This window comes from Uloborus diversus, chromosome 6, assembly GCF_026930045.1.
Source record: "Uloborus diversus isolate 005 chromosome 6, Udiv.v.3.1, whole genome shotgun sequence".
NCBI lineage: Eukaryota > Metazoa > Arthropoda > Arachnida > Araneae > Uloboridae > Uloborus > Uloborus diversus.
Genome location: NC_072736.1, coordinates 150561811 through 150620849, shown reverse-complemented (window position 1 = coordinate 150620849; position 59039 = coordinate 150561811). Strand labels below are relative to the sequence as shown.

Sequence of the window (59039 nt, the reverse complement as noted above, 5' to 3'; positions counted from 1 at the left end):
TTTCAGACACGTCTGCACATTTTTTAAAGTGCTAATTATTGTTTCTATCAAAGAATTAATGGACAAACCGTGATATTACGTTCACTTTAATTCGAAACCAGTGAGTTAAAAGTATTTTGCAACTCTGCCTTCTGGTTCCAGTGAAACTTCTTTAGCAAACAAAAATGCTTTTATTCAAAATATGCCGTGTTTGTTTTGTCCTTTTAAATAACAAAAAGTTTTTTTCGAGAAGTCAATTAAAAATAATATATGAAATAATTGACTTAATTAATCCTTTGGGAGGGGGAGACAGCTCCTCCCAAATCCGCTACTGGGTGTTTAGGACAATTTGTTTGTTGTTGGGAGGGGGGGGGGGACCTAGAATTCTTGATGTTTTGTATGTTAAAAAGTTTAACGTTCATAGTGTTCAAGATTTCCCATAATAATGTTCATTTTTGTTTGAAATACAAAGAGAAAATACGCTGGAGCAAATTTATGAGGGTTATTATAAATTTTCAATGAGTAAAATTTATCAATGAAAACTTCTTGATCTTAATCCCCATCAAATACTAGTATTGATATCGTATTAATGAGTGAAAAAATAGAAGATTGACATTTTCTTAGCTAAACCTCACCTAACTTTACAGCAAGGAGGCAGTTGAATTTTCAACTTAGCTACGTATCAGGTTTGACCACGCTTGAAGGTGATGGGAGGTTTTACCTACATTCTAAAACAACTACAAATTTAGAGATTTAGCCAAAGAAATCTCAGAACGTTTTCGGTTGAAAGTTAATCTCAAGTTTCATTTTAGATTTTTAATTTCATAATAATTCCGGGGGAATTTTCCGAAATCCCCCCCCCCCTCATTTAACATCATTGAAGTTTGTATAAAATTGTGCTTTTTGTGACTTCACTAAACGAAAGCCACTGAACCCTTTATTTTCCCTAACGAACTGAGATATCTAAAATCATGTCTTTAAGACTTAAATTTTGCAAAACGTCTGATGGAAGGCGTATTTACATCGCCAAAGATAGTCTAAAATTGCCATTCTGAAAAGTTTCTAGGAGGGGGATTTGAATCCCATTTCTTTCCTTCACGTCATCAAAGATGGCGTACATTAGCGTTTCTGAGCTTCAATAAGGAAAAAATTGCAGGTACGGGATCCCTCAAGGGAGGGGTGATTGTCCCCATTCCCTTCTCGTGTATCTGTCCTTGCTTTATAACAAGTTGTCTTGAAGAACATTTCAAGAAAACCGTTTACATCACTTTCCTTGAGAATGCCATTTGTGATTTTGTGAAGTCATGATTCCCCACCCAAACAACAACACAAAGTAATAATATTAAAAAACAATTCGAATTGTGAAAAATAAAATAATGATTTTTGCAGTCACGAATTGTTGAAAGGATCAACCCTTTTTTCACTACAACTCTACTCGTTTTTTTTTTTTTTTCTACAAGTGACTCCTATTGTAATTATAATTGTGAAAAACATAGTAATCACAATTCAAATTGATGGCAGGGTAGCAATGCAGGATGATGCTTGCTGGATCCTGGGGGTTGTGCACTAGATGGGGCCTAGATGTTGTAGGCTAAACACACATTTGAGACATTCGGGTAGTTCAGGATAGCAAAAACCTTAACTGTCAGAAAAAGCAGGTCTTTGTCCAAATTTAAGGGAGGTGACGCACATAGACAAAAGTATCCAAAATTTCCATCCTTAGTATAGAAAATTTCACTGTTCTTCCATAAATGATTCATAAATAATTCTGAAAAAGAATAGAACATCAACTATGGTCAAGTGAAGATAATGGGCAATTTATGATTGCTCAAAGAAAAAGTCCAAATGAGTAGCAAACATTTTCACCATTACTTTGAGAGGCTCTATGATCGAAGCTGAATTTTATCTTTAAAACAAATCAGGAACGCAATACATAGTGAAAAGAAATTGTCTAGAACAGTACCTGAAATTTGCAATATCTATCAATTTCTATTTGCATAGCTACAGATTTTTTTTTATACATGTGAGTGTGGCATCCACTGTAAGAATTTTTTGCCAACCTGATGTCGGCTTAACACCAGAAAGATGATCAGGTAAGGACGATACAAGGGAGGGGCGATGGGGCTGATCACCCCCTCCCTTAAGGGTCCCTACATCGCCATTTTTCCGAATTTAGGTCTGAAAAAACAAAAAGGTAGCCTTTTTTTAATGACGTTAAGGAAAGGAATGGGGTTCGAATCTCTCTTCCCCCTAGACTTTTCAAAATTGAAGTTTCAGAGAGGCAATTTCAGATATTCTTTGGAGATGTTAGGAGGAGGAGTCTGGAGGCCTTCCCCAAGGCATTTTGCAAAATTTAAGTCTTAAAGATGCAATTGCAGGCATTAGAGGAAGGAATGTTTTCAGTAATTTTCCTCCAGTAATGTTTCAAAGCGCAATTTTAGGTGACCTTCGATGATGTTAGGGGTAATGGGTTTCAAAACACCCAGAATTATTACAACATTGAAGCACTAACATGTAATTTTAGAATACCTCTTTCAACGGAAAAGAAAAGGAATAGGTTCCTAGGATAAAATTCTATATTATACTTGTTTCAGAATTTAGAAAAAAATGATGTGGCAGCTTCCACCCCCCCCCCCCCTCCTCTGCAAACATTTGTAAATTAGATACATAGTAAGATACATTTAAAAGCAACAATTAATACAATGAAGCGCTCCTTCCTGAAAAAATTTCTGGATAGGGTCTGCATTCCATATGTTGTTGTTCAACCTGTGAGACAACCTGGGTCCAAAGGCATGAGTCCAGCACCATGCCATCACACTAGCCAGCGGACTTTTTTCTTTTCAGCCATGGTGCTTGTTCAATGGTTTTAGTTTGCTATGAGGACTCTTCTGGTCTGAAAGAAAAACTTAGAGCATATATGCTGTAAAATGTATGGGAAAAAGTTGCAAAATCATTTTTTTATGGAAATTAATTTTAAGGTCGCGAAAAATTACTGACCAGCAATCATTGGGTATTTAAAGAAAATATTGCTCGTAGTAAAGTAATAAAAATCAAAAGTGATAAAAATTTCTGATATTCAAAAGTCCTTAATTTCTCTGTTCTGTGTATATTGTACTGAACGAAATCTACCAAAGAAAACCAAAACACATTTTTAAAACATTTTATTTGCTAAACATTAAAACTTCAACATTTGGCATGGGAAACTTGTTTTGAAAATAAATAGTTTAAAAAATTTAACACTTTCTAAAACAATGGTCGAAACTATGAAAAAAGTACAGAAGGAAAACTAAAGGCTCAGACAACAAAATTAAGTAGTATTTTAATCAAGATTTCTTTTTCAATAATTTTTTCCACTAGAGAAGGAATAAAAACTGCAAATTTTGGGCAAGTCACAAAAAATGATTGTGCAAGAAAACTTCATCAGAAAGTTTAATACTGCAAAATGTGACATCTTTTAAATAAGAAACAAAAGTATGAATATGATTCTTTTACTAACAAAAGTTAAATAATAGGTCTTAAAAAACGAAAAAAAGAGGGGAATGAAATAATTAAGTTATAACTTTCAAAAGAAAAGCTAAAATTGAAGATGTAACTACTAACTCAGATTGAAAAATCTAAAGTAAATAAACTGCAGGAAATGTTCGGTAATTCAACTGAAAAACATACTTCAAAATATTAAGAAAGAATAACAATTAAAATGTTTGTTAAAAATATTGACAATGAAAAACAAGCAACATTTACAGCATTAATTGCACATCACATAATTTTTTTAAATAGAATTTAACATATGTACAATATTAACAATCTTTTTTATATACAATAAATAAATATTGCTTTCGTGGCAAAAGTAGCTAGAAGTCTATTAACCATTAAGAAACCAATTCTTTCTGGTGTCATAAGAAATTCAAGGGATATTTCAACAAACCTAAAGTCTTATTTTTTTTAAGTATAGGCTAACTCATTAACTTTACTTTTTATAGAAGGATTGAGGAAAATATCACTATGTTTAAAAAATTCAAGTCGTTACAACAAGTTTTAAAGCTTCATTGTACAAATTCTTCATTTCAGTCCTTGGTCTATTTTCAAAAAGGGCAGCTCTGTTTTGCATTTCACCTTTCTTAACCCAATGACAATACACTCTAAATGCACAGCCATCAATGACCTAAATAAGAAAATAAATAAATAAATGAACAACAGTTAGCTATTTATCCAACTTTTCACACAAAATTTGCAGTACATATATAGCCAACAGTATCGTTTGCTACAGACTGACAATCATTTCCTTCACAAATTAAGATACAATAAATATTTTCAGCAAAACTGAAAACTTATTTTTGTTTCTAATACAGTGAAACCTATGTAAGTTGACCACTTGCGGTGCACTACTTTAGTGGTCAACTTATAACAGGGTTCGTACTCAATTTCAGAAATAAAATGAAGGAGTTTTGAAGGAGTAAAATGAGATTTTGAAGGAGTACTAAGGTCACAAAGTGTCACACTTCACCTTACTCCTCCTATTGTCACATGTCATATTTTTTATGAACATATTGTTATAATAACTCTGTGATGTCACTTTCTGTCCCCTTCTCTTTTTCCCCTTGTCACAATTTCATGAACCTGTCTCCCCCTCAAGGCATGACATCACTTGTGGATGTGGATGACTCTTTTTACACTATCATAACTGCGATTAACTAAACATTTTTTTTTTCAACACAATCACTTAATATAGTACATCTACTTATGTATTTTTAAATCTTTAAATAATAATTAGGCAAGTTGACTTTTGCTGCTGAGAGTGTGGTTGAGGGAAAAGCAATCATCATAAAACTTGAAAAAATAGCCAAGCACCAGTAAGCATGTTTTACTTCACTTATAACATGTCTTAGTCATGTAATAATATTTTCACCTTCAATTTTTACGACTTTTATGATCAATTTGTAAATTACATCTTTATGAAAAAATAAATATACGAAATTACTACATTAAAATTGTCCTTATACCTTTGCCCTTGTGACGATGTTAAGTTGTCGATCGAAGTATTTTTAGTTACTGTCATAGAGGAAAAGTATGTAGTCTAATTAAAAAAAAAAGGAATTTTGAAGGAGTTAAAACCAAAATGAAGGAGTTTGAAGGGCCCTTCAAAAAAATTTCCTGAATGAAGGAGTATTGAAAGAGTTTTGAAGGAACCTACGAACCCTGTACAAGGGTGGTCAACTTTACAGGTTTTACTGTATTTTGCTTTTAGGGCCTTGTAAAAAAAATTAACATAGACTTCATGCTACAGTTAAAATTCATTCTTGGAATAAAATTTAAATGAAAATTCATTTCATTTAATGAGATTGTGCTTATGAGTAATTTTCCTCAAAAACTTCAATTAAAACTACAGAAGCATTTGCACGACATATTTTAATCCAGTGTACATATTCATCTTGATAAACATTGTATGTTACCTGAAAACTCCTTTCACAAAGCATTATTGAAACCAGGAACTGAAAAAGGTTGTACAGAATTAGATGTGAGCCATGAGATGAATGACACCCAATTGGTGGGTAAAGTTTAAAGAAAATCTATCTTTCAGATGTCTGGAAATTTTCCGACAGCAAGAATTTAGTGCTTTTAAATATTGTGATTGCATTTGACGTTCAAATGCCATACTAGCCTCAAATTATCAGTAAATCAACATCACAATTTTGTTTCGGTACCACACATCATTCTCTTGATATTTAATGGTGCTGCATTCATAGGAAATATCTAATGGATAATAGCAACTCCTTTGGTTCAGCAAACTAAAATTTCATTACATGTGGAATAGTACATCCAAAAGCATGCAATACCTTTAATAACTGTAACTCATCAAAATTACTTAATAAATAATAAAACATTAAACATTATTTTCCCTTATTTCCTCTGTAAAGTGTAAACAGAGAACTAATTGTACACCACTATAATTTTTTCAGAGAAAGAATTTATAACACAGCAGGTATTTTTTGAGAGTTCTTTGAAAAACACTTAAGATTTTTTTTTTATACATACAAACATCTGTGTTTCATTTTTATTTAAACTTTTTCATGTAACGCATTTCAAAATTTGCAAATGACCAGGGCATATAATCTTAAGAAGAAATAAGGATAGCTTACTTTTCTAAGAGTTTTGACCCGATAAGGATCCATTTGAGCTATATCAATGGATAGTGGTTCAGGAGTATATTTAAGTCTTTTTAATCTAATCACAGCTCGAACACATAAAATTCCAAACTAAAAATCAAACGTAAATTAGAAAAATGTTTACAAATGAGGCAGTGAGAAGCAAAGGGACATAAGTGGACATTTTCAAGTTGTGAGTAATAAAGATAACGTATTAGGTAGGCTAACACTGAAATTTTTTTTAAAATAATGCTGTACAACAGCACCTACCTTGGCTACTAGTACTATATCTTTCCCAAGACAGAGGAGGGGTTCACATACCGTTTGTACTGGTTATCTCCAAATTATTAATTTTACCACTTACATCCCTTTGCTTCTCACTGCCTCAAATGAGCACAATATCATAAAATAACACAAATATTTAGAACTTCCACACTAAGCAAAGCATTCTACATTTCTTTTTTCAAAGAAAAAGTAAATAAATGTATTTTTGAAAATTCATATTTAAGGAAAAAAAAAAAACAGTATGAGACCCCAAATCCGAAACTCTCAAGAAAACAACCTTTCCAAATTTTAGATCCAGACTCGAAAATATCGAAAACTATCTTCATTTTTCTGAGTTTTGCTTAATCTTTGAGGCAAAAGTTTTTATTTCTTTATCAATCTCAATTAAAGCATACTTTGGCATGCTAAAAAAAAATGGCAAGAGAAAATTTGCATTGTCGTATGATCCTCGAATACTACTTTACAATATTCTGATTGATACAATTTAAAAAAATCATACTTGTACTAAAAATAGCTTTGTATTAATGCTCAACACGTTTTGCATTGTGTGCTAATGCAAAAATAAAAAGATAAATCATAAACCAAAAGCAGGTGCTATGGAGTTTGCTACGCAATTACAGTAAAACCCTCAATATTACACATGACATCAATGAAACGTAAAAAAGGAGATACAAATATCAAGTTTTCAACAAGTAACAGGCGATTGTTAACAATTTTAAACATAAAAAAAGAGAGATAATATGGGAAATAAAGAATTATAAATTTGAAAAAGAGAAAACTATTCAGCAAAAATCTTCTTGGATTCTGAAATTGGGATCCCATGCTGTACGTTAAATTCACAAATAGCAGTCAGAAAATGCAGTGTTAGGTGAGCATAATGGGTGAGGGGCTATCTATAAATGATGTCGCACTTTTTCTTCACCTGTTCTGACCTCAGAGTGAAGATGGGTAGAGAGAGTATGTGGCAACATTTTCTCACGCCAGCACAAAAGTGATTTTCACCTCATGACAAGCACCCACCGCAGAGAAGCGTAGCATGTGTTTCTACGAGGGAAAGTTGTTTTAAAAGAAAATGGTCTCTTATTGCAGGGTTGGCAAAAACCCGGGGTTTTTTAAAAAAGCCCATGGACCCAGGGTTTTTTTAAATAAAACTCAACTAAAGCTGGGCTTTTAAAAATAAATGTGGGTTTTTTCTTTTTTTTAGGGAAAATGTGGGGTACTTGTAGCATATTGTAGCTAAGCATATGGACAAAGCGCAAAAATTGTCTTGGGGTAAAAAAAGCTGGAAAACTAGTTAAAATTCAGCATTTTCTGAAGAAAAGTATAAAAGACGACAAAACCCAAGAATGGTGAAGTTTCAGATTTTTTAGTTTCTATGATTACCAACAGTTACGGCAAAGTTACTTCTCGAGTGATAAAATCTATTGTTCGTTTTTAATTAGTACTTTTTTTTTGCATTTTACTTTATTGTATTTCATTTCGTTATGCAAAACTACTGTAGACCCTCAAGTAGTTTAAATCCCTTTTTACTGAATTCCAGCTCAATCAAGACATTTCTTTGAACTTTATGTTGCCTGTTTTTCTATTTCTGTGTGCAGAGTAAGAAATATTAAACTTTTTCGTAAGATAATGAAAATACTGTACATCCTAATCTGTTTTGTGTCTGACCGTTTGAGAAACCTGTTGAGTTCTAAAAAATATACCTTATTTATTCGGGATTTGTGACGTGTTGGTGTACAGAAAATAATTCACCTGAAAGCCTTTTAGCTAGAGTAGTTTCCTCTGTACAATCTACAAGTATTGAGAAAATCAGACGTGACAGGACTAAGTCAAGATAATTTGAGTTATTTATTGACCAGTCAAAGAAAAAAGTTAAATATATTTATTTAAAATCTTTGAAGTATTTTTTTTAATGCCGCCAAGAGTTAAGAAATACTATTAAAGTTCAAAATTCATTTTTTATGTCCATTGTCTGTGGTAAAGAGCAAATAAAAAATAAGTTGTAATTGTGAAAATATTTAAATTAATCAATTTTTTTAAAAACTTCTCAGAAAATTTTAAAAAACCCAAAAGTGGGCTAAATAATAGGTTTTTTTAGATGGGTTTTTTCAAAAAAACCCATTGGGTCCAACCCAATTGGGTCCAATCCGGCCAACCCTGTCTTATTGTTCTGTATTTGGATGTAAGAAAAAAATTGGTCCAAGGAAGGATTAATAACATTCCATTAGTAAGTTTTTACTTTAATAATATCTCAGTTATTAATAAATTTATTGGTTTTATAGCTAAAAATAGAGTTAGAAAGTCATTTATCGCTTTTTAGGCGAAAAACATTTTATTTTACCAAAATTAACAACTTCAACTGAGCGTTGGCGCTGTCATCTTTCATCTCATAATATACTTAATATAGATGTTCGTATCTTTACAGATACCTGTGACCTCATTAAGTTTTTTTCCATAAAGCTAATTGAGGTAGTGAGAAGCAAAGGTATGTAAGTGGCGAAATTAAAAATTTGGAGATAACCAGTACAAATAGAAAGGGAACCTCTCATCTGCTTTGGGGAAAGAGATAGAATTAGTATCCCTGGTAGGTAATGCTGTGTAGTGTGATTTATAAAAAAATTCAATGAAAGCCTACCTAGGACGTTATCTTTAAGCGCATTTTACTCTAAACTTGAAAATGTTCACATACATCTCTTTGCTTTTCACTGCCTCAATTCAAGTTGGGTTTTCTTTCTCACATGAATTAAGCTTCATACTAATATTACACTGTCAGATGAATGCTATTCATAGGCAAATACAATTCAGTTTACTATTTTAAGGGTCAGTAAAACTGTAAGCAAAATTGTATTCATTGGCGACTTTTCTTTTTTTGTATTAATTATCATTAATGATTTGAGGTGTCCACGAGAAGGGCGGGGGGGGGGGGGGGGATTGCATAAACTAAGCTAATGCAATATTAGCAGAAGATTATTTTAACAGGGTCTTTTTTTTTGGGGGGGGGTCTAATTCGGGGGGGGGGGGGACTACATGGCATTTGAGGCGGTGCTGTTGGAGGGATAGGCACCTCCAAGATTATGCATTTATGATTCTGGTTTGTGTACTCAAGTAATTAAAAACGAATGATTTGTATAGTTTATTTCTAATAAACAGGAAGTCCTTGTTTCTGTTTTTTTTTTTACTAAAAAAAATTTAGCCAGTAAATATTGCAATTGTGTGTTTTATTTTAAATGAAATACTTTCTCAATATTCTATGGTATTATTTGCATAAGACATTATGAATGCTTTCTGATAAATTCATATGCATTCATTGCAATTTTTTGAAACTTTTAGAAACTAATTTGGAAGAAGTGGAAAATTTATTTTCACATTTGCCGTTCCACGATTATGCCTGTAGCAGACTTTGTTTATACGTTGAAGGCCATTCATTAATTACGTAAGGATGATTTTGGCAATTTTTGACCTCCCTCCCCCCTTGACCCCCATGTAAGGGTACGTTAGATTTTTCAAACCCCTCCCTCTATTCTTACGTAAGATTCCATTTCAATTTTCAAAACAAAAAATGTTGTTAGAAAAGGATTAGTTACACTAAAACTTCCTGTTTGACGTTCATCAAAGATTTTTATAATATATTATATGATGTGATATTAGTTACAAATAAAACATACCATACATAGTGCAATTCTATTATTATATTTTACATTATTCATTCTTAATCAAACAAGAAAAAAATAGCTAATCCTAATACGTTTTTGCCTTCCAGACGCAAATGAAATATGATCCCTGAAAACCACTTGATTGCTCAATTTCTAGTATAAAATATCGACTTGGGAAATATAATGTATGAATGGGTTTGCTCCCCCCCTGAAGTAAGGGTATGTAGAGATTTTTCTAATCCCCCCTCCCTCTTGGGACCCTTATGTAATTAATAAATGGCCCCTTGCAACTAATCTTTAAAATATTTTAAGATGCGGAAAGATTAAAATTTGCAACCTATCGCATGCAAACACTTGCCAATAAATTTAGGGTGCCAAGGTGCAAGAAGTTTTATTCTCCCCAAGTGACCTGTGCTCGCGGCAGCTTCCTCTTGATTTTAACAGTCTCAACCAATCTTCACTCTGAGGTTCTGACCCTCTCTTCCTTTATCACAAGTCCTGTTATTTTTAATAAACAATCTTATAAAAAATGTGCAATATCAGACTTCTTGTTACCTCCTCTCTCCCCCGTACCACAATTCCACAAAACCTCTCCCCCTCTCGAAGCTTGACACCATTTGTAGACAACTCCTGAAGCAATGCACTGGAATTCATTTTTTGCGAGTTTGTCACAAGCAGCATGATCTTACATAATCATGTTTCAGAATCACACCTTTCCTGTTGACAATCGCTGAAAGATATTTTCTCGACTTTGCACCATCTAAATTCTTTTTGTTCGGATCGTTCTGCACTTGAAGCGCAGAACAAAAAAAGTAAAATTTGACTAATATCCAAAATGCCACTTCAAGATATCTTGCTCCAAAATCGGTTGGTTTTTATAAATATAGGGTAGAAAAATTGCACACTTAATGACAAAAGAACATAGATAATTTGGGCAACTACACCATTGATTAAAAATACGTTAAAAATTTATTTGTTTGAAAAAAAAAAAAACTTTCAGGATCCCCTAATAGTACAATATAATATACTTCACTAAAATTCAAAACATGGATATAATCTCTGTAAAAATGCATGCCAAATGTCAAGCAAAATATTTACAAAAATACATACCTGAAATGTTCTACGAGCATTAAATACTCTTCCTTTCGCTTGCTGGAAGAACAAAGAAATATGAGAATCATAAACACAAGAATGTGAGCACAAAATGTATTGTAAACATACATGAATTGAAAAATAGGTTGCTTGCATCTTTCATTTAAAAAAAAAAGAGTTATAAAAAATAAATCAAACTGTTGAAAGATTTAACAAATAATGAAATGTCAGCCAATGAAACTGATAACATGAGACAGTTTTTAATATCAAAGTTAACTTGACTGGATCTAAAAAATAGTTTGTAGTCTATTAGTTTTTCAAAATTAGTTTACAAAAGAAATCACTATAACTAAAGGCTCTTTTCATGACAGTGCTTTTGCTGTTTTTCATTACTAACAGAGATAGCTCTAGTACCACTGGCCATAATAAACGAGCTATTGTGTTAAAGCATCTAAATAAAAAAATACTTATTCCTTTAGGGGGCAAATAGCATCTTTTGTTTTCACTTAAATCAAATATAAAACTAAAAATTCTTCAGAACCTTTTCTTACCTGCAACATATTTTGTTTTAACAAAAGTGACCTTACTGAAAATTTTATATTGCATTTTTTTTCTATTTTAAGTTGCACACACTTGAATGGTTATTTATTCATTTATTTATTTATTTATTGTAAGAGAAAAAAGTTTCCAAATAACACAAAATCTGAAAGTGCATTATCGAAAATATAAATGTGTACTTACAACAATTTTGAAGAAATCATGTGATAATGCTTGGGATGCACTAATTCTTCTACAAGGCTCAACAACTAAAAGCTTTCTAATCTATGGAAGAAGACAAAAAAATAAAAAACCTTAAAGAAACAGAATGCCTTTCAAGACGAGTCAATAAATTTAGTGCTCATAAAAGGAATTTGTGAATATGCAAATTAATTTCACCACTTCATTACATAAAACATTACATAGATTTTAATATGGGAGGGCTAAATTCTTTTTGAAAATAATTTAGCTTTCTGTAAAATGGTAGCACCAAAACAGCGGTTACTATTTTTTGAATCCAGGCCAATTACCAAAGAAATAGACATCTAAAATTTCTGAACCGGGAAATCTGAATTATGGAAAATAATCACTAAAAATAGCCCTATTCACTAATGAATGACCTGAATTTAATTATGAGCAAAAAGTAACTGAAGAGGAAGAAGAGAATGTCATGCCTTAGATACTTTGAGAATCTTTAAGATTTCTTCCTCTCAAACACTGAGCTCTCGTGCAATGAAGGATGATTTTATGACACCTTCATGTCATCAAATGATGGACCTTCAAGAAGTCCTCTGCAGATTTGATGACATTTAGTCTCTTTCTACAATATGAAAGCAGCCATTTGAAACAAATAAAATTAGAAGAGAAAAATTTCAGGTGGTTGATGAAAATAGAAAAGTAGTTGGTGCTTGACATCTACAGAGATACATAAATGAGGATGATTAATTAAAAAGTAAATGAAGTTCAAGAAAAAAAGAGTCTCATAGTGCAAGTCTCAATTTCCAAGAAAAAATTGAAAAAAGAGGAAAAGTAGTTCATGATGATTTATTACTAAAGTTTCGAATCTCTGATCTAATGTTTCATTCAAACTAGTGCTGTAGCATTAAAACTCTCAAAGTTAATAGTTAAATATTATGATTCAATCTGCCATGGACAGGTAAACAACAGTATCTGCAGAAATGAGCTTTATGTGTTTCAAGAAATGTGTTTTGGATTCACTACTAGGGAAATGCTGGCATTAAGACTTTTTTTTTTTTTGTGCTTTTCAGCAGAAACTAAATGAGCAAGCTTGTACAATAAAGCTAACATACAATAGATTAAAAAAAAAGTAGTTACTGCCCTTTACCTGCCCACAACAGTATTTAGTGCTACTTCTGAAAATAGTATACAAAGAGGCATAAAGCAAATGTAGCCGCCAAGCAAAAAATCTTTAAAAAATACTCAAGTAATAGCAGTACCAGTCCTACTTCTTGGCCAAACTTTTAAAGCAAGGAGCCAGTTTATGTTCGTGTGGTGACAGCTTCTTTGTTTCAGCAGATGCTGATGTAATTTTATCAGTCTTCTTCACATAAAACCATATTTTACATTAACTAATGAGCTAAACTTAATTACTGCAAACCTATATGAACATTCGAGTAAATTTATGATAATGTTTACTTTTTAAATTTAACTTGAAATTATTTATTTTTGCGAGTAAGATCTAAAATAGATGATGGGGCACTTGTGAACACAACATCTAGGGACACATGTGAACAGTTCACATATCTTCTTTGTAATATTAATACTAGTGTAGGTTATGATAAGTGTTTAAAAATGTGTAAATATTTGGAATTATTGCTTTTCAACAAACAGTTAGTAAAGCTATTGATAATTGTTATTAAATATTCATTTATTTTTATTAATTTTTTATTCCTTTAAATTCATTTGTAGCTCAATAATTGGTCAAGAGTTTAGTGTTATATAACACTCACATTACATAAAAAGAAAATATTTTCATCTAAGTAAAAATTGAAGTTTAAAATTTTAAAGAATTTAATATCATATTCTGTGTGAAGCTTAAACGCAATATATAACAATAATCTTTACAAAATAAAATAATCTTTGTATTATGTAGTCTAAAAAGTTTTTTCTTGTCTATCAGTTATCAGGATATGCAACGTAACTTTAAAATTTAAATGAGAGTTATATAGCTTGGAAGAAATATTTCCGTAATGACTTTCTGTACAATAATTTGACACAATATAGGTTACAAACCTTTCAATGTAACGGGTATATACATTTTCCGTTGAAATATAATGCTTGTCCCACATTTTTCAATCGTTTTCACATGTGCCCTAGGCTTGTTCACATGTACCCCCGCTATAAGGGCACATGTGAACAATTAAAGACATTTTTAAAAAAAAATCCATAAAGTAAAGAAATAATCTTTTAAAAAAATCCAAAATGCCACTTCCAGATATCTTGCTCCAAAAACAGTTGGTGTTTATAAATATAGAGTAGAAAAATTGCGCACTTAACCCGTAACAGGGGAGGTGAAAAAGTAGGATGTAACAAGGGGAAGTGAGGTCTCAGAGACCGTTCTACTTAAAAATTTTTTAAAAATTGTGTAATTAAGATGCATTTCCGTAACTTCAGTTCAATGTTTGTTGAACTTTCGTTAGCACATTGAAAAAATATTTTTGAATTTTTAATTGAAACATACCTTTTCCGAGGAAATTTTGCTAGAGTCTTAAGATTTTTCCAGAAAAAACATACAGTGCATTAAATAACTTACTATTCACAATAAAAATGAATCTGTGGATTATTACTGATTTTATTTTAGTTATTAAATGCATACAGAACATTTTAATACCAGAAAATTGATTCTATCACAATACTGGAAAATTTTGAACAACAATATTTGCAACTTCCCTTAGATGTTCTTTTAACTTTTGTTAGTGGGGGGAAAAAATATTTTTGAATTTTTAATTGAAATATACCTTTTCCGAGGAAATTTTGCTAGAGTCTTAAGATTTTTCCAGAAAAATCATACGCTGCAGTAAATAACTTACTATTTGCAATAAAAATGAATCTGTTAATTATTACTGATTTTATTTTATCTATTAAATGCATACAAAACATTTTAATACCAGAAAATTGATTCTATCACAATACTGGAAAATTTTGACAGCGACTAAACTATTAATATATCACGTCGATTATTTTTAGAAATAATTCAGCTCTCATTGTCTGTAGAACATTCATTGCGTACCTTTTAAGAACATTTCAAACAAATACCAACCTCATTTTAAATATTTTACATCTCAATTTTTTTCATATAACAAAATACTGTAGTTACCATGGAAACAAAAAATAAATCCTCAAGTATAGTATACTAACATTAAATGAAATGCTTTTAGGGAAAATATTAAGAAATTAATTAATATGTTTTCTGTTGCTGTATGAATCAAATGAAAAGAAAGTAATAATAACAATATACCAAATCTTTTGGCAGTTCTGTAATGTCATCCCACTCTGGGCTGCAAAACTCATATTTCCCGTCCATTATATTTCTTAACATAATCATCTGCTTTCTGTGCCAAAACGGAGGAAATCCAACCAAACTAGAAACCAAGAGCAGTACATGAAAACACATGAAACGATTAATTTTTACAGTAAATTTATAAACAACAATCAAAATGTCAACTGGGATATTCATTCCAAAATCAGCTTTCAGTTTCCCTGACTTTTCCAGGTTTTCTGTGACTTTTCCATACCGACAACAGAAAATTTCTAGGTATCAAAACTGTTGAAGTGTTTTGCATAAATTAGAATTTTCATCTATAAATTTAAAACTAAAAGAAAACTGCCTATGCTTATACGGGGAAAATGCATGACATTACAATATGCTGTTCTTTATAAGTGATGGGAAATCAAGACTTTAAGGGGAACTAATAGAATGAAATGGCTGCCCAGCAAAATCTACTGGGGAAATTTCAACAAAAGCAAATTAACTAAATTCCTTATTAAAAGTTGAAAGTATTCAAATATTTTACTTAGTATCATACTTAAAAAGGAGCAAAACATAACATAAATTCATTATTAATGATATTAAATGAGATCAAGTTACTTTGATTCTCTTCCAGAAGAAATTTGTTTGGAGTGATGACATAGTGATGATATTTTTGTTTAGTGATATACTCATTTTCCATTAAAACAATTATTAAATTAAATTAAAACATTTTTTTAAATAAAATTTTATTTCCGGTTGCGGAGAGTCATTGATGAATTAGGGATTCAGTGAAAACCAGGGACAAACTATATTACTGTACAAGATTTAAAATATCATTTCAGAAGAACTTCTCAATAAAGGACAATATAAGGGAACTGGACAACTAGTCCTTAGATAGAGGTGTTCCTCCTTCAGAGATAGATGAATTGATGCATGCTGTGTACTGAACTCAGTATACAGTTGAGCCCATAGACTAATAATAAGAGTAGACCGAGCTTTCCCAGACTTGCTGATGGAAAAATTGGTTCATAGATACATCATGTGACTGGTGAGAGGCTTGGCGAAAACTTTGGCAGCATGGTTGCTAGATGGCAACATTATCTATAGTTTGGCACTCGACATGTACTTTAAGATGTAATGTGTTTTCATTATAATTTTTTTCTAGGTGCAGAGATTGAACTGTTTTTCTTTTAGTTATGCATTATTTTGACATTAGTAATTAGTTTTTGATCACAGTTTTCAATAACTTTTATTTCATTTGGAACTGCTACGTCAGCGTTGGCGTAAACATAATAAATGTACTAGTCGGTATCTTAAATTGAAATTGTAGGTAAAAATCTTACCGTTTGCCGATTCTTTTTGGGCGCTTGCATCTTTAATTGCTTATTGAAATTGAATTAAGAAAATGCACAATACTATCTAAACGAAAAACTCACTACATTAACAAAATATTTACAACTTAGAATAACAAATCGGACTCCCTAAAAGATCATTCTTCCGTATTCCATCAATTCTATTTATTTTATTTCTCGCGGACCTTGATCGTCTGCTACGATCAACGCCCGCTGTTGCTAGGATATCCACCAGTCACATGGTTTGGTTTATGAGCAGCAAAAAGGTTGCCATAGCTCGGTCTATTCTTATTATTAGTCTATGGTCGAGCCTCCAACTTCCACATATCAAAATTTTCAATATATCGAAATCCCAGCAAATTTCAATGTTCATTACATAGAAAAATTGTTTATATATATCGAAAAAATCTCTATATTATCGAAAAAAATTTCGAGACATCGTAGATTTTTTTTTTCCACTTTAGACTGTTTGTCTCGTGAAAAATGAAGGTTAGGGGAGAAAATTATGTTTATTAAAGGTTGCTAAGAAACTAATAAGAAATCTGGGTTTGAGGGGTGTGTAGATAGGTCGTTGTTCCATTCTGGAGTTCTTAAATTCCCTCAAGTTTATTTCAAATCTTAGTTGTAACCAGTAACACTGTAAAATCAGTTTCAAGTTATCCTTTTTGTCTGTTGATTATTTTAGCCTTTTTAGCTTCAGTAAAAATCATTCAGGTTAAGTAGATTGATTTTTTACTTTTCTCTCGATTACATTGTCAAAACGAAAATCCCCTCATGTTGCGAATCAAGTTGAACTGCCGAAGAATGAAGATGTATGAATTACAAAAATGTAATTTCTGTTAATTTTTCAGCTACAGTGGTGGACATAATTATAAACTCAAATTTTTTTTATTTTGGTTTAATTATAGCTTAACTCAATTTAACTTTTTTTCACTAAAGTAAAAATGAATGGTTAAAAGAATAGTTCTAAAAGTAGTACAACTCATCGGTTAGATTAAAAAGTTAATGAAATTGGAGAATTTGAAAATTTAATATCATTACATAATTTTATCATTAAGTGAAACATGGACAAAAGTATAAACTCAAAGGTAAAAAATCCAGGACTACGAGAAAGTTTCGTTCGAAAATGTTAATTTAACGCCATAGAATGAATAAATGTTGCCATCAGTGATTGCTAAATTTTTGTTTTTGAAAATTAATAAGAAACATTTTAATGCACTGCTGGACAAAATTATAGACTCAAGACCTTTTTCATTTTTTCAATCATAATTTAACCCAGTTTAATTTAATTTTTTATTTAATAAAACAGATAATGCAATTTAAATGCTCAGCTCTAATATATAAACTAAGGGCTCTTGTGTATTATATTCTAAGTTTTGGATTTTCTTATCATTAACTTCTTTTCCGAAGAGTAAAATAAAAACATTCTTGCCATTAGCTATTGCTTATTTTCTTTATAATTATGTCAAACAAAAAAATACCACTGAATAAAAAAAAATAATAAAAACCAGTTATTTTCATTTCAGATGATATTTTCTCCTCAGTTTAATTTTTCTTTATTATTCAAGTAAAACTTTTTATCATCTGTTTTCATGTTCAGAATGATTTGAGCTTTTTTTACTGCAAGTTTTTTATTCTGTCGAGTCGTTAAATTCTCCGTGCTTTGGTATTCATTGAGTTTTGAAATGTCTCAAGGTTTAAAACTTACAGGGCAACAAGTAGGAAAACTTGTGGCCTACAGAGATGCTGGTAAAACCCAGCGCCAAATTGCCTATTTAGTTAAACACTCCCAAGGGGCAGTAAAAAATGTACTGAAGGATCCTCCAAATTATGGAAAAAGAAAAAGGACGGGCAGGCATTCAAAACTAACTGAAAGAGATCGAAGATATATTTTATGCACAGCATCAAACACTGGAGCTTCTTCCAGCAAAATTCTGAAGACTTTAAAACTCAAGGTGAGCTCTAGGACAGTTAGAAGAGTTCTACACAACAAGCTCAGAATATGAAGTGGAGAAAATAAAAACACAGCCAAAATTGGAGGTTCGGCATATCACAGAAAAACTTCAGTTTGCACAGAGACATATGTCTTGGAAAAAAATGTGGAATTCAGTTGTTTGATCTGATGAAAAAAAAAATCAACTTGGATGGTCGAGATGGCTTTAGATACTATTGGCATGACATTAGAGAAAAAGAACAACATATATTTAGCCCAAACTTTGGTGGAGGTTCTGTAATAGTTTGGGCTGGTTTCTCTCAGCTTTGGTAAAGCAGGATTGGCATTTCTTAATGGAAGACAGAACGCTGAAGATTACCAATTAATACTGGAAGATCATCTCTTACCTTTTGCTCATCTGATTCCTGGAGATAACTGGTTATTTCAGCAAGATAACGCGAGTGTACACACAGCGAAAAGTACAAAAGAATGGTTCAAGTGCTGGGGTATCAAAATTATCAAATGGCCAGCTCGTAGTCTGGATCTTAATCCGATTGAAAATCTTTGGGGGACCATGGTCAGTACCCAACCACAGAGGAATTAAAAAAGGCAATACTTTCAGCATATGCCACTGTAGCTGTTGGAAACTCTTGTGAAATTTATGCTCAGCCGCGTAATTCAGAAAAATGGTGGCCCAACTCGCTTTTAAAAGTTAGTAGTTTACACTGATGGCTAGATTTAATGCAGGGTTAATTTGTAAAACATTTCAAACATTGATTTTATTTTCAATTTACCCATTTTAATAGCAAAATTACATTTTCCTAAATCTATGCTTTTGTTTTACTAAAGTAATTGCAAATGTAACTTAATTAAACTCAAAAAAAAAAAAAAAAAAAGAAAGAAAGAAAAACAATAATAAAATAAAATAATAATAAATAAATAAAATTTTGTCAACTTATAATTGTGTTTATGCAGTATCGTAAGTTTGTAATTTTTTAATTCAACATTGGTTCATTTTTGGATATTAAATGATCAAGTATTTGAATAAAATTCTACCAAACTTCAGAGTTTCTTAGTTTGGAGTTGATACTTTTGTTCACGTTTCATGTGTTATTAAGATATTAAAGTTGAGATTTTTTTAAATTAAATTATTTATTTCATAAAGTTAATGAGTTAAACTAAATTTAGGACTATTAAGTTAGTTATTTATCTTTACTGAAACATTTTTTTTTCCAGAGTTAAATTATGATTGAAAAAACGAAAAATAAAAATGAGTTTATAATTTTGTCCAGCGGTGAATTTATATGTTTCTCATTAATTTCCAAAAACAAAACTTTTAGCAATCACTGATGGCAACAATTATTCATTCTATGGCGTTAAATTAACATTTTCGAATGAAACTTTCTCGTAGTCCTGGATTTTTTACCTTTGAGTTTATACTTTTGTCCAGGTTTCACGTAATGATAAAATATTAAATTTTTCTAATTTCATGAATTTTTTAATTTAATTGATAAGATGTACTAATTTTAGAACTATTTCTTCAACTATTCATCTCAACTTCAATGAAATTAATATAAACTGAGTCATGTTATAATTGAAACAAAAGAAAAAAAAAATTGAGTCTATAATTTTGTCCACCACTGTATTAACTTTCGTTTAATCCGATGCTCGTATAAATTAGAAATTGGGTTTCATGCACGAAAATTAGCTTTAATTTTAATGGTTTTGGAGATTTTTATGATAAAATAAGATCGTTTCTATATATCGAAATTTCTATATATTGAATTTTTTCCGGCAATTTGCTACTTCGATATATGGAGGTCCGACTGTAATTTCATAGTAAATGCAAACTAATAACATTTAAGATTAAGTACTGAAATTGTTTCATAAATTCAAATAAAATTAAGAATTATTCAAACTGGGGGGGGGGGGGGAGTGAGGGGGGGGATAGAAATTACTTTATTAAAAATTTTACATTATCAAAGTTTTGTAACTTAATTTCATTGATTACAAGTTTGAATTTTTGCGTTACATGGATTTGTTTCATGTCATGCAATTTATAATGCAAAAAAAAAAAAAAAAAACCAGACCACATTTTAAGTTTTTTAGATACAAAGCTTGTTATGGGCAACACTTTCCATCAGGGCTTAACCCATATGAACAAACTGATGAGAAGTAAAAACATGAATGTAGGTCTTGGCAGAAATTTTAAAAGCCATATTTGTTTATTTGCATCTTAATGTCTAAACAAACGTTTACAAGTTAGTTTTTGGACAAAACGTGAACCTTGAATTCCAATAAATTTGATACTTCTAATGCATCTAAACTTTTTTTTTTTTTTTTTTTGTAATTTATCTGTGTGACAGTCCCTTAATGGGAGGCAAATACATGGAGATCCATATTCAAAGGGACTTGAACCAGAAAAAGTCTCTTAATAGAGGTGTCCCTTAAAGGAGGTACTACTGTACATTGTGCTTTCTCAATTTTTAGCACATAAACTATAATTTTACATGATGCTTGAGAATCTTTTTTTTCCCCCCCTCAACCCTTTTTTTATAATCCATCCTGATTTTAAATTTACAAGGTTCAAATATTAACTTAGGAAAACACAAAACAAATGCAAAGAACACAGTATAATAGTGCGATAATTATCTGCTTGCAATTGAATAAGAATGTTTTAACTGTATATGTAGCATATGTACAAAATTTAAAAATATTTTTTTACTTACAGAGTATACATGATAACACCACATGCCCATCTGCAAAAATTGAAAACAAAATCAAACTACTGAAATGAAAAATAAACAAATACATACCTTTGTGCGGAAAAGTAAATGGTGATCAATCATGTTTCGACACATAAAATTAGCCGTCTGCTAATTTTGAGCGACAAAGCATTGTTGATCATCGATTACTCAAATGAAGCTTTTATACAAACTATTTCAATCTAATTATATGCAAATATGGGGAGATAAAACACACAGAGGAGGGTAGGAAGGAATGGGAGGGCTGCATTCATGCCAAAATAAAATGTAAGCAGCTTTAGACTTGCTTGTTTCTAATCTGCTGCAACTGCTGAATAAGCAAGAAATAATTTTTCATTTTATTTTGGCATAAAATCAGCAGTCCCATTCCTCCCAAAAAGGGTGCGAATATATCATGATATTTTCCAAAATATCGTCAATATCAGTTATTTTGATATATATCGGATATTTTGATATCCATCCGATATTTTCTATCAGCACAAATTAAAGCCTTTAAAATAGTAAATGCATCCTCAAATCACTCTTCTTTTCTTATATTATTATTACATTATGTAGACTTATAACTGAGGTTTCTTTCATTATTTATATCTAATATTTCATTTAACATTTTTATCAATTTTAACGGAGTTAATTTAACATTAGCTGTTTTACTCATTTTTCCTCTGTTAGCTAGTTTTACACAGTTATACGATTCAGAAATAAAAAATATGCATTAGTCGGTGCACAGTCATAAGATATTTCCTTTTTTGCCGACTCAACGTTTTTTTTAAGTAAGCACTTTATTTATCAATTAAAATTGTTACATTGCTAATAATTTTATGAGTATAAGATTAAAAAAAAAAGAATATATTATATTATTTTGTTATATTAATGATGCATTAATACATCATAAAACTATAGTCCATAACTTTTTGGTTATTTTTAATAATAAATGAACAATATTACTATGATTAATATAATTTTTATACTAAAATACGGTAGTTAAAAACAAATATCAAAAATGTAAAAATATCATGATATTTTCAAAATAAATATCCAATATATATCGTGATATATATAGACTGATATATATCTGCAAACCCTGCTCCTAACCCTCCAAGCTTTTCCCACAAACATTTACATCAGCAATAGTCAGAAACATAAGAGTTCGTTTCAGTTTAAAGAGTTGGTTTTAAATATACATTGAGCCTAAATTTCTCAATAGTCACTAAAAGAATACTCTATTCTAAATACAGTCGACCCTCTGTATATCGAACTTCCACACTTCAAAATTTTCTATATATCAAAATTCCAGAAAATTTCCATGTTCACTGCATAGAAAAATTGTTTCTATATATCGAAAAAATCTCAAAGTATCGATTTTTTTTTTTGAGACATTCTTAGATTTTGCTTCCACTTTAGGACTGTTTGTCTCGTGAAAAAAGAAGGTTACGGGAGAAAATTATGTTCACTAAAGGTTGCTATGAAACTCATAAGGAATCTGGGGTTGAGGGGTGTGTACATAGGTCGTAGTTCCGTTCTTGAGTTCTTAAATTCCCTCAAGTTTATTTCAAATCTTAGTTGTAACCAGTAACACTGTAAAATCAGTTTCAAGTTATCTCTTTAGTCTGTTGATTATCATTCCTAGTCTTTTTAGCTTCAGTAAAAATCATTCAAGTAGATTGATTTTTTTACTTTTATCTCGATTACATTGTCAAAATGAAAATCCCGTAATGTTGCGCCTCAAGTTGAAATGCCGAAGAATGAAGAACTCAAAGGCGCAAAAATAATTTGTTCATTTTTCAATTATTAACTTTCATTTAATCTGATACTTGTATAAATTAAAAATTGGGTTTCATGCACGAAAATTAGCTTTAATTTTAATATTTTAGGAGCTTTTCATGATAAAATAAGATTGTTTCTATGTATCGAAATTTCTATATATCAATTTTTTTTTTCCGGCAATTGCTACTTTGATACAACTGTATTGTTTTCAGTGACATTAGTTTTCTTTATTGCTGACATTAGAAGCATTTGGTTCAATTAAAACAACACCAAGTAAAGATGGTCGAAAAGTGATAGTTGAATTTGTAATAGGCAACAGACATATTTCACTACACACTATCTGCTTTTTCTCTAAAAACTATTTCGTACTTCATTTAATTCTTAATATAGAAAATATGCTTTCTTTTTGATGAAGATTGTCTGAAACAAATCAGTCAGTCAGATTAGGATTTTTAAATTATTAATTCAGCTTTTCTCCTTCTAGATTCAAACGCATGTTTTCTTGAACTGCTCAAAATTGAATTCATTGTGATGTTTTGATTTGAACAATATTGGAATATCCTGGTAAACGTCTTTGTTTAAGAAGTTTTTTTTTTTTTTTTAAAGAAGTAATAAACTTAAAATATGAAGTTCAATTCTTATCTATCTAGTCACCAAGATGGTCTCTCTATTTTGGATTGATCAAAAACATGAAAAATATTGAACTAAATAGCTTGTTATAATATGGATAAAAGTAAGGTTTGCTGGTTAAAAAATGCATGACAAATCTTTGATATTTATGTTGCCACTAGATATGTAAAATTTCCGGAAATTTTGAAGTGGTGGAAAAAAACCGGTTTTTTACCATTTTTTTTCGGGAAATTTTGGAAAAAATGGAAATTTTGATTTCTTTAGGAATAAAATTAGGGTTTCTTAATAGTTCTGTGTTTCTTGGAACATATAAAGGGTTGAGCATTAAAAAATATATGCTATCCACACATCTTCTTTTTCTGCTTGACAGCAATACACATAAAGGTAAGATTAATTAGGAAAAAAAACCTTTTTGTTTTATAACTAAGAGCTTTCATGGTCAAACACCAGAAATAAGTCCAGTCGTCATTGAACCATTAATATTGGGTAATGTGTGTCTAATCATAAAAATTACATTTTATATTTTAGATTGCCTTTGAAACTTTAAATATTAATTGATATTTTCGACTTTCAAACATGATTTTTTTTTTGTAAGAAAAATGATACAATGTTACTGTCTGAAAATAAAAGCTATTGAGTTTTGATTTTTTCCCACCCAGTCTAAGTCCAAATAAAAACTAAATTGGTTTTTCTTAAGCTGAACCAAAACTTAAACTGGAGTTTCAGTTTATTCATATGGCCGTGCTAAGCACAGTAGTAAAAGTAGTCATAACAGCACTTTTGAACAAAACCGAGTTATTAGAACCAAGTTGTTCTCTGTTTCGTATTTTACATAATAAATAAAATGTTTTAGGGTCATTTGATCAAGAACTTAAAAAAAGAAAAAAAAAAAAGAAATCTGAATCAAATATATGGAAGAGCCGAACTTTAAAACACAATATCTCAGCTTGAACCCAACTTCAAATTCCACTTTTTTGCTTAGCACGGCAGTCTACAGGGTGCGGCAAAAAAAAAAAAAATCGGACCAAAATTGTATCATCGAATGGAAGAAAGGTAATTTCATTTTAATAAGTGCCTTATTTATTTTTGTTTCACTTTATTAGAAAATAATTTACAATATATTTCCTAGTTTATGTATTGTTTTTCGGTTTTCTTACAATTTTAAATAAAATACCTGCTATTTTAAGTTGTTTAACCAAGTAGAACGACAGTTCGTTTGCTTGTTGTGCCCCGGCAAACAGTATTGGAAATGATATGTTGTTTCGAGTGCCTTGTAAATGATTGTTGATGTCCGGAAAGTTGACAAAATGAACAATGAACATTTGATATTCAGTAAATTACCGCCCAATAGCCAGGGATAAAGCAGAAATACATGAAATACACCGCCAGCTCAGTCATTTCCAGCCGAGGACTGCAGTTTCGTGCTTATTAGCACTCATCAGCCCAGCATAGGAAAGCGACTGAGCTGGAGATGAAAAACCTCTTAAGGAAGCCAAGAGTGCCAATTAATCGTCAGGTCATCCAAAAGTGAGTTCAATGAAATCCTTGGGTTTCCACGAGAGCAATCGTTCGTAAGATGGGAATTTGTGACCGATTAGTGCGACTAAGGGAAAAAACAGCTCAAACAGAAGTTTTACGAGTTCCAAAAAGTTCAGGCATTTGTATGACTCCAAAGATGCCAAAAACGTTTGAGACGAGCTGCAAGGCCCCGCTGAAAGAGATAGTATTCAACCAGCTCATATCCCCCAGAAAAATAAGAATTGGTCAGTAGCGAAGCACCTTAAAAAATGTTAAATATCGCCAAAATCCGAAGTCAGTCTTGGTCTGTGATGAAATGAGCACAAGCAAAAAAAAAATCTCTAGTTTTTTGTGGATGAGGGCCGTAAAATGAATCTAAGTGAACCAGAAGGACATTTTAGAAGTTATTGTACTTCTGTGGGCCTAAGAGCACTTCAGCAACGTAAACTGGACATTTTCCTTGAACTCCACACCGATTCATATGGGCAAAAAGACAAAAGTGGTGCATGGCGCATTTTTTTTTTTGGTATGATATTATCTTTTGAGTGGACGCTCTACTCGCTAGACCTCAATCCCATTTATTACACTGTACGGCCTATTTAGGAGTCGAAGGTCTACCCTAAACTACACGTCAGTTTGAACTCTCTAAACCAATTGCTTTATAGGAATAGAATTGATTAAAGGACTTGTGGCCCTTGAATGAAAAATTCAAGAAGCAGTTGCATCTCTGCATTACTGCAAAAGGCTGCTAGTTTGAAACCAATTAAATTTATTGATTTCTAAAGGTGTACTCATATTATTTTTTGTGTTTTGTTAATTTATTCATTTTTAATAAAGTTTCATGGAAAATTGCTTGCCCGGGTTTTTTTTTGCTGCAGCCTGTACATTTGATTTGCACAGTCATTAGAAACATAGTTTTGTGGTTGATGTTATGCTTGTTTGTTTCATGAAGAAGAAAATTAAATTCTTCACTAAGGTTATTGGTTTAAGCTTTTTTGCAAAAAGTATTATTAAACGTTTTTTGATCTATATGCAAATTATATTATCATACAAAAACTTGCATTAAGGTTAGACAGTATTTTAACATAAAACGGGGGGGGGGGGGGGGAGGAAAATGCATCAGAATTTATGTGTGAAAAATTTCTAATCACTTTTTGCTGAAAATTTCAATTAAAACCTTGAAAAGTTGAAAAAATTCATTTTTTTTTTCAATTTTTCCGAAGTGGAAATTTACTCCTTCGAAAAAAAACGTTTTTTTTTCAGAAATTTTCCGGTTTTTTTCCGACTGTTTTCATCTTTAGTTGCCACTAAAATTTCACAATATGAAAACAATATCAAAGCTTTTAGGAAACATACATGTCAATTTCCTTGCCATATCCTTCAGCATTTTCATACATGGAAGACTTGAGTAGTTCAGGAGCTAAATATCCAGGTGTGCCACACAGTTCTGAAACAATCCAACATTTTCAGTAAGTTACCGCCCTATAGCCAGGGCCTAAGGCAGAAATACATGAAATACACCGCCAGCTCAGTCATTTCCAGCCGAGGACTGCAGTTTCGTGCTTATTAGCACTCATCAGCCCGGCACAGGAAAGTGACTGAGCTGGAGATGGAAAAACCTCTTAAGGAAGCCAAGAGTGCCAAACAAACTGGGCGCTAATATAGAATTAGTTCGGACCAGATGAGTGACCGAATCAATGGTTCGGTTCAAACATTGAAGGCAAGGCATGATATATTCAGTAAGTTACCGCCCATTAGCCAGGGCTAAGGCAGAAATACATGAAATACACCGCCAGCTCAGTCATTTCCAGCCGAGGACTGCAGTTTCGTGCTTATTAGCACTCATCAGCCCGGCATAGGAAAGTGACTGAGCTGGAGATGGAAAAACCTCTTAAGGAAGCCAAGAGTGCCAAACAAACTGGTAGCTAATATAGAATTAGCTCAGACCAGACGAGTGACCAAATCAATGGTTCGGTTCGACTCGAACATTGAAGGCAAGGCATGATATATTCAGTAAGTTACTGCCCATTAGCCAGGGCTAAGGCAATAAGAGGTTTTTAGCAAGCATTAAGAGGTTTTTCCATCTCCAGCTCAGTCACTTTCCTATGCCGGGCTGATGAGTGTTAATAAGCACGAAACTGCAGTTCTCGGCTAGAAATGACTGAGCTGGCGGTGTATTTCATGTATTTCTGCCTTAGCCCTTTCTAATGGGCGGTAACTTACTGAATATATCATGCCTTGCCTTCAATGTTCGAGTCAAACCGAACCATTGATTCGGTCACTCGTCTGGTCTGAGCTAATTCTATATTAGCTACCAGTTTGTTTGGCACTCTTGGCTTTATTAAGAGGTTTTTCCATCTCAGCTCAGTCACTTTCCTATGCCGGGCTGATGAGTACTAATAAGCACGAAACTGCAGTCCTCGGCTGGAAATGACTGAGCTGGCGGTGTATTTCATGTATTACTGCATCAGAATTTGCGTTTATGTTAAAACCAATGGCTCTGGGGGTGTCCACCCCCCCCCCCCCCCTTCACTGCGCCACTGACGTAAGCTGTAAGAAATATAAAGTCCTTTTGGATAACAAAGTAACCATAAGGAACAACGTAGCTGATGCACAAATAATGCAGAAGTTGCAGACATTTGTTTTGGGGTTTCAAGGAACCCCTTTTCCAGGCACATCATTTAGAGAGTGGACCGTAGTTTTGAAAGATTAGTGAAAGATCAGGAAGTGACTGAGCTGAAGGTGGAAACCCTCTTAAGGAAGCCAAGAGTGGCCAAACAAACTGGTAGCTAATATAGGATTAGCACACAGACGATTGATTAAAGCAATCCACCTCCAGCTCAGTCACTTTGCTATGCCGGGCTGATGAGTGCTAATAAGCACAAAACTGCAGTCCTCGGCTGGAATGACTGAGCTGGCGGTGTATTTCATGCAATCCAATATTACACCAACAGAGAATAAACAAGCATAAGTAAAGAGCAGAAACAAGCCATAATTGGAACAATATTTTCTCCTTCCGTCTTTCATTGGGGATGGGCTAACAGAGGCTAAATGGGGGGGGGGGGGGGGGCTAGAATTTAAGCTGTTGTTTGATAAGTACCTTTTATGCATTCTTAGGTATTTTCCATATAACAGGGGTGCCCAGCTGGGGGGGGGGGGGGCTAATGGCACACACTGGGACATTTAAGGGGGAAAGACACCCCTGCATACAAATATTTTACTTACAGCCATGGGTGCCCATATGCAAAATTTTAGGGGGGGGGGGGTTCAGATAGTTTCCCCATGGAAACCAATTTCAGTACAGATTAGAGTTATTAAAGTTTGACATTTTTAAACACTTATTCATTAATGGCTGGAGAAGAAATGTTTTTACATTTTTGCAAAGAAAAAAGTACTAAAAGCAAGGAAATTAACTTCTGGGGGGGGGGGCTTTGTCCCCCCTCCCCTTTATGGATGCCCTTGCTTACAATGTATCAGGTAATTTTGTTTTTTGAAAAAGCTTTATTTTCCTTGCTTTTTAGTACGATTTTAATTAAGATAACCAGAAGGTGATTGCTTACCAGTTACATGAGCTTTGAGGTGTTGTAGTTCAGTATATTTCATTTACTGGATTTTAATGTATTTTGGGTTTAAATATTTTGTATATTTCTTTTTTATCTTTCTTATTTCAGTTATTATTAGTTTATTATCCCAGTGCTGTAATGGAAGTAAGGCTTTTCTAATGTTAAGTTTTACTCATCACAGGGATTTGTGGTTTATTAATATTGCCTATATACTAGCAATACCTTTCTTGCAGATAAGGGCATTCTCTGCTTCAAGAAAATATTTAAAGTGGAAAAAAAAAGTTAGTGGGTCTATTGTGACAATGTTTTGCCATCTTAAAATGCAGATTCAGTTTCCACACTGGGCTACAGTTGCAACATACTCAGGTGAGATAATGAGAATCCAAGCTGTTTATAGCGAAACCATATTAGCTAAATAAATGACACGCAGGAAACTAAAAGATTTCTTTACGAGTCTTATTCGAGCTTGTTCCCAAAGACACTGGCATCCCTTTAAACAGGGGCCTTCAAGAAAAAATAAAGACCAGTGAAGTACTGTTTATGCGTTTTTGAAGGGACTATGAAAAAAGCGTACAAACGAAAAAACATATAATAGGTATAGTAAGGTGGTTCAAAAAAACTTTTTTTATCTAGAGTCCAGGACACCCCCTTTTTTTTTGGACTTACTAATAGTATTATTCTGTAAAAGTTTTAGCTTCTTACTCAAATTTTAAGAGGGTGCTCAATGACCCCTCAATTTAACATTAGCCGTAGCATAGAATATGTCACAAATTGAGAAACATTTAATTTCCTCAACTGTTTTTTCGTAAATAATTATTTTATTGCAATGTATATGCATATTACTCGTGTATATTATATGTAGCATTGTTTTTTCAGTGCAAGGAATTTTTTAAACCCCTCTCCCTATACTTATGAAGTTTGGGGGAGGGGGTTGAGCACTGTTTTTTTCAGTTGAAATAGGAAGATAAAATTCTTCCAGCATATAACTATCCACAAGTCTAAAACTTTTGAGGGGTGTCCTGTTATGTCGGAGAACCACCCTAAGGTATAGGTTACTGTGTATTAGATTCTGCAGGGACCAATTTAAAAAACGTATAATTGATAAAAACATATAAAAGAGAAACATATAAACGGTGCTTCACTATATGTGCACTAGATGTGATGTAAAGGTTAGTATTGTGATACTAGGGGATTCAGAGTTGATCCTTTATCAATATTCAAACATAGCAAAATCAAATATTTACCAAATAACTTCTCATCAGGGGATACAACTTGAGCAAAACCAAAATCAGTCAATTTGATGTTGAAGCTATCGTCTAATAATATATTTTCTGGCTGTTGAATTAAAAAGCAAATGAATAAAATATAAACAACCTCCTTTTCAAATGTTTGTATGAATGCATTAAATAGCTGAATAGCTGTATTTAAAACAATTCTCTCATAATGATTTCTGACTGCATCAGTGCATTTTTTAAAATTCAAATTACTATGCAGCCCACATAATTTAATTTGTACACAGATATTTCATTTCAAAAATATTTCAAAATGAAACCCAATAAATATTAATTTTGCAAGTTATTACCTTCAAATCTCTGTGAACCACATTTTTTGAGTGAATAAATTCAACAGCTTCAAACAACTGTTTCATCACAAGCCTGAAAAAATTAAAAAAATTAATGAAACTCCATTTATAATATTTTGCTATTTAAGCAACAAAAGTAATCACAATCTATCTACTTAAATTAAAACCCAATAAGGAAGCAATGAAACTTTGCATTTATATACATTTTATTGTCTGTGGCAGACGTGCATCAAAGAGACTGAAATTTTTTACAAAATTACTTCGAGCCCCGGGAGAGTGCACCTGAGGTTTTATTTTTTAAAACTCGAATTAGTTTTTTTTTATAATTTTTTAAGCTCAAATTTTGCGTAAATTGCCTATTATTGCCAATTAAAGGGGTGAAAAATTACTTGCACATATTAATATTATAAATCGTTGTAAAGGGTAGAATTTGTGTCAATAATCTAAATTAAATACGGCGGGAGTTATTTGCGTTTTTGGCTTGAACTTTTTTAGGCCTAGCTAAAATTTAGGCACTACTTTCTTCATTAAATCTATAAAAAGCGAAGGAATTGTCCCACAGCTCTTTTTGACACAACTGAAAAGAGCAGCTTTTTTAGTCCAGTTCTAACTCGACCTATGGTCGAAAAAAGCTTCTATCTCCAAAGGAAAAAAATTACAAGCCGTTAAAAGTCATTTTCGAATAATCTCATGTCCATTAAAATTGATGTTTCATTTGGCGTTGCCATAGTTATGCCTTTTCGATTCACTTTTTTTCTCTCTCTTCTTGACAAACTTTAAGGGTTTTGATTTTAACGGAAAATCTTAGGCTCAATTCAAGCCCCGAGCTAAACAGCACAATATACTACTAGAAACTACGAATACGTAAGTGACTTTTCAAACGTACAAAACTGCAGTTTTGCAATACCCAGGAGCCCCTTAGCCCTCCGGCTCTGCAAGTTGGTACAAGTTATTTTGAAACCTCGGGAAGGGTGCTTTTTGTTCCAAAGGGAGCTCATAATGCATTGTTAATCTGTTTCTTTCTAATTGACGATTTAAATCTTCGCGAATCAAATAAGATTGCGAAGCAATCTTCAGGGGGTGGTGAGCATTAGTGAGCAAAGGGCAGAGCCCCCAAGTGTCCTAAAAAATTTTTTACATAGGCATATTGTTCAATGTTATCCAACACTATAGGTACAACTGTTTGAATGAGATATTTTTTCACTGCTTGGTCACTTTATACAAACCATAATTTTCTATGTTTAAAAAGGTTTGGTTTCTAATAAACTTTTCATAGTCACATGAAATTAAAGAATGCTAACATTTGAACTTGCAGATTCAGCAAATAACAGAGCTAATGTTCTGGGGTCAATTATTTAAAAACTTAAATAAAAACCAATAAAATAAATGAGTAAATAAACTGTTAAAATAAAAAATAATAAAACAAGCAGATTTAATGCAGCATATATTAAAATAGCTTCAAACTTTAAAAATAATTGAAATATTTACAAGATTCAAAAGGATTGAAATCTGAAAACTGCATGCATTTTTCGATGAAAAACCAACTGGATATTGGAAAATTTCCCAAAATAAGATTTTTATTAGATGAGTTATTAACTGAATTTCACAGACTTTGAATAAGTAGCAATCTCAAAAAAGTCAACTCTTTTAGTGCATTGAATTTAATGAGTTTTTCAAAAAAAAAAAAAAAACCAAAATATTGGATTTTAGACGTATACCAACAAAATAGACTAATTCTGCAAAATTGTTTTTTTTTTTTTTTTTTATTTGTCAAGTTAAAGTACTTGGTTTGTACTCAATTTCAGAAATAAAATGAAGGAGTTTTGGAGGAGCTTTGAAGGAGTACTAATGGGCTGTCCTTAAATGATGTTGCATTTTTTCCCAACATGTTTGACCCCCTACCCCTTTGTCACAAAGTGTCACACTTTAACTTACTACTTCTCTTGTCACGTCATATTTTTATAAATATATTATAATAACAGGATGATGTTACTTTTTGTCACCCTCTCTCTTCCCCTTGTCACAATGTCACAAACCTGTCCCCCCTCAAGGCATGACATCACTTGTGGATGACTCATCTTACAATACCATAACTGCGATTTGCTAAACAACTGTGTTTTAACACCATCACTTATAGTAAATCTGCTTATGTATTTCTAAATATTTAAATAATAATTAGACAAACTGACTTTTGCAGCTGAGAGTAGGGTGTATGGAAAAGCAATAATCATAAAACTTGAAAAAATAGCCAAGCACCATTTAAGCATAGTTTACTTCATTTATGAAATGTCTTAGTCAACTAATAATATTTTCACCTTCAACTTTTATAACTTCTATGATCAATTTGTAAATCACGTTTTTATGAAAAAATAAATATACGAAATTACTACATTAAAATCGCCCTTGTGATGAAGTTAAGTTGTTGATTGAAGTATTTCAAGTTACCATCATAGAGGAAGACTATGTAGTCTTTAACTAAGAACAAAATGAGTTTTGAAGGAGTTCAAACCAAAATGAAGGAGGTTGAAGGGCCCTTCAAAAAAATTTCCTAAATGAAGGAGTATTGGAGGAGTTTTGAAGGAGCGTATACGAACCCAGTACTATTCAAAAATAAATCTCAAAGCTTAAGGACTATAGCACTTTTTGAAGTTTTTTCAAGGTTTTCAAGCGCACAAAAGATAACATTGGTGTCAACATATACATAATTTCCAAATGCTTTGCTACTCATTTCCAAATTTTCTAAGTCATGTATGTAAGGAATTTTCTCGAAAAAAGGAGTAGCTAAGCTGGAGAAGTAGAAGTTAACAGAAATTTTATCAGCAACAACCAATTCTCTTTAAAAGTGAGATAAGCACCATAGACTAAACTGCACCAAACAAATATTTTTGATCTCATTAAATCCAAGCTTGCATTAAGTGAGTGACTCGCATGAGTTTTGGATCAAACCTTTAAATTTCATGCTGTACAATCGGATACTCTTCAAGTGTCATTTTGAAAGTGTTCTGTTGGGAAAAATAGCTTGAAAATAGGAAATAACTGTTTGAAAGAATAAAATTAAAATGTAATGAACAAAGATTGGAAAAGCATAAGTTTATACTTGTACAGTTGATTGAAAGGTGTGCTTTTGTGATTATAATTGTTATGCAGCGTTATTTCAAGATGGCGAATTTTGCAAAAGGTTTGTTTTTAGGCTTTTGAATTTTGTTGATTGTTGCTTTTATTCTGAAACAGTAATTAAAATTTTGCTTTTTAATTTCTTGTGATTTTATTTGCAAAGAAAAATTTTTTAATACTGAACTTTCACACATTTTACAACCTAGAAAATTAGAGCTCATGCAATTTCGCATTTTAATGCCTTTCAACACAGTTGTAACTTTCTAGTATACACATAGACTAGTGATTCAAATACCAGTATACCGAATACTGGTATTTGGAGCTATTTTGCAATTTTGTAATACCGTTATTTGCTGAGGTAGAATACCGGTATTTTTGGTATCAGCTCAAAACAATACAGTTTTTGATAAAAGAGTTTTCAATTTAACTAATTAATTAATTTTATCTACTGTTATTTTAAATATACGTTTCTTTTTCGATGAGACGGCACCAAAATCAATCTATTTAAGCAAAAATCTAGCTTCAAAAGCACGAATTTATAGAATATCAATGGATATAAAAGTAGAGGAAAGATTACAAAATGATATTTTCATCACCAGATGGCGTGATAAATTGTAACTTCGCGAGTTTATGTGATCCATGTTTTTATTCTCTCCATTTTCTTGACATGGCCTTTTGGGAAAATTAGTTTTAATTGTAATTACAAATGTGTTTGTGCAAAGAATAATTTATTCCAACCATTAATTGCAGAAATTCATTATGGTATTTCATGAAAAATAATTGTCTCAACTGTACTGAATTTGGAAAAAAACTTTTTCTCGCTAGTATAACGAAAAGTAATTTGTTATTGCTGGTATTAGCGTGCTGTTCTGTCTCGCTTTTCAACTTTATACCAAGTGAGATAATATTTGTTATGCCTTGAACATTTGCAAAAGGGTAAGGCGTAATCAGATGGAATATATTTTCAGATATTTGCATAATTATAAAGAATTTCAAAAAGAAAACTAAAGAAAAAAAAAAGAAACTAACAAGATTAAATACAACTTAAATTTCAAATTATTAACAGTACTACCGGCCTGCATGAATTCAGTAAGAATATTTGTAACTGCAGGAAACGTTTTCACTAAAATGATTAATTATTGATTTTTTAGTATGGTATTTGTTCCTTCAATTTGTTCACAATAAGTAAATAATGCAATTGTTGTACAAAATAATAAAACATAGCAACAAAACATGTTTTTGTATGTTTTTTCGGAAAATTTCTAATACCGGTATTACTACCGGGTCACGTTAAAAAAATACTGAATACCAGTATTGCAATTCCTAACATAGACACAGTAACCTCCAGTAGCTAGAGTGTAATGCTATCAATCACTTTTTGACAGGCCCGGACCTGCGTATCCCCAGACCCTGCATGGCGTGGGGCCATTGGGGGGGGGGGGGGAAGAGAGGCAACTGCCCAAGAAATTTACAGGGCTGCCACAATAGTTAAAGAATGAAATTCCCTGACATTTCCAGGTTTTCCAGTTGCTTTTAGAGAAAATTCCAGGTTAATGAATGTCGACCTACGTTATTTAATACCAATACAACATATTTCTAATGTAAATAACCTAATTTATAAATCAAATAATGCTTTATAAAATTATCAATATTTAGGTTACGTTAAGATAAACTAAAAATTTAATTACATTGATTACAAATGCTTTAAAAGATCAGCAATTTCCAATTGGTAGTTTTCTTTTTAAAAAGGACTGAAACCTCAAACGCATTAAGCAATTTTCAACAAAGCCAATGTTGGCATGTTTCAAAAAATTAAAATAAATAAAAAAATTTTGAGACTTTAAATTTTTATAACCATTATTCATTTCAAGAGGAAAAAAGAAGAATGAAGGCAATTAAGATACTAAGAAAACCACAGATGCATTGCGGAAAATACCAGTAATTTCTAGCTAAGCGTGGATTGGATTTTTTTTTCTCCAGAAGAGGTAAAATAAAACATGATGACATTAACTCAGAACTTTATGCAACTTTGATATGGATATTTCTTTTCCTTTTGTAGCCTTATCAGAATTAGTCTTTAGAAATGAGCTTGGATTTTTTTCAACTATAGGGAAAATTAGCACATCCAGAATGCAACATTTACCGAAGTGCAGCATCTTTGCCTGAATGACGCAGCAGTTTCACCTATCTGGTGAAAGAATTGGGAAGGAATCCCCTGACATTTCCAGAAATCTCAACAACTTGTGATATTCCCAGACATGCCCCGACCATTTTAAGTAGTTTTCATTTTTCCTGACAATTCCAGGTTTCCATATTTTCCAGGTACGTGGCAACCCTGATTTAAAAAAAAAAATGAAAAAACTAGCACTTAGACGTATAACGTTGCAAATACACACTGCTGGCCTCTGTGGAGGGGCTCAACAGAATTTGTTGCAAGGGGCCCCAAAATTTATAGATCCGGGCCTGCTATTTGATAACAAAATTATTTATGTCCAATTTATTCAATGAGTATTTTCTGATGTCCTATTTTAAGAATTGGATTCAAGTGTCATTCAAGAATGACTCTTAAAAACAATAAAATTCTGTCATAAGCCTAAAGGTTACAGAAGAACAATGAATGAATACAAGAGGTTGAAATGTAAAGCTTCCATCGAAAAATTCCAAAATTTATAAATATATCCATAGCATATAATATGAAATGCTTTACCTATTTAGCCATTATTACTCACTTTGTCTTTTTTTCTGATAAGGCAACAACGTTTGTTAAATAGTCAAACAGCTCACCATTCTTGCATCTATATGAAACAAAAATGTGAAACATTACCCACTTAATGTAAAGAAAATGTTTACCCTTTTACCAATCTCCCCCCCCCCCCCGCCTCTAATTTCGAAATATTAGTTTGTTTTGCACCTTTATGAGTGCAGTAGAGTCTCAATAATCCAAGTCTCGAAAGTTCGAGGCTCCGCTAATTCGAGGTGCTTACTTTACATTTTCATTTTTTTAGTTCCAAAGAAATGATTTTCATAAAAATCTGAAAATATTTTTTTTTCTTGCCGTTACACTTATTTAACTAGATACAGTAATTAATAAAAAAGGCATTGAAAGGTTGTTGTCAACAACACTCCTTAAGTGGCACGATGTACATGTAGTCATCGACTGCACAATATGAATTACGAAATGCCTTGAAGATAACTTGATGTGTGAAAGTAACATTGATTTGCCACAAAGAACATGCAAACATGCCTTTTAGAATATTAGAATACCTGATGATAGTCGAAAAGGAAGGTTCAAAACTTGACGCCTCACGAGTAATGTATACAAAAGACGAAACAGAAACCTTCTACAACTAACCGTTTTTGTGGTAGTCAAGATACATATGCTCACAAGCACACAGATACAAATGTTACGACAAAACTCATTGAAATGGATTTGAGCAATGATTCGGTCAAAATATATGTTCGGTAGCCTACAAATTTGCTCGGGTAAATACACACAGACTTCGTGGGAAAAGTCCAAATTCGTTTAGGGTAATTAAAAACGAAAATTTATGTTGAAATTTCAGTGATAATTTTTCACGTCAGCAATGTTGCTTTTCTTTGTATAAGGAAGTAAAAGGAGCTACTCCTCATATCATCGGAAAAGTGTAAAAAAATAATCTGGAAGAATTTTCCGGATAATCCAAGTTTTCAGTAATCCAAGGTAGCATGAGCCCCAATTACCTCGGATTTTCAAGACTCTACTGTAAGTACTAAATAAAACAATACTTTACTTTTCAATTTGATTACCTTCACATTAAATAAATTCTTACGCTGAAAAAAGAAGAACATTCAAGAAGACTGACTTTGGTTAAACAAGCTTAAGATTTTCAGATAACCAAGGTTCTACTGTACTTCAGTCTCGATATTGTAAAAGGGTTCTACTGCATAAACATTAACAATTAATGCCTCTCCAAATTGAAAATAAGTAATTATCTCTCTTGAATCTATCTAAATATATCTAGATGTATAAAATATGCAAAAAAGTTGAAATGTAAAGAATAAAATTTACAATTAAACATGACAAATCTAAAACGGAAATGACTAATTTTAAGAAGGGATATTTTTTCCCTAGTATTTTTTAAGGCTTGGTTTAAAAAGAGAAAAAGAATATTGAAAGCACATGTCATATTTATTTCTATGCTATGCTCTGCAGCACCTGCACCATATGTCTGTATATCACACACTAAATTATAATATGCTACTATAATACTATTAAGTAATCATACAAACACTCACACACAAAAAAAAAAAAAAAATAAAATAAAATAAATAAATGCATCATTAGTTGATATTTCAAGCAAACCATAGCTATCTAAAAATAGCAAAACTTCATAAAATGCATGAATTAAAATACGTATTAGAGTACGTATTTTATGATATACATACTCTACTCTTTTTTATAATAGTTTTATTACATATTTTTTAAGTAAGTTACGGTTTCTTTGAAAATATTAGTGATAACTTTTCCATAAAGTGTATCAGAAAAGTCCTCAACTTATCTCAAAAATTCATAGAAAAGCAATAAAATTGTCGATTGAATATGCAGTTTGCTCAAAAATGCTTTACAGGTTCGAGCAGTGGCGTAGCTAGACCCGACTTTCGGGGGGGGGGGGGGTTACTTCTTTTATATATATATATATATGTATAATCGCTTGGAATTTTTTCCTTTTCTTCTTTTTTTTTTCTTTCTCTTCTCTCTTCTTTTTCTCTTTTTTTTGGGACTAACTTTTCGGGGAGGGGGGGGGTTTGTCCCCAAACCCCCCCCCCTTAGCTACGCCCCTGGGTTCGAGAATTTTTCATGACATTGTAAAAAGAAAGAGGAAAAAAAGAAAAAGAAAAATAAATGTCGTGTGAAGTGTTTTAATACATCAGGCCCATAACGCTATTTGTGCTAATGTTCAAGTCATCGGGCTATGTATTATGAAAGTGTTTTATGCAATTAATATACATATGAAAGACATTCGAGTTTTGGAACAATATCTTTTGGAAATTTAAATATAAACGAACATTTAAATGTCAAACTGAACTTTTCGGGGGAGGGGGGGGGGACCCCCCTTGTATATGGCCTTGCAATATACCTTTCATTGCAGAATTCAATGTGTGTACCATATGTGGATATGGTAAGAACTTGAGTACCATTAGATGTGGTTTCAACAACACAGTGCACATATTGAACACGGGTAATGAAAACTATTGCTTTCTGTTTAATACCATGATTAAACCCCTCACATGATGCCTGTTTTTTCTTACTGTGACGATACAGCGATTATTTATAAAATAATTACACTCTTTTCCTTTTTTATTCTTTTTATGATAGCTTAAAAAACTCTTGAACCTGTGAAGTATTATGGCGCAAACTGCATTAATACAACAATTTGTTATTTTTCTATGATTTTTTAAAATGTGCCAAGGACTTTTCAGACACCCTGTATATCATTATAAAATGATAAACAAGTCGGTGATCTTAATCTAAAAATTGCTTGGTCCCTAGATCTACAGATTTGAGAGTTGAAAACCAAATGATCCTATTCTCACCAAATTAGTAGATCATGTTTTAATCACAGGAGTTCTATAAACAAGGAAATTTCACTTATCCAGTGAAAAAAAATTTGCGAGGTAAATTTTAATGCAAGAATGGACACAAGATTTAAAACTTCCTTTTTTTAAAAACAGAAATGACATAAACAGTGTGGACAAAAACGAAAACAATTAAAGTAAATATCAGTTTAGAAATACTTACAGTTCAAAGACCAGGAAGATAAATGTTGATGATTCGAAAACATCATGAAGTTCAACTAATAACAAAGAATAGCAAGTTGTCAAATTAATCAGTTGACTAACTAAAATAAAAAAAAACCCTAAATCCAAATATTGAAAGCATACAGTATGCTTACTAATGAAAGGATGCCCAGCAACTAATTTTAAAGAAGCAATTTCTCGCAGGGTAGCTTCTCTCAAACTTCCAGATGAATCGTCTACATCAGCACTGATATCAATAATTTTAGCTGCATATTCTCTACCAGTATCTTTTTCGACACATCGTCGAACTGTACTACTCACACCCCTAGCAAATACAAAATATTATTACTCTGAAATACAAACGTTAAAGTATTATTTCAAGACTAGCAATGATGTCAAAGATATTAATATTAGGATCCCCTTTTTTTTTCTTTTTTAAGTAAAAGCTTTACGTAAATTAATGTTCAGAATAAAAAATAACATGTCTTGCATGTACTTTTTATGGCTTCATCATTTTTTGTGTTTTCCAAGAAAATATAGCTATTAAATACATTTGAATTCACAAAGAAAAAAAAAAAAATCAGAAGTTTTTTTTTTTTTGCCGCCTCAAAATTTTGCATCTCTACTAACTATTGCAAAACAAAATCATGTTTGCTCCAATATCTGATACAAACAGTTTGAGTAGCACAAGACACAAGAAGAGTTCTACTGAAGAAAATGGTTTGATGATACTTTAGCACTATGAATATGAATAATTTCATTTTACACACTAGATAATATACAGTAGTTTTAATCAACTTTATCAAAAGCGAATGCAGGGGTGATAGTAGACTCAAGTAAAATTTTATGAAAACCATGAAATTTTCGGAAACTATGAGGAAGCCCCCAGAAATGTTTTTAAATTAAAGTCACAAAAAAGTGATTATGTTCCATTTTTGGTTAGGTAAAGATATGGGGCTCAAAGACTCACACAGGCAATTTTTCTAAAATTGTAACTTTAAAAACCTACTTTTAGACGCTTTTCAGTGATGTTAGGAACATGAGGATTTTAGGGCTCCTCACACGGAAATGTTTCAAAATTGCGCCCTAAACGTGTGATTGTGTAGGCCAAGGGTCTCCAACCAGTTTTTACTCAAGGGCCACATTGTTAATTTCGAGAGACTAGGCAGACTGACAATCCAACCATATTTCAGTTCAGATGTTTTAGTTAGTGCTAGTTCTCCCCCCCCCCCTTTTCAAACACCAAAAAAAAATATTTTTTCTTAAATCGCTCAATAGTGGTTTTTGAGATTTTTTTGGCTTAGTTTTCTTTAAAAATACTGAAAATTAAAATTTCTTTTTCAAATAAAAAAAAATCAGCTCCTAAGCTTCCTGCCAGCCGAGAAAAATCTGCTCAGGGGTCGCAAGTTGGAGACCCCCCCCCCCCCCCGGTCAGAACTAGATAAAACTCAACACTGTCTGCAAACTCGAATAATTAAAAATTTCCTACAAAATAATGTTGTGCTCCTCCTGTGCATGGGCGCCCATATGCAAAATTTCAACAGGGGGGGGGGGGCTCAGATATTTTCTTCATGGTTTAGCAGAATATTTTCTGCATGGAAACCGATTTCTGTATAAATTAGAGCTATTAAAATTTCACATTTTTAATAACGTATAATTAATAGCTGGAGAAGAAATCTTTATACATTTTTTCAAAGAAAAAAAGTACTAAAAGCAGAGAAGTTCTTATTTCAAAGGGGAAGGGGGCTTAACCCCCTACTTGCCCCCCCCCCATATGGGAGCCTTTGCTCCCGTGTCCTATATTGTAGCAAAGAGCAAAAATGAGAAGTTAAAAGTGAGTAGAGTACCACTATGCATCCAGCATGATTTTTCAGGCTCATTACTATACTTGCCAATAGCTACTAATCTTCTAGGGAAAGTGGTAATGAATTTTCGTTGACAAGTTGTAGCTATGGGTGATTTGTGCATGGTCAAGAGCCGAAAGTACTTTTTTTCTTCATTTATATAATAGATTTGTCATCTTTTACATCTGAAGCAGTGAGAAGCAAAAAGTGGACATTTTCAAGTTTCGAGTCAAACATGTTTAAAGTTGCGGCCCTCGGTAGGCTTTCATTGAAATTTTTTTCCAAATCATACTGTAGAACAGCACAAACAAGGACTACTAGTACTATCTCTTGCCCCAAAACATAGGAGAGGTTCACCTTCCATTTGGTGTACTGGCATTCTCCAAATTTTTAATTTTGGTACTTACACATCCCTCTTTGTTTCTCACTGCCTCATTTGATCATATTAATTGCCTTAACATAGCATCCTCTCATTTAAATAACCTATTTTAACAAAAACCAATAGAAAACTCAAATGAAATCGAATTTTATAGAGCATATAGATTTCACAAGAAATGTTTGTAAAAACCCTCCCTAAAACAAGTCCAGCAACAGCCTTGATTCTGCCTGCTGGGCAGTTAAACAGTCACCACTTTAGGCTCACTACAGTAGACCTTCGTTTTACGCGAGTTTATTTTATGCTTGATTATGCGCAGTTATATTATTTCGATTATAAGCGGTTTAAGATTTGAGACCTTTATTTTATTTTACGCCGGTGAGTTTCGGTTTTACGCGGATGCGGCAATGCAAACAGATATAATTTTCCTCTATTTTAAAATCCAAACTCCTAAATATTTCAGATTACATGTAATAAACTGTATTTTGAAGTGCTAATATTTGAGCATTTACGCGGCATTTCCGAGGAACGTAACCCCCGCGCAAAACGAGGGTCTACTGTACTGAGAATCACAAGAGTCTAACTACAGTACATAAGACTTTTTTTTATTCTTTAATTATGACAAAAGCAACATGTGGAGAAAAATTAAATATATCTTATTTTTGTTTATTATTAATGACTTCATATCATTTCACTGAAACTGAAAGATGGTTGAAGAGTGTACAAAAAGTTATCACATGTTACATTTATAAAGTATTTTTCAAGAGAAATTACCTGCCCAGGACTTCTTTAGGTTCATATTTTGCATAAAAATCTCTAGCAACATTTTTATCCGGTAATTCATCATCTTCTTTATGTGAAGAAACCATATTAACTTTAATTTATGAATGAGATGTAATCTGTAAATACAAACATGAAAATTAATCTTTGAAAAATTTGCAATTAAAACACAAGGACAATATAAATTTGACTACTAATTTTCAAGTGTCAACACAACAAAAATCATGAAAAATAATCCTTTTGTTTTTAGAAACATGTTCGGCACCTCCGAGGAATCACTCCTGCTTGGCGCACTTTCCAAAAAAAAAAAAAAAGATACAACTAGATTTCTTGCATTATCTCAGCTTGGCAAATAGGGAGGTGATTCCTTATATTACCTATATGTTCTTAAATAACTTTTAATTTGAAATATTATACAGGGGTGTCCACCTAGGAAGGGTTAAGGTGCAGATGGCACCATTGAAATTTTTAGGAGGGGAGGGGGATGTTTTGATTGGTTTTTCTCTCATTTTTAGGGAAGGGTTCTCACTCTTGAGGTGGTTCTCATGATATCTGGGGGGGGGGGGGGGGGTACACCCTTGCTTTTGGGGAGGATGGGTATTAAGTTATTCTACTATATTTGGACATGTTCTTTTCAGTTGCTCCTGAGCAGCATCACTAGGGTGGTTCAAAAAAACTTTTTCACAGTTGGAGTCCAGGACACCCTCTATTTTTTTTAGACTTACTAATAGTATTATGCTGTAAAACTTTTAGCTACTTACTCAAATTTTAAGAGAGGGTGCCCAATGACTCCTTAATTTAACATTAACCATAGCATAGAAAATGTCACAAATTTAGAAACATTAAATTTCCCCAGCTGTTTTTTGGTAAATAATTATTTTATTGCAATGTATATGCATATTACTAGTGTATATTATAATATGAAGCATTGTTTTTTAAGTTCAATGAATTTTTTTAACCCCCCTCCCCATACTTATGAAGTTTGGGGGAGGGGGTTGAGCACCCTCTTTCAGTTGAAATAGGAAGCTAAAATTCTTCCAGTACATTACTATCCACAAGTGTAAAAATATTGAGAGGTGTCCTGTTTTATCTAGGAGAAACCCTTTTTTTTTACATCTATTTTTGAACCACCCTAAGCAGCACCTTATAAAAGTAACAACCAGTCATTAGATAACATACTCTAATTACCTGAAAATTAAGTACAGTTTAACAGGAGGAAGCTCAGACCAAAATTTATGCCAAGTATTCAAAGCATAGATTAAGGGGCGGGGGGGGGGGGGGTGGAATAAATATAATATTTTTTAAAGACTGGCAGCCCATGTAATTAAAGCATTGAAAATTAAAGTACTGTAACTGTAGAATAGTCACTTCAAAACAATACAAAGTAATGAATATAAAATCACATAAAAATAAAATATTCATCTGAAAATAGTTCAAAGCATTTATGGAAATAAGAACATTTTGTTTCTATAATTGAAGGAAAATTTTATTTAAAAAAAAAAAAAAAAATCAGTTTTCAAAAATACAAATTTTACATAGGCGATTAAAAAAAAGCACCTGTCAAAAGTTATAATTAGTTACAGAATAACTGAGTAATCGAAATACCTAAAATAATGTACTCTAAAAGTTCGACGAAATACTCACATCACGAAGTTTGACTAGAAGATACATTCATTTACCGCGAAATTCTGCTTTATGTTCAAAGTTAAAATCTGAGCTTGCACATGCCCTAGCGTAGGGAGACACACAATTAAGCAGCAAGGATAAACACTATTTTACTAAATGAAGTTCATCATTGAAACATTTCGACTGTAGAAAACTTCATTTGTACTGAACTTATACATTCATAAAAATTAAGCTGTCTGAAAGAATACATCTGGTACGCACTCAGCACGAATTTAAGTTGCTACTAATTTTAAAAACCTTGACTTTGAGTATATAAACATCCTTTAATACTTTTTTTTTTTTTTGATTTGGTCGGTCCATCGGCATTGAAACAACAAACTGAGTTGCACAACTCCTTCCTCTCCTTCGTGACACATAAAACACTACAACTTCTTTTAATAAGGACGGTCTTTAGCGCCATCTTAAGTAGTTCCTCAAAGTAAAATGAAACGTCAACTGTCAATAATGTTTATTTCTGTGTCTTGTCCTCGGAAACTGAAGCGTATGAATGCAATTTTCTGCTAGAAGATGAGTCAATCGTGTCTGGAATGAAAACTCTAAGCTGTGTTTATGTTTACACTTCTTGAATCTTGCGACTTCGCAAATTTATTCAATGTTGGCTTAAACTTTTGTTTCATACCGAGGAAAATAAAGTTTTGTTGGCGATTTATTTGACGATTATTATTTGTCTGGCTTATTTGCTAAATTTTAGTCATGGCTGGATTACTTTCTCAGCTAGGTGTTGGTGGTAACCCCTTTCACACTGTTGTCGGCAAAGAATAGGTAAATACCTTAAGATTTTAGCTCCACTAATTGCAATCTATGATAATTTCCATCTGTTTGAAAATTTAAAGCAACTCCCTTTTATTTGTGCTTAAGTACTGAGGTGTCAAATTAAAAAAAAATAATAATAATTGGCACTCATTTTTAGAACGTTTTGTGTATTTAAAATCTATTAGCAATTTTTGCGTTATTTGTTTTAAAATATTTCTTCAATTTTTAAATTGTACTCATGCAAATAAGTTCGTATCATTGTGTGTATTGGAATGATAATAAGTTTGATTAAAAAAGAGCATTTAGCCATAAAAGAACAAATTTCGAACTTGATTGCTTGAAAAAATTTAGATTCACAGCCAGAAAAACCACGTTTAGCAGAATGTTGAGACTGATGTTCACGAACAAATATGTGTTCCAAGTTTTGTTGATTGGAATTAATTCTAGCTAGCTATACATTGTCAAGAACAGTGGCGCACACAAGGGAGGGGTCCAGGGGTTCTGGACCCCTCCCATAGCTCTCGCATTTTTCTTATTTCAACTGATTATGATTCTATGTACTTGATACACAAAATATTTCCAAACAAAGAAAACAAGAATTTCAGTTCTAATAATAGGGAAAAAAATTCTCTTGTTAAAAGATTGTTCAGAAAATGTGTACATTTCTTGTAAAGAATTGCACAAGCAAGAGATCTTTCTCGACTTTGAGAAGGCTAAAAACATACTTAAATAGTACTATGTATAAATGAACGTTTAATGTGTTTTTGTACTGCTGAATTCAAGCAATGTCACCATCACACACTGAGGAAGTTATCAGGGGTCTGGCCAGAGGATATTTGGGTCCGTTAACGGACCCTTCACAAAAATCCGATCAACCAAAACGGACCTTTCACAAAATCCCGATCAAACAAAACGGATCTTTCACAAAATCCCGATCTTACAAAACAGACCCTTTCACAAAATTCTAATAAACAAGATCGGATCTGTCACAAATTGTTTATTGAAAGAGCAAATCTGAAAGCAAAATAACTCATATTTCTGTGTATAAATCGATAATTTCTGGAACCTTTTTTTAAGTCAAAATAGAGGGATCAGCTTATACAAAATCGGCTAATTTTGAAAAAAAAAAAACAAAAACAAAAATCGGCACTCTTGCGATGTTCCGATGCTCCTGCAAGCGATAAATAATTGCTACTGCCAAATAAATATAGTGGTTGTTTGTTTTATCACAGCTAATTAACAGCGGTGTTGTTGTAAACTTTTCTGAAAAGGCATTGGTAAGCACTTTTCTCCGCTCATGATTTAATAAACAATAATAATATATATCTGCAAAATGAACTTAGAACTGCAAAGGGATAGTAAGGGTGAGGAAAAAATATGATCGCTTCAGATATGGTTACCAACTTCAAAACTATCACCACTTAGCGTCTGGCGTTGAACCTTTATAATGAGATTAGAAAATATTCTCATCATTTTGTGGGCTTGTCAATATTTGCGTTTTTACAGTGTGGTGCGATGTTCAATAGTTATTTTGGGAGAGAATTTATATGGGTTTTGATTTTTCGATGCTAACAAGGATGATTAACTTTAAGTAAACTCTTTTAATTACCGTTTTTTTTTCTTTAGATGTCTACATTTTGAAAAATGCAATCTTTTAACATCCGATATGAGAATCATATTTTGTTCTTTTTTCAAGCTAACTTCGCTTTATTAGGATTCAAATAAATGAAAAGTCTCTTTTTTATTTCTGTTAGAACTCTCATTTCAAGTTTTTTAAAGCAAAATTCCATTTTCTGTTATGAGTCAAAAATTAAAATGTTGAATAGATGGTTTATTTTATTTTATTATTATTTTTTTTGGGGTCAACTGTGTTCACAGATATTAATGATATGTTATCATAGGACTCTAAAATGCAATTTTAAAATAATTTTATCAAAAAATATTTCTTTTACAAACCGTTTTTATACTTTTGATGCCTTCACTTTGAGAATTGCGATCTCTTTGCATCCGCTATGGGGAATCCGATTTTTCGAATTTTTGATGATTATTACGCTTTGTTAAGAGGTAAACAATTGAAATATCTTTTTTTTTTGTTAATATCACGGGAATTTAAAAGTTAGAAACGAAATTTCGTGCTTTTTTTAAGAGTGTCTTGGGTCAAAAAGATGAATGCTGAACCCTATTCTGAATTTTGTTTTATTTATTTATATTTTTGTTACAATTATTTTAAATACTGTACAGAAATATATCTAGTATAATTTAACATAATGCAGAATGGTAGATAATTATTGATACTTAAAAGAGCGATGCCCCCCCCCCCCCCCCCGCCAAATATCAGAAAAAAAATCCAGAATGATTTTCTCGTCATAGAAGAAGAAAACACTCAACTTTAAGTTTAATTGATGCAGTTTGTGCCATCTCTAAATTCTAAAATTTCGTTTTAACAAAAAAAAAAAAAAAAAAAAATTTTTTTTTTTTTTTTTTTTGCGAAATTTTTTGATTTTTCACAAAATTAATTCATTTTTCACAAAATTATTTGATTTTTCACAAAAAACGGACCCTGTGAAAAATCCTGGACAGACCCCTGGTTATAAATAAAATCGAAAAATGAAATAGAAAACTAAATTTTATTCTACGACAGAGTAATAATAATGTTTTTAGTTTTGTAATTACAGGTTAAAATGAGATTTTTCTTGTTCTTCAGACTTGATGCTTCTTATACTTGAATTTGGGCATCTGTTTTCATTTATGAACAATGATAAAAGTAAATACATTGCATAAATTCGTTTGCTTTCTGGTAATTTAAGTATCTGTTATTAAAATTTTTTATTAATTAGTGCTAATTATTTATTCAATAATTTATTTTTTACTGTTTTTGTTCTCAAGAATCAATAAAATCAAGTCAATGTGTTTGACGGCATATTGGAGGTATGATATGAAAATGGGACTTTTAACTATGGACCCTCCCCTTGCAAAATTTCTGTATGCGCCACTGGTCAAGAACAACATCAAAATTGAATTATTCATTGATTAGTTATAACATCAAAATTGAATTACAGTATATCATTGCTAATTAACTTTGAAAATTCTTTAAAAAATTGAGGATAAAATTATAGAAAAGAAAAAAAAAAGTAAATGAGTGTCACCATGCACTCGGAGGTCGAGGCTTCCTCATAGTTTCTGAAACTTTCAGTCTCAGAGAATTTTACTCGAGTCCACTATCACCCCCTGGGTGGTTCTTTTGTTTGTGGAAGTTTCTTTCTTGATATTTTCCACTGTGTCAACAGACAAACACTTAATCGTTCAAATCAAAAGGATATTGTAACGGATCCGGTGCAACTTCCAACTTTCTTGAAAAGACGACACAGTTCTTGATTAAAAACACAGAGAATTTATTTACACTATGTACAGGAAAGATCGTCAACAACTGCTAAATTAATCATCAGCAATTAAGCAAATATCACACCACACCGTAAACTCAACGGTTACATGTACGTATTTTACTTCCAAATACGAAAAACAACACAGCGAAATGCCTCGCAATAAACAGAGCTAATACACTCTCAGTTCGAATTCTCAATCGAAACTAACTTTTTATCACGCGGGACGCTTTTATAAACATCGAAAAGAGATCTCTCAACTATTCCAGAAAATGCTACACCGTTCCACACTTTCTTATTTCTTTTCATCTTATCAATAAAAAAATAGGGGACCATATACTTCAGCCGAATGTAAGGGGCTGTATATTCATTACAGGAAACTATTTACAGGTTACGTTACTACAATAATTACTATTTACAGAATTTGTAACAATATTTTATGTACAAGTTTTTCATCAAAAGCTTTTTCCTACAAAGTTTGTTTGAAGCAAATTCGCCTCACAGTTCGGAATTGCCTTGAATTTCCCCGTAGCGCTAATGTTAAGTTTCTTGTGAACTGTTAAAAATTGAACAAAAAATAGTTCAAATCAAAAAGTGAAATATGGGAATGAGGTGTCCTCGCCGAGATCTTTCGAACAAAAAAAGTTTGTTCGAATCTGGCTATTCATTCAAAAGTTATTAGGGGGGGGAGGACAGACAGACAGACCGACAGACAATTTCCCCCATCTCAATACCCTACCTTAAAATTTTAATTTTTCAATATTTATTTATTTTATTTATTTTTGACTTTTTTTCTTGTTTTTTGCGATATTTTTAAGATGCATTAAGCCTTCTTTCATGCTTTTTTCTTCTTTTTCTGACTTTTACTGGGAAAGTAGGCTAAAAACATAGATTTCCTTAACATATTGACTGCTAGGGACGAGATAACTCGTCCCTCCAGAATTATACTGTATGTGCTAGGGACAAGATAACTCGTCCTCCACTACGTTTGCTGTGAAAAAAATTTCTGATGCAAACAGGGGTGAGCGCGGTCAAACGAGACAGCGCGGCGAGTTTTTTGTGCTGTAGTCTGTGAGTAAATAAAAACGTAAAATGAGCAAATGAAAGTATATGTCGCTCGAAGATGCAGTGAAATATGTTTACTTTATCCGATGATGAACTACTTGACGATGATGACAGGGACAGTTGCAACTTGAGCGACGGGGAGATCGATAACGATGAGACTAATTTCACCAACCCTGAGCCTGCTCTTGTAGACCTTCATTGTATGCTGTACTATTCATGAAAAATACCAATAAAACTGTTTTCCTTCAAATTGTTTCAAATAATAAGCTTAGCACTGGGAGTCCATATATAGGCTGTCGACGATTCAGTCAATGTGTTAAATTACAAGTTCCAGAAAAAGAACAATGCTTACTTGCCTTGCCACCTGGAACTGCAACCCACACAAAGGGGTGTTTTGCTGCGTTGTTAGATAAGGGGTTTACCACCTTTCCACTCTTCTTTAGGGGTTTAGGGTAATCATAAAACCACTCCTTGGAGTGACAGACCGCAATCACTACACCTTCACAAAAACCTGAGTTTGTCAGAAACAAATTTAAGTTTGTATTTGATTTAGTTCCCTTTTATATTGAAACCATTTTATTCTTCTTACAATTTGTGACGAAGTCTACTTTCAATTAAATCATCTACGATTATGTGTCTATTTTGCTGCAAAACTAATTTCTTTTTCATATTCGGTAGCAATCAAACCCTAAATTTGAGAGCACTACGTATTATATGGGGCCGCTAAGCACCGAACAGCTAAAAAGTATTTACTCAGAGGTGAGTTTTATTGCATTCATTTCACAAATTATATTTTTGTTTTTGTCGTATTATTTTAATTATTAAATTTTTATAAATTATTAAATAATTAATTTAAATTATATATTCATAGCTTTAAAGATTTGTTTCAATTTTACGACAAAATATGGAAATATCATTTGCATTTTTGATTTAAAAGATGTTTTCGAAGTTTTGCTTAAAAATGTTATTTTACCTTGCAGTGCAGAAATGTTGCGGATCATTAATTAAAGCTATGAAATGTTTAAAAAAAAATGATTTTTTTGACTATATTCAAATAAAATATATGTAATTCAAAAATGTATTTGTACAAAACATATTAAAATTTAATTTTTCACTTGATCATATGTACTGCTGGGAATGTTAATTGATTGTTCATACACAAAATTAAACATTTTTTTTTTCAAGGTGTATTGAAGGAAATTTCAAGGATAAAATGAGATTTTTTAAGGTCTAGTCAGGACCTATTGGAAGCTTGTACCTGTGTCTCTATCTATCTACCTATGTCATCGTTACTGCCCATGAAAAACAGCGAACCAGGGCCGTAACCAGACTTTTGTTTCGGAGGGGGTTTTACCAAACACATTATTTGAAACATTTGTATGGTCTATCAAATTTGGTTTCATTTGTATTCTATTGATTTTTGTTACAATAGATTATCGAAATGTAGGGAGGGGATGTTCTTACAAAACGCCATATTGAAACATAATTAATGAATTCCTCAAAAACTACCATAAACACACAATGAGTTTGTACAATTTTTCAGTCATACTAATTTCATTTCACAAATAAACTTGAAATAATAATAATAACAATATTATTTTTGTCACCAAAATCTTAATAAATAAATGAATAAAATAAATAATGGAAAGCATTTCTTTGGATGAAAAATTTCGGAGGGGATTTAAACCCTATAATCCACCCCCTTGCATGCAGCCCTGAGCGAACTGACCGTCGAACCATATACCAATAGATTCGTATTCTTTCAGGCCATGTGTTTGGCTAAGTTGCATGATTGTGCGACTTTAATTAGCGGAGATATAAATTAATAACTTTTTTTTCTCCCTCCGAAACCTCGGATTCCCAAGGACGTCTTTACCATTGGTTATTGGCAACGAGCTGTTTTCCTCTTTAGATCTTTCTCAAGGATTGCCTCTTGCCGCTGCAAAATTACGGCCTAATTTTTCTTATGGTTTACAATTTCTTTTTATTTTCTGCTCAAAGCGGAAGTATTTCGATCTTTTAATGGTTTGAGTAATTGGTAAAGAAGCGAGTAGCGAATTGGCAATGTAATGGTTCTAGAGATGTCCTGCGCTGAAAGTTACCTGTTGCATTCATTAATTAGTGTACCGCCGCAGGCGGCAAGAACGATGTACCAGCGAGATCGAGGCGGTCAATCTAGCCGCTCTGGCGGCCTGTAATAAAATAACAAGCTTTGATTTAGTTACAATAAGCATAAAAGTTCCAGCACTAACCTAATCATCACACTATAAATCCACAAAATCACGTCTTTAATAATGGGCAGTTGAGCTAGACGATATTAAAATTTTAATACCGCGCTGGCGCTATATTGCTCTCTAGGTATCAATATTTAGGCTGATCAATTCAACATTTTACGGGGGCAGGGGGGGATGGTTGGTTTATTTGATTTTTAAGGCGCAAGAGCCCTTGAGGGCTATACTGCGCCAAGGGGGGGGGGATGGTGCTAAGAATATAAGTATAAGCTGCAGTGAATAAAATTCCTTCCCCATCTTTATGAATAAATATTTCAGCAATTTATTCTGATAACAATAGCTACAGGGGAGGGGGCCATTATACCATTGAATTTTATTTGAGAAATTGTTTTAAAAGAATATCAGTTCTTTAATTAAGAGTCACATGTTTTTTTTGGGGGGGGGGGGCGTCACCACTTTTGATGGGCATCCCTAGTTGTATCATCTGCATTTTGAGGCGTGAAATGGAGAAAAGCCATCGGACATTTGGATAAATAAATAGGCCTATTCCGCAATAATTTATTTGAATAATAGTTGCTAAAAAAAGGTGTCCATGAAAAGGGGGGGGGGGCGAGGGTTATGAGACACTATAACATCGAAAGTTTTAGAAAAGTTCTTTTTAAAGGCTTTAGTCTTTTTAGTGAGGTGGGTTTCGGTAATACTGAGTGGGCCATCGGGGGAAGTGGGAGAGACATAGCTACACAGTGAAACATGTGTATAACAATACTGTTTATAACAATAAACCTATCTATAACGATATTTTCCATGGTCCCAGCAAAATGTTAGCATAAATAATCAAATTGTCTATAGCGATAACCCGTCTATAACAATATTTTTTAGATCTCAACAGTATCGTTATAGACAGGTTTTACTGTATTAATGGCATATTAGGATCTACAATAGAGAAAAGCCATTAAATATCTTGATAAGTAAATAAAACAATTTATTTAAATAATGATAGCTAAAGCAGGGGTGCCCTTGGGGGGGGGGGTCAATAATATCTTTGAAATTTTCAGAGAAGGTATTTCAAAAGGATTTTATTTTATTCGATAAGGAATCGCTTTTGGGACGGGGTGCCAGGGGCGGATCTAAAGGGGGGCCATGGCCCCTCCCAAAGCCTTGTGATTGTAGGAATTTTTTTAAGGAAAAAAAAGAAAAAAGTATTATGAGTAGATAACAAAATTTAACACATGTACTTTTACTGAAAAAGAAGTATAGACCTAAATTGTGAGATAACTTATATCCCTATCCTCAAAACAAAACTTATATTTCCAAAATTTTTCTCCATCTTTTACATCATTTCTTGATTCCAACTACAGACACTTGAACGATCTGTAAATGCTGCCGTTCTCAGAGTATACCTATTGTTCACAAGACCAAAGAGCGCCTAAATTTTCGTTTTTACGACTTTAATTTCGAAATAGGAGGAGAACCCACTTTTCCCATGCCCTTTCACAAATGCCTTGATATGTAGCAAAAAATTGCATTTTAAGTTTTTATGTGGAGAAAAATGTCAGCGGAAACTAGCTTATCCAGCCCTTATCATTTAACTTGCTTAAAAGCAACTTAAATGAATTTTTTTTGGGACTTCAATTACAAACGAGTTTTGATAGGACCCCCTCCCTCCCTAGTTTATATCGTGATGATAGCTTTAAAATGAGGTTTATTGGAGGAGCTCACGAATCTTCGATCCCTTTCTAAAATATATATAAATATAGTTGAAAATCGAATTTTTAGGCGCCTCAAAGGCAAAATATTTCCAGAAAGGAAGGATTCTAAGCACCTTCACATTTCCTTTAATGTAAGCAAACATTACCTAAAGGTGCATTTTTAGGCTGGACAGCTGAGGAGTTAGAAGAGCACCCCTCCTCTTCTAACTTCTCAATGTATAATGATAGAATATTTTGGTTTCTAAGCTTTATTTTCAAAAAGTATTTTGGGGCCAGCACCCAAAACCTGTCCTTTCTCCGTACATCATCAAAAATAGACAAAATGCGTTTTTAGTTTCCTAATTTTCAAAAATTACACGGAAATTTAAATTTTGAAACATTTTCGAGGGAGATTCCTAAATCCACCCCCTCACCGAATGTCTCGATACCCCGAAAATTGAGTTTTTAAAACTTCATTTTAATAAAATTTCCGGGGAGTTATCAGGGCCTAATCTCCCAACAGGCAGAGTAGGCAGCTGCCTAGGGCGGCGAACTTTTTAGCGGCGGCAAATTTGCTATTATAATGCACATTTTTTTAATTAAATTGTAGTTCTTGAAAGTAAAATATTAGCTTTCTTTCATTTTCCACAGAAGAGACGAGTTTTTCTAGTAATTTAATAATGATTACTTTTACATATCTTCTGAAAGTCAAATGTTTTTCAATCATGGTGTTTGCTGAATCGTCAGCAAAATTTGCCGAATAAAAAAATTTTTCTGGAGATCACCGTGATCATTTCATCGGGGCGCCTCAGAATGTGAAACGCCATCATTTCTTCATAACTGTGACAATTTGAACCTGGGGAACACTTTTTTACGTTTTTTTGAGTCAAGGATATTTTGCTTCTTTTAGGGGGGGGGGGGAGGGGACGACAGATTTCAAATTTGCTTAGGGGCGGCATGGAGCTAAATTCGGTCCTGGGGAATTTGTTCAAAAATTTCGGATAGCCCCTCCCAAAACAATCGGCTGGATCCGCCACTGCGGGGTGCTCAGTAAAATTGAGGGGTGGGGGGGACTCTAGCTATATTATCAGCATATTAAGATCTTCGATGGAGAAAAGCCATCAGACATCTTGAAAGATAAATATTTCAGCAATTTATTCTAAATAGCTAAAGCAGGGAAGCCAATTTAAGGGTCATGAGGCAAACTATGCCATTAAAATTTTTAGAGCAGTTATTTAAAAAAGATTTTATTCTTTAATAGGGTTTGCGTTTTTTCCAGGGGAGGTGGGTAAGTAAGTATTCCAGTAATTTATTCTAATAATAGTAGCTAAAATGACCTCCCCCCACCTATTAACGTAGGAGATGGGGGGGGGGGGGGAGAAGATCGCGGCACAGACCAAATCATTGAAGTTTTTACATAGGGTGCTTAAAAAGGACTTTTCTCTCATTACTGGGGGATCCCTTTTTTGAGGGGGATTTTATACCCTATAAAATTTTGGGGGAGGGTCATCCATAGCAAAACCAACACATCTGTACATTAAACTATTTTTTTTACTTAAATAATTTTTAAAAAACCATATAAGTTGAGAAATGCAAGTTTTTTTAAGTTTTCTATGAACATCGATATTTTCCAGAACCGGAATTCCTAATGCATATACTGCCATAATTCCGAAATATACATTTGAAAAGTCATATCAAATAAAAGATCAGATTTTAGACGAAAAAAAACTTATATCTCCTCTACTTCCGACATCATTTAAAAATATAATAAATAACGCGAAAAGTTTTCTTTAAGCAAACACAAATGGCCAGCCAAGCTAACAAATCTTCGTTTCAATATCATTTCAGGGCCGCCGAGATCCAAGGCCAGGGCCCACCCTCTCCACATAAAAGATTTTAAATTTAAAAAAAACAAAAGAAAAAATTTCTATACTTTTTACGTGCAAGTGGATTATCCTACGGTAACCTTGACTTTAAATACGGTGCTGCATTCAACAAAACTCACATTAGCTCCTAAATTAGCCAGATACTTTTTCTTTCTTTTCTACAAAACATGAGAAACCCGAAGATTTGGCTCGTACTGCAGGGGCGGATACAGAAATAATTTTTGGAGGGGGGTCCAAGAAATTGAAAAGTGCTCCCCTCCTACCCTGCCATTTTCAATGTTTCATAACAAAGTTTTCATGACCTTATTTTTAAATGTCTTTCCCCCCAAGATCCCTTCACGGCATCTACATTTAATTACAGAAATATTATGCACTTTTCTATTTTGAATATGGATGTAAATAATATCTTTAACATTTCAAGCCAATAAAATAATAAACCCTATAAAATTTCACCGAGATGCTGTAAAATGAGCTGTTTTAGTTAGGAAAATTTTCATGATGATTACAACATGAGGTCAAGGATATCAAATAAACCCATACCTTATTTGAGTGTTTATAAATTAATTTATATTTTAACTAGAAAATATTATGTAAATAAGAAAATCATAGCTTCATAACATACACGTTTTATTGAATAATTCAGAAACTATTTCAAAGCAGTTGCTGATTTGTTCTTTTCAATTTTAAAGTACATGCCGTTTCTATTAATTATGGTTTTGTCAATTTCTCTTAATTATTTATTTCATTTTGCTGAAAAATAAATCTATTATTTTGCAAATAGCTTCCTGGATCAAAATGACTTTTGTAGTCACAGTCTACAAACATTTTTTTTTTTAAATATTAATTACTGATTCCATCAAAGAATAATTAACAGAGGAATCCCGATACTACTTTCCTTTGAGTTTGAAATCAGTGACTTAATTGTCTTCTGCCGCTTTGGTCTCTGACTCCAGTATTACTTCTTTAGCAAACAAAAATGCTTTTATTCAAATAAGATCTGTCTTTTGTGTTCCTTTAAGTCAATTTAAAAAAATGAAATCATTTTATTAATTTCTTCTTTTGGAAAGAACCCCCCCCCCCCCCCCCCCAAAAAAAAAAAAAAAAACTCCACTGTCGTACAGATAAAAACATGAACAGGTAGCAGTAGCATGAAAATTCAGAAAAGTTAGCACGCATTACGATACAGAACCATGAATGAATGTGGAGTTTTAAGTAAGTATATCATCGCCTCAGAGCAACAGTAAGACATGGAAATCCAGGAGTAACAGTAAGATATCCTACTATTACTCTGGGGCGACGATATTTCAATTAGTTCTTAATTTTAAGTCTGGTCAAACAATACATCAGACAGATTGAAGTCTGAATATAGTTACCACGGTAGTAAAAGTATGCATACATCGATATATTACGTATATCGAAAATTTACCAGCCCTAGTGTGCAGAAAGGATCAGATGAACTACCATGTAGCAAAATCAGCAATTTAAAAAATCAGAAGTAATTTCAAAATTCGTTTGGAAACATATAAACACTTATCCAAATACTAGTTCACCTTATTTTTTACAAGTAAGAATTTTGAGTCTTTATCATGCATAAAAATAGGTTTAGATGCTTCAAATTTTCTGATGCTGCATTTAATACCCCTCCCCCCCCATGTATATCTTTAACGATTATGTCTTCATTTCACTGTAGAATTTTATTTCTTAAATTTAGACACCAGAAGTTGAGAGACCTACATTTTGGACTTTAGCGAGCATTCCACAACTGGAAACCACTAACTTAGAGGTGAGTTTTATTGCACTCATTTCACTTGTTGGACTTTTTTCTCCTTTTGTTTATATTCTCGTTATATATTCAAAGTTATAGTATTCATAGTATTTCAAGGACGGACCCAGAAACTTTTTAAGGTAGGGAAGATTTGTACTTACCCTTGGTTTACATATGTTTATGTTGATTGTAAATATTTCGGTCTTTAATTCCGAAATTGATCCCCGAGTTCTTCCTCCATTATTCTTATATCATCGAGGTCCTCTAAAATTGCGTTTTTGAGCTTCAATATCGAAAAATTGTGGGAAGAGCATTCACGGGGATGGGGGCCTCAATTCCTTATTTTCCCAGAAGCAACTGAAATTGCCCTTTTTTTTTCGTAGAAATTTCAAAATACTTTCTGGGAAAGAATTCTGAGCATGATTAAAGAGAAATTATCAGGGGATAAATCTGTTCGGAGGGTCAAAAACACTGACTTTAGTGACCAAAACTTATTAAACACTGATTAAATACTAACAATTTTTTTTTAAATACTGACTGACAAACTTTAGAATAATAATCAGCAATAATATTGTTACGTGTTCGGTGCCAATTTCAAACTTTCTTTAAATGACGACGCAGTTCTTGAGAAAAACATTGGAGATTTATTTACAACTATGTACAAGAAATATCGTTAACTGCTAAACTCACCATAGCAATTAGGCAAATATAAATTAACACCGTATACTCGACAATGGCACACATATTTACATCCAAATACGTAAAAACACAGCGAAATGCCTCACAATAAACAGAACAACGCTCAGACGAATCTCTGACAGCTAAAAACATAACTGACTCTCCTTCAAATGCCACTCGGCTTTTTACACTGCTTTGGAAAGTTCGACAAAATTCAAAATGCTTCTCGTGTTTTCTTTTTATTCCATTCACAAATCTTATCATTCAGAAATGGGGGACCGTATACTTCAGTCGAATGTTAGGGGTTGTATGTACATTACAAGAAGCTATTTACAGGTTACGTTACTAAGATAATTTTAGATGCAAAATAATGAGACAAATGCCTAATTTAGCCAGATTACAACAAATTAATCACAAAAATAATTACTAATTACAGAATTTGTAACAATATTTTACATTGTAAAACGAATACTTATTTTATTTGTAATGTATTTTATTGTAAACCTAAAATAAAATTTTGACTAAAAGTTGTGAGTTTAGTTTACATAATTTCCATATGATGATGAGCAGAGACCTACAAAAACTTTTAAAAGTTTGCAGTCAAAAAAATTTTTTAGATGCCAGACAAATTATTATTCGGTTTAAAGAAATATTTAGTGCAACATGGTTTATGAAGAAATAAAACTGGTTGTTAGGGTATCTTTTTAGTTGTTAGGGCAGCTTGGTCAAAGGAGTTTGTCAGATCCTAATCATAAGAATGAATTTTTACTGTAACCAGGAAATTACATTAATTTAAAAGATTGTTCAAATGTTCAAAAATTTACGAAAATATTGAGAAAAGTTTTTCATCATTAATCACATTACTTTTTCTTTTAGCATCACTGAAAAATTCCGAATTAAAAAACAAGAGACAGAAAATAAAATATCTATAAATCGTACATTTAGCTTTAGCGCTGTTCACTTGTTAATTAAAAAAAAAGGCAGTATATATTTGTTTGCGTGAAAATAACTGTACATGCTTCAAAAAGCTTTACGCATTTATGTTTGAAAAAAAAAAAAAAAGATGTTGAAGAGAGAAACTAAACAGCCTAAAAAGTAAGTCTGACAACTTTTTTAGTAAAACCGAGAGCATCTCATGTTCAGAAGACTTTGAATTGCAAATAAGTATTGAGTAGAAACTGAATTCCCTTGTATCACGATAAATATATTAACACAATGAAAGTTACTTAAAAGAGGCATAAAAATATATTTAGTCTTTCTAGAGAATAGCAAACAACAAATTCTGCCATCCACTTCTTTCTGTGTTACAATCGGGACAAAAATAGCCAAAAAAAAAAAATCAATTTGATGAATCAATTTTTTGAGAAATCACCCCTTATTTACCATGTACTGCATGATTAGCGGCTGTGTACACACATTTAAAAACAAAATATACACACTATGATCTTATGCAGTTATAATTGATTATTATAATAGAGGCAAGTACCATATGCTGCGTAACACAATATTTATTCTACTGTGAACTTTAAAGTATAGTGGGGGACAGAATGGTTTCTCAAAATTAACAAAAATAAATAAATAAGTAAAATAAAGCAACTATTCTGTTGTAATGATATTTATGTTTTATTTTGTAGGTATTAGAAGCATTTTAATCAGATAAATTTAAAATAAAATTCTTTTTCCTGAAAATTTATTAAATTGTTTCCAACAGAATTCTTTGTTATCCTTT

The 59039-nt window shown here is 32.3% G+C and overlaps 1 protein-coding gene across 1 annotated transcript; it reads right to left on the bottom strand.

The window, feature by feature from the left end:
• Nucleotides 1-3148: 3148 nt before the first annotated feature.
• Nucleotides 3149-44185, bottom strand: LOC129224025 (phosphorylase b kinase gamma catalytic chain, skeletal muscle/heart isoform-like). The gene is made up of 14 exons (XM_054858420.1): nt 43823-44185; nt 42173-42297; nt 39334-39503; nt 39180-39234; nt 36130-36195; nt 30287-30359; nt 29949-30039; nt 26498-26588; nt 21194-21223; nt 15168-15291; nt 11894-11974; nt 11171-11212; nt 6117-6233; nt 3149-4141 (listed from the first exon to the last, which is right to left on the bottom strand). The coding sequence occupies exons 2-14, from the start codon at nt 42265-42267 to the stop codon at nt 3995-3997; spliced, it is 1182 nt and encodes a 393-aa protein (XP_054714395.1). The 5' UTR covers nt 42268-42297; nt 43823-44185; the 3' UTR covers nt 3149-3994.
• Between the last annotated feature and the right edge of the window lie 14854 nt (nt 44186-59039).

Bases quoted from the DNA above. Each gene is read 5' to 3' on its own strand.
- LOC129224025 (XM_054858420.1), bottom strand. From the start codon at position 42,267: ATGGTTTCTTCACATAAAGAAGATGATGAATTACCGGATAAAAATGTT. The intron at 26,589-29,948 runs GTAAATATTTGA...GGATTGTTTCAG, and splicing joins CCCTGATGAGAAGTTATTTG to AACTGTGTGGCACACCTGGA. The intron at 11,975-15,167 runs GTATATTGTTAT...CTTCTTCCATAG, and splicing joins CAGAACTGCCAAAAGATTTG to ATTAGAAAGCTTTTAGTTGT.